Source organism: Lathyrus oleraceus, chromosome 3, assembly GCF_024323335.1.
Source record: "Lathyrus oleraceus cultivar Zhongwan6 chromosome 3, CAAS_Psat_ZW6_1.0, whole genome shotgun sequence".
NCBI classification, from domain to species: Eukaryota; Viridiplantae; Streptophyta; class Magnoliopsida; order Fabales; family Fabaceae; genus Lathyrus; species Lathyrus oleraceus.
The window spans coordinates 73,117,332-73,189,420 of NC_066581.1; the positions used below are offsets into that span (position 1 = coordinate 73,117,332).

Below are 72,089 nucleotides of genomic sequence, written 5' to 3' on the forward strand. Positions count from 1 at the left end.
GGACACATGATTGTATGGTGTGACAATGTGTGTCACACAATTTGATGTTGATCTTATTCATTTTCATTGCCTTATCAAATAAGCTCCTTTGTTTCCAATTTTTGGCATGATGATTGTGCTTGACATGTTGTATGCTCATAAAAAATTTCATGATTGTTTGAGTCATTTATGTTTTAATATGGAATTTTCAATCTTGATGACCAATTGTGTGCTTTGAAATTGCCTTTGTTATATCTTGCTCATGTGATGACTTTGCTTAATGCTTTTGATTTGGTCCTTTTTAGGACATGTTCTCATGTGTTTAAAGTTGCTTCTTGTTGAATATTAGCTTCTGTTTTGACTTTTTTCTCTACCTTTGACCCTAGGCTTTGCCCAAGGGGTTTGAACTCACATTTGAGCTTTGTATTTCAGGATCAAGCATTCATCTCCATGGTTGATGTTGCCTCATCATTTGAGCTTTGCTATTTGCTTTGTTTACTAACCTTTGGTTATTTTGTAGGTCCTTTGGTAGTGAATCACTTGAGTGTTTGCCTCTTATGGCTTACATGTTGTACATATTGGGATTGTCTGACTGTTGTTAACTGTTGGTTGTTTGTCTGAACATAATACTGATTGTTTAGCTTTTCATACAGGTACCTTAGCTGCTTTAAGTTAATTATTTGAACTTTGCTTTGCTTGTGGTTGGCATACCACTTAGGTAAACACCCTATCCTCCATGTAGTCTGGAAGCCCTGTCGTTTATGTTTGGCAGGCATTTGGCTGAAGTCCTCCTTAAGAGGCAATGTCTGTGATTGTTTATATTTGTGCCATGTACTTCAAGTCCTCCTAAGTGAAGAGGCAATCGGCAGATAGAAGGGATTAGCAATCAATCCCCTGCTAATCGTTGAGTCGTCCATTATGCTCGCACTACGTGCTGAGGCTCTTGGACATGTCCCCCAGATCTTGTACAGTGTCAGTCAAGTGGAGTAGAGTCCCCTATTCTGGACTCCCATGTTTTCATTTATTGAAGCTCACCCCAGGCTCGGGTTAAGAGCTATGAGGTCTAATCCTCATTACCTTTCATCTGCTCACCCTGACGGTCAATTTCAGTGGTTAAGAGCCCTCAGATATCCCTTCCAGTTGGCTTGTTTGTCGAGGTTGATATGACCCCTTGACTAAAGCCCTGCCATGTTGTGTGAGCCGCTTGTTTGCATATAGTGTGTGATACATGTTCACCTGTGATGTTTACTTGCTGTTTATTTGCTGTTTCAACTCACTTCCTGTGCGAGTTAGGTTCTGTTTAGATACCTCAACCTAGGGCTATTGTGGATTGCATGACAACTATTAGGCTCGAGTCAGTCTCCCTTTTAGTTTGTTATTCCCCGGTCTCTGGTTAGGAGAAAGTTTCTCCCCTGTTAAGGGGAACTACGTCGCCCTGATTCTCATACCAGATGAGATACGTAGGCAGGAGATCGTGCTAGATCTCTCCGGGCAACCTTTTCTTTCCTTTTGTGTGTGTTTGCTTGACAGCTATTAGGCTCGAGTTCCAGACTCCCTATTAGCTTGTCTGTTTAGTAACTTCTTGTGTGTGTGAGGAGTCTGATGTAAGTCCAGCGATTGGCATTCGGTTTCCCGTTTGTTTGTTGTGTGCTTGGAGTCTGATGTAAGTCCAGCGATTGGCATTTGGTTTCCTGTTTGTGTTTGTTGTTCGGAGTTGGACGTAAGACCAGCCATTGGCAGTCTGTTTCCGTTTGTGTGTTTGCTTTGACGTCTCAGCGTCTCTATTTAGCGTTTTGTTTCGGCGTGCGTTAGCCGAACTACGGTAGCTCTGATTCTCATTCCAGATGAGATACGTAGGCATGGGATGAGATATCCCAGCGAGCCCGTTCCCCGTTTCCCCGAACTATGTTGACTCTGATGTTTGTTCCTGACAAACTACGTAGGCCTAGGATGCGATATCCTGCCGAGTCCGCTTCCGTCTTCTTCCATCTGTGTTTTATTCCAGTGTGTGTGCATTCTTTGAGCAGTTTATTAGCAACCTTATTCTATTCTTTTGAGCGTGGATCCCGTCGAGTACGACAGACGTGAGGGGTGCTAATACCTTCCCCTTGCGTAACCGACTCCCGTACCTTGTAATCTCCGGTCGTAAGACCATTCCTTTCCAGGTTTACTTCGAGCATTTCCTTTCCCTCCTTTGGGATAAATAACGCACGGTGGCGGCTCTGTTTGCTTATTTTTTCCCGCCGGTTGTTTTTCGCGTTGCGACAGTTGCCTTTATATCAACCAAACTTGAATCGTTTGACACATAGATGAATCTTTTCTTGTATACATACTAACTTGTGATTCCATTTAATTCATTTTATTTCCTTTGTTATACTAACCCTCTAACTATTATACTAACTTGTTCATATTGTACATTAATCATTGTATAACTTGTCTAACTTAACTATTTAACCAACTCATTGATATTTAACCCTTGAGTGATAGAATCTTCCTTTTGTCAAGCTATTGATAGATGTACTTGGGGTTTGCATAACTTTCATTGTTACAAATCTGTTGTAAGTTGATCATTGATCATCTTCAATACTTTGCATCAATGATAAGTTATCCTCTGATGCGTCATATTTTGAATCTTTTGGCCTAAGGATAAATAATCCTCAAGATTTAACTTGTACATACTACTAACCATTACCATTACTTCACTAACTTTGATTATCACTAACTATTATTATTATGACTTTATCATTATTACCTTGTGATTCACTTTTATGTTATTGCATTGTAATTTATTTTATAGCACTCATTATCATCATCATAATCATTTTATGAACTCATCATGCATTTTTATTTATTGTGCTCTACTTTATTGTAATCATATAATTTAAAAATAACCAAAACATGATAAAGATAAGACAAAAAGATTCACCCCACTTGTAATCAACTTGGACTTAGAGGACCTCACTTAGGACCTTTGCTTGGAGGACTTTTCCATATCCTGTGATACTTTGCTTTGATTTTGGATTTCATCTATAAATTACATACATGTTATAAGAATGGCATCATGGAACTACCATAGGGAGACATGACTGTAAGACCATTATCCTTGTTAGCTTAGGTCACTTTTGCACACACAAGGATTTATCTTGGGCTACCTTTCAATGAGACCCTTTACTTTCTTGTTTGGTTACTTTGTATATCTGTTACATCACCAACTTCATAATCAAATAAACAAACCCTTGATTCAACGTCAAGCGACATTTTCATAATCAAATTCAAAATACAATAAGACTATGATTAGTATTGTGCGCCACAAGCCTTAAGTGGTGGAGAATGAGTAAGAATGGAGTTTTCCTACCCGATTATTTTGGACACGAGACGCTTGGCTTGTTTGTCTAGAATATTCACCTCCGCCCATAAACTTTAGTGCAATATAATCACAAACACTTTTAACTTGTAGTAATATCGAAGATGTAGCATGTTTCAAGTCTGGGGAAGGAGTGGGCCTTCAAGTTCTTACAATTTGTGTGCTTTGTGGGAGAATTTTTGGTATATGTGATATGTTCCTTCTGAGTTAGGTTATGGATTCCTCTAATGTGCAGGTATGACTACTTCCTTTAATACCATGTCTCTTTCCTGCATCTCCCTCAGATTCACCATGGAGTTGTATCTTCTGGCAGCTCTAGGTTTGGTAGCGAACTCGTAAACATGGGCAAACTCTCGTAGCTTGTTGATCAGATCCGCCACACACTTTAATCATATATCGTTTGCTTCCTCGTTGAAATGGGCTTGTTGCCATGATGGTGTCTCGATTTCTATGGGGAGCATCACGTCCGCCCCATAAACCATGGAAAATAGGGTTTCCTTGGTGGTTGATTGTGGCGTGGTATGGTACGACCATAATATCTCGTGGAGCAGTTACGTCTATAAACCTTTGGCGTCATCTAACTCTTCTTGAGTACTTTGAAGACTACTTTGTTTGTTGACTCGGCTTATCCGTTGGCTTGAGGGTGTACCATAAATACAAACTTTGTTTGCATGCCTAAATCTTTGAAAAAGTTAGTACCCACGGTACTAGCGAATTGGGTTCCATTGTTTGAAACAATGGTGTCGAGTAGACCGTACCGGCACATGATCCGCTACCAGTATAAGCACTTGACTCTTTCTGCCATGATTTTTGCCATTGCCCCACCTCTATCCATTTGGTAAAATAGTCCACCCCTACTATCAAGAACATCAACTGTTTTAGAGCTAGAAGGAATGAGCCCAAGATGTCCATGCCCCATTGATATAAGGGTCAGGGCAAGGTTATTGATCAGAGGAATCATGTCGGGGCATGGTGAAGGCCGACATGTCTTTGATATTGATCACACTTCTCGATGAATGAGATATTATGCTTCATCAATGTGGTCCAGTAGTAACCCTCCCTTAATAACTTGTGGGCGAGAGCTTTTCCGCCAATGTGGCAGTTGCAGGCTCCCTCATGAACTTCTGTGAGAATTAAGGTGATATTGTTATTATCTAGATATCTCAACATGGGAGTAGACCTTACCATTATTTAGATTATCACTGAGAGCATGGTGTACTTGGAGGCTTTCCTTATGATATTCTTGGCTTTTCCCCCGTCAGAGGGGAGTTCGCCAGACTGCAGATAACACATTGTGGGTGGCATCCAGTTGAACTTATGGAATAAGTTCTACGAATAATTCTCACTCGCCTCGATGTTGGTGGATGCCAAAGTTTCTTGTATGATTCTCCTATTTAACCCCCACGATCTTCGAGGTGACCAATTTTGACATGAAGTCCGCCATGAGGTTTTGTTCGCGGGGGCGTGCTCTACTTCGAAAGAAATCAAATGTGAGGACATATAACAAACCTTCTGCAAATACTTTATTAATATAGGCTCATTGGTCTGGTATTATCCCAATATTTGGTTGGTTACTAGCTAAAAGTCACTTTTGACTTTTAGTTTGGTAGCCCCATTTCTAGGACGAGGATCACACCGAGCAACATTTCACACACACATTACACTCTGACTCGTTTAAAAAAAAAGAAAAACTGAGCAACATTTCTCACTTTCATTTTTTTCTTTTCTCCCCTACAAACACCCATTTTATAACAATAACCTTACACCACTGACAAACCGCCGACAACCCCCTTAATGCTCCTGAACCGCCATAACTCATGAACAAATTGATTAGCTCATAATCCTTCTGCACCCATAACGCCAACAGAGTCACCCTCAAACTTTCTCGATGCCCCCATTACGCAACCGTGTAAACCGTACCTCTAACCTCCATTTTCGTCAACATCCTTCAACACCCCCCATTCAGCTTTTTCGACAAACTCAAGCAACAACTCGACATCACAGCAACAACTTTCTGTTTGGAGCAAATCCCGTATCGGTAATGACTTCGGTTTCTTTCATGCGTATTTGTTTTGTCATTGTTTGCTGCTCGATTTTGTAGTGTGGGTTTCGATTCAATTTTAGTGTACATTGGCTGCTTTCTTTGCATTTTGGTTATGTTTATTTTGGTCTTCAATTTGGTTACAAAGTTTGTTTGGTTGCTTGTTGTCGCTTATGTCATTGCAACAAGTTAATTTTTGTATCGCCGCCGTTTGCCATTTTCGTTTATTTCTCCCTCATTATTTCTTCTCTACTTGTTTTATTGCAATTGATGAGTTTGTATGATGATGAGTTAATGTATCTATGATTGTGTGTATTGGTTCGATTTACTTTCCTGGATTTTATTTTGATGCAACTTTGTTTGTTAATAAGAAAATTGTAAGCAAATATGTGATAAAGAGAGAGAGGGGGGGGGGGGGAGAGAGAGGGTCTTTGATTTTGTGGGAGAGTTTCCACTTTGTGTTTTCATGGGGAAAAAAAGAGATGTTTGTTTGATCTATGAAGGAAAGCATGTTCCTAAAGAGTATAAGACTGTGTGTGCATGCTAGAAGAAGATGAACAGTGTTTGTTCATGAAGAATATGTTGACTTTTATGAGTTTGTTTTCATTTTGTTTTTTTCCATTGTTTTTTTCCCTTATATATTATTGGAGACCATGTTTTGACACGATATGATCATTGGTTGAGACTTTGGTCTCCCAACCCCCATGACCTGGGTTTGATACCTGCAGGCCACACAACTTTATTTTTTTGTGGTTTTTCTATTTTTTTTCTATTTTGTTTTTGTTTTTTGCATTTTACTTTAATCAAGTTTTTTTGTATTTTCTTTGGGCTTGTATCATTCGACTTAAAGCTCATTTAGCTCTTGCTATTTACACCTTTTTATTAGTTTCATTTTACGATTATTTTTCCATTTTTATTTCGATTACGATAATTATAATTTCGTAATATTAATGATTAATAAAGTATAATACACGTGCGTGATTTTGTTCTGTTCTTCGATTTATTTTCATTGTTAAAAATCAGATTTGTGTCAGCGGAGTCAACATTTTCATGTCGTATGCCACAGATTTTTTTATCGATATGTTGATTGTATTTCGTCGTGTTATGAACTTTGCATACAACTCTCATTTGTTATCGATATGCATAAACCGACTTTTAGCACATTACCTAGAGTTTCGTTTGCATTTCTTGATTTTTTGCTCATTTTACTTGTCGATTGTGAGATTTACTTAATATCGGTTTCGATATCGTTTGCTTTGCCATACGAATTAAACCTCACTTTATGACTTCATTCGGCTGAGTGCATGAGTTCATTCCCATTCCATTTTCGCAATGATATGTTTTCACGTTAGCATTTCCTTCGATTCATGATAACATACAATAATGCAACGTCGTTGTTGTTTAAATCAAATTTGAACTCAACTTCCATTTGCCTTGCACGTCCTTATGTTATGTGACATCCATTCAAATCCTCGCATCATGATTTTAATATGTGCATGCTTCATTTTACTTCTTTCTATTTAATTAAGATGAACGCGCATTATGCATATGACGTTGTGTTGCTATCTCCAATTCACATGGCTTACTCTTGGGCCTTCTTACAATGAGACCATTTTCTCGTTCACATACACTCATTTACTTGCGTTTATTAATTGGATTTTGATTTAATCGTTTCATTATCTCATATCCCCATTCGATAAAATGTACCCCTACTCCCATGACGTATAATAATTTTATCGCTTTATTGTTGATTGCCTTATTTAGGTAGTTTCTAACACAAGAATAAAATCAATCATTTTCAAAAAGAACACAAATAAAAACTCGATCCAACGTCGAGTATTTTTCTTAAAGACCAAATCATTTCAAACCTTCATTTTAATCTGTTTCTACCATTTCAAATTTCTCAAACTTTTCACTCTCCAACCATTCCATCAATCCATTTTGCATACGTTAATCAAATGCTTGATCCAACGTCAAGCCATTTTTTTAATCAAAAATAAAAATACTTAATCATTATTCAATAGCTTTCAATAAAGGAGATGAAAGGAACATAGTGTAGTCCACGAGCTCCTGAGAGTTAAGTTCCGAGGTGTAGTTCCTGTCAATCTAAACACTCATCATCCTTAAATCAATTCCACAAAGCTTAATAAACCTCGACTAGCTTTGAGTGCATTTTCTCAAGCCAAACTTCAAAAACATCTAAAAATATCAAAACCCTTTTTACAATTAAGATGACAAGGGATAATTACTAATTATAAACTACTACTTCAGTTTTTTTTATAATTCATTTTTGACTTTTCACAAATATTAAGAAATGTAATCATTATTATAAAAAAAATTTATACAAAATTATTTATTAGAGATAAGGTTTACCATAACCATTTTTATAGGCTATTATTTAGGTTGTTATTTCTTTTCCCTTTTATCTCTTATGTTAGTTAGTTTGTTACTATTTCTTAGGTCCAATAGCTTATATAAACAGCCAATTGTAACCTTTATTTCATGAGAAACATAGATGAATAAATCTCTATAGTTAATCTTCAATATGACATCCGAGCACAACGATTCCGATTATGATCAATCTGAGCAAGAACCTCAATCCATCATCATCCCACTCAACCCTGCATACACTTTGAATAATTCTATTAACCCAAGAACCCCTCTTGTTTCTTCAACCTTGAATGGCAACAATTACCGTACATGGCTTCGAACCATGAAAATCGCTATGTGCGCGAAGGTGAAACTCGGTTTCGTTGATGGTTCCATCAAGAAACCTGTCCACAATTCTGCAGATTTTTCCAGTTGGGAGAAAGCATATTCCATTGTCATGGCATGGATTATCAATGTGATCTCCAAATCTGCATGGAAGCATCTCGCACGCATCAACTACCCGTGAAATTTGGATTGATCTTGAAGAAAAATTTGCCCATATCAACGCACCACACATTCATCAGTTATGGTGCACCATATGTCTTCTGCAGAAAGATTATGACATGAGTATAACATAATATTACACCAAATTCAAGAGCCTTTTCGACGAACTTGATGGACTCCAACCGATACCAGAGTGAAATTGTGAAGCCTCCAAATCTTTAACCAAAGAGATTATGAACAACGCGTGCATTTGTTTCTTGGTGGTCTTGACTCCAATCCCCTCTCACCGTTGTGACACATTTTCAACCTTATCCAACGAGAGGAATCACTGTTAGCAATTGATACAGCAAGAAGCGTTAACACCAATACATATTCGGCTTTTCACTCTTCCAAACATGACAAATCAAAATGGCACGAATACCTGAAAGTCATGTGTGATCATTGTGGTAAAAATGGCCATGTAAAAGAAAAATGCTTTAAAATTGTCGGTTATCCTGCACATTGGGCACACTAAGAAAGACTTAACTACTTTATGGCACACTAGAATAGACACCCTTCTCCTTAAGATTTATAACAAATTTCGCATCATCTTAAATGTACTTTTGACTCACATAAATCAGTCTACTGTGATATATGTCATAAAGCAAAACAATGTAGAAACTCATTTCCTTCTAGTAATAATAAAGCTACTGCAGCTTTTGATTTGATCCATTGTGATCTTGGGGGTAAATACAATACTACTGCATATAATGGAGCATAAAATTTTCTCATAATTATTGATGATTACACTAGAGGAACTTGGGTTTACCTAAGGAAATCAAAAACTGAAACACTACATCACTTAACTACTTTCTGTAATCTGATCAAGCGACAATTCAACCAAACTATCAAGAATATCCACAGCGACAATGGTACAAAATTTGTTAACTCCAAATTCTTAAATTTCATTCACCTAGAGGGCATAATTCATGAAACGTTTTGTGTTTACACCCCACAACAAAATGGACGCGTAGAACGTAAACATAGACATATATTGAATATAACGCAAGCATTACGTTTTCAAGGCAACCTCCCACTACACTTTTGGGTGACTGCATTTTAACTGTGGCATACTTAATCAATCGTACCCCTACTGTTGCTAATAAAGGTCTCACTCCCTATGAGCTTCTTTTCGAAAAGGCACCCCAATATGATAATTTATGCAATTTTGGATGTTTATGCTACATGAAGAATGTCTCCAAACCAATAGAAAAAATTGATCCACGAGCTGACAAATGTTTATTCCTTGGATATCCACAAGGACAAAAAGGCTGGAAAGTTTATAATCTTCAAACTCATAATTTCCATATATCACGAGACATCTTCTTCTATGAGGATACTTATCCCTTCCTTCAAGCATCAAACTCATCTTCCACCGACATTGTTCACAATTCTGCATAATACTATAGTGATGAAGAACCACAAACTGATTCGGTTCCATCACTTGCAGATATTCCTCCTATCAGTTCACAAGAACTTAACACTGCATTGATAAATCCTGACACTTCCGTTATTGACAATTTGCACCAGGACCATGCAAATCACTCACCAGAATCACCTAGAAACACTCCTGCACAAGATGATTATAATCCAACCAACCCAGTTTCAGCTTCCCAAATTTCATCCAATGAGGATGATGCGACTGAGGGGGAGCACACTGAGGACCATAATCATGCTGCAATAGAGTTACCACCAAGAATACGACGGTTGTAACACCCTAAACCACGAATCTTAATATAAAAGAGATTTTTCATAACTTAGGATGCTACTCAAAACAAAACATGCAACTGCAAGAGTATTTTTCAAAAACTTCGCAGCGGAACTCAAAATATCTCAAAATATAAAATAATTATTTAAAGCAAATACTCAAAGAAATAACTCCAAACAACAACTCAAACAAAAAAATGCGCCATGTCCCCGATGTTACAGATCAAAGCATATAAACCACTAATAAGCAATAAATATAAATATAAACAAAGACAACCTCCAAGGCCATCTTCCAACTTGCAAGCAACTACTCTTGCTAAGTACCTGATTGTCTATACTCTAAAGAAGCACATACGTCACAACAACAAAAATGATGAGATTACACCTTATAAATGACAATGGTGAAAAATATCAGCAGAAAGATAATATGATTACAACATTAATACTAAGACACAATCACAATCACAAGCACATGTATCATTCATAATATATGCAATGCTACTATGAACAACTTTATCACTTATATGCATGTGGTACCAAGTTTTTTTGGGTATCAGAGGTATGTTACTGATTTCTTCCACGGTCTCTGGTCCCTCACCTGAACCAACGATCCTATCAAATAGATCTAAGACTCACCTCTGGTCCCTCAACTAAATCAGCGATTACACCAAATGGATATGAGGCCATCAAATAGACCGAAATCTCACCTAACTCCAAAATATATGTATGCATGAAATATGAATAAATAAACTTACATCGCACCAAAAGAAATCATAACTTAGCAAAATGTATTCATAATTTATTCACCAAATAATGGTCCCACGTACGAACTTCATATTGCCAAAGAAAGACCACCAAAATAGTCTCACCATACTAATATTCACCAAAAGAAATATAAGTCATACAACTTATTTATAAAATTTATTCACAAAGAGTGGTTCTAAAATACGAACCATACATTGTCAAACACATATCACCAAAATCACAAAACCAAGATGTTTTATTTCAAGTATTTTCTTTTAGATTATTAAACTTATTTTATAGAAGAGGAATTTCAATTAATTAACTTATACTATTAATTCCATAAATTTGTATTAGTCCAATAATAAAGTCATATCATAAAATAAATTAAATAATTATTACACGTTATTAATTATAATAAATTATTATGAAAAATAATTTAAATAATTAGAGTTTCATAATTATTGACAATTATATATCATTGATTACCATAAATTAAATTTTAAAAATTAAAATAGTAAAAATATTAAATATCATTATCAATCATTACTTTTTACTTTAATTATAATTCAGTACACTTAGATTGATTGTTAAATCAATTTTCTGTTACTAATAAAAACAATTTAAGTTTCTATTAATAAATTTATAATGATGGTATTAATAAATAAAAATTCATCAAAATTATAATAATTTAAAATGATAATATAATTGAATCATTTTAACTCGAATTTCTATGCATACTTTTAAAAAATTATAAAATAAAATATGATAATCCACTATATAAAATAAAAATCATAATATAAATGACAATCCAAAAAAACTCCAACAATGACAAATTTGTTCTTTAAACAAAAATTTACCAAAAACAAAAAATCAATAAACAATCCATATCTATAAAAAAAGATAATTTTGTAGTCAGTAAGTTTTATTATAAATAGTTATTGACATTTATTTTGAATTTATTGACAATGATATAAAAGAAATAAATATATGAGAAATATAATAAATATATAAATGGCAGTTTTTAACTTTTGAGATTAATTGGAATATACTGTCAGAGTAAAACCATTTTACAGTATCATTCAATTAAAACTATTCATTTTGACATATAAACATGTAATTAAAAATAAATATAATAATAATTATTAAATCATAATAACAATTTCTCCACGTTTCTCTCTTTCTCTTTCTTTTGTCACGTTTCTCTCACTCTCTTTCTCTTTCTTCTTCCACTTTTCTCTCACTCCCTTTATTTCTCATTTCAGTTACATCTATTATTTTTCCCTCACTTCATCCATCTATTCAAAATTGATCTTTATACTTTCACAAATTTTATCTCACAAACTATATTTGCAAATCTCTACATACATGAAGTTAAACCCTACACTAATAATATTTTCTTCTTTGTCTTTCCAATTTTTTCTTGTTTTTTTTTTCTTTTAATATTAAATTTAAGTAGAATAATTTATGAACTTCTACTGATTGTTGAAACTTTATAAAATTTAAAACAATGGTAGCTTGAGTTTTAACAAATAATATGAGATTTGATTAAAAGAGAAAGATATAAGTATTGTATTCAATTTTACTAGCTTTACTAGTGCAATATTATTTTTGTTATCATGTTTAACAGTTGTGTAAATATTGTTTGTATTATTATAACAGATTAAGAGATGTAAAACATACATGAAGATTCAACCATAGTTAGCACTGATGACATGCTTGAAAGTGTTGTTGGTATTGATCCTCTCAATAACAGACTACCAACAGAGCCTCCCTTAGAGCCATACGAAGGAATGGAGTTTGCATCAATTGAAGAGACGAGAATTTACTACACAAGGTATGCTAAGAATACAGGTTTTAGTTTTCATATGGGTCGTGTTACTAAATCAAGAACAAATGGTATGATAATAGGTCGAGAATTTCTCTGTTTAAAGGAGGGATTTCGGGCAAAAAAGTATGTGAAAGAAGAAAGTAATAGTATTATCGTACACGATGAAACAAGGGTAGGATGCAAGGCAGTGTTGTATTTAAAGAAAAATGGAGAAATATGGATTGTTTCAAGATTTGTAAGGGAGCATAATCATGAACTATTTTCTCCTAAAAGTTCACAGTTTCTTCTAGTACATAGAAAGAAGACTAATGTGCAAAAAAAACTTATTGATGTGTTGCATGATTCTGGTTTAGGCCCTAGTAAAATAAGATTTGTCTTATGTACTGAAAGTGGTGGTGTTGATAATGTTAGATTTAGTCCACAAGATGTTATCAATTACTTAACTGAAAAGAGACAAAAAAAGTTAGAAAATGGAGATGCTCAAATGATGTTATCCTATTTTAAAAGTTGTCAATTGAAGAATCCTGGGTTTTTCTATGCTTTTCAAATGGACGCCGAAGGAAGATTAGCAAATTGTTTTTAGGTTGATTCAAGGTCCAAAATGGCATATAAATACTTTGGTGATGTTGTTACTTTTGATCTGACGTATTTGACAAATAAATATAAAATGCCTTTTGTTCCATTCACAACTGTTAAACATGATAACAAAAATAATATTGCACTAGTAAAGCTAGTAAAATTGAATACAATACTTATATCTTTCTCTTTTAATCAAATCTCATATTATTTGTTAAAACTCAAGCTACCATTGTTTTAAATTTTATAAAGTAACAATCCGTAGAAGTTCATAAATTATTCTACTTAAATTTAATATTAAAAGAAAAAAAAACAAGAAAAAATTGGAAAGTCAGACAATCATAAAAAAGAAGAAAATATTATTAGTGTAGGGTTTAACCTCATGTATGTAGAGATTTGCAAATATAGTTTGTGAGATAAAATTTGTGAAAGTATAAAGATCGATGGATGGAGTGGGGGAAGAATAATAGATGTAACTGAAATGAGAAATAAAGGGAGTGAGAGAAAAGTGGAAGAAGAAAGAGAAAGAGAGTGAGAGAAACGTGAAAGAAGAAAGAGAAAGAGAGAAACGTGGAGAAATTGTTATTATTATGATTTAATAATTATTATTATATTTATTTTTAATTACATGCTTATATGTCAAAATGAATAGTTTTAATTGGATGATAGTGTAAAATAGTTTTACTTATCAAAAAATAATTATAAAAAATTATATGTAAATATGTAAATTGCCAATTATAAAAAATTAATTATAAAAAATTGCAGTTTTTAACTTTTTCTTTAAAAAAATTACGGTATGTGACATTTTACTAAAAAAATTGTTATTTTATAGCAATTTAACATTAGTTCATGAATCTCACATCAAATCACCAAAACAACATGATTTATCACTTTCATTTAATTTCTACCATAGGGATTTTCCCAAATCCCATTTGGTCGCTCAAATTATTTTATATATATATATATATATATATATATATATATATATATATATATATATATATATATATATATATATATATATATATATATATATATATATATATGAGAGAGAGAGAAAGACTTATTTCATTTGGGCACAGATCCTAAAAATCATCGATAAAGTATATGACAAAAGGGTTGGGTCGAACCCCATTTGGTTAGAGCATAATTTTAACGATACAAACCAACACATAATACATTTATAGAAATAAGAAGTAATCCCTTTACATCGTAATTGAAGCTTTCTAACAAATTATGACAAATCCTTTGTTCATATTGTCGCTCACAAACCCTATGCATATTCCCAATTACCACGATGAACCGTTTTCATAGAGTTCCAATATTTTTGTGTTACCCCAATTTCTTAACATCACGTTAAAATATATATTCTCAATTTCTAATGGAAAATATACTTATTTATTTATTAAGAATAAAATTAATTCAATTAAATAATTATCCCAAAGATATAATATTTTTACTATAACACTTAATTTCTAAATAATTATTCCAATTAATTAAAAATACATGTTAATTAAATATTTAATAAAAATTCTTAATATTATAAATTATTTCTAATAATTATAATTACTCAAATTGTTACTAAATAATTTTAAAATCGTCTAATTATTTTTAATAATTTAAATAGATCCCAAAAACAACTATATTTGTATCAAATAAATGGGGCACCCCTATGTCTATTAAATAAATATTTGATTATAACAATAATATTAAATTATTTATAGAAATTATAATTATTCTAACAACTACTAAAAATAAAATTATCTAATAATTATTAATAATTAAAATTTTATTTTCTCAACTCTCAACTTCAATAGTTTTCGTCATTGTTAAATTACTAAAATACCCCTAAAACACCAAAATAGCTCCAATACTACAAAATAATTAAAATACAACAAATATCAAACACATCAACACTTCATAACTAATAAAAATTATTTATCTAAATTTGGGGTGTTACAACTCTCTCCCACTTAAAAAGATTTACGTCCTAAAAAATCGCTCGACACAACAACTTCGAATAAACTCTATATCTGACTTTCCATCTCACCCACCACACTACTTCTTTGCTCCAAAGAAAGAATAGTCCCCCCAGCCTAACCATCTTTCTGTGAATGATAGACAAAGCTCAACTTAACTTAGTCATCAATGCTTCTTACAAGCTCTCCCTGAATTTGGACGTAAATCTCACACCTCTGTCATAAACAATACTCGACGGAATACCATGTAATTTCGTTATCCCACTGATATAGATTTATGTTATCTTGAGTAACGGGAAACTGATCTTAAACGGGATAAAGTGAGCTGACTTAGTCGGTTTGTCTACAACCACCCAAATCGCATCATTTCCCTTAGGAGTATTTGACAACTCTGTAACAAAGTCCATCGAGATATTTTCCTACTTCCATTCAGGAATATCCAACGGTTGCATCAGTCAACACGTTTTCTGGTGCTTATTCTTCGACTTCTGGCAATTCAAAAAAGCGTCAACAAACTACACAATGCATCTCTTCGTTCTTGGTCATCCAAAACGTCTTCTTAAGATCTTGGTATATTTTAGTAGCCCTAAGATATACACTTAAACATCTTATATGAATTTCCTCTAAAATCATTCTTTTAATCTCTGGCACATCATATATACAAACTTTATTTTGAAACCTCAAGATTCCATTCTTATCAATTTTAAAGTCTTCAGCTTCGCTTTAGTTAACTGATATCGAACGATTCAATAAACCAACATCTAACTTTTGACTCTCTCTATAATATCTTTAAGAAGACCATTTAGTCAGATTCAACATACTCAATCTCACACTATTAGTAGTCATCTCCCAGACTCGCTCAAGTTTCGGAATTAATTAATCAAATCCAACTCTCCAACCATCAATGTTAACGTGCGCAAGAATTTCCGACTCAAAACATCTGCTACAACATTGGTTTTATCGGGATGGTAATTCAAATCAACATCATAGTCCTTCAAAAATTATAACCATGTCAGATATCTCAAACTCCCATGATTACTAAACACTTTGAACCTCGACCATATAACTAATGCTTTCATATCTTCAGCACAAACACTACAGTTATCCACTCCAAATCACATGTAGGATAATTCCTCACATGAATCTTTAATTGTCTCAAAGCATAAGTCACAACATGTTTATTATGCGTAAGCGTTCCACCTAGACTCGTCTTGTATGTGTCATAATAAACCATGAAGGACTCTTTTGCATCTGCCAAAGTCATTGTTAGTGGTATCGCCAACTTTTCTTCGATCCTCACAAACTTTATCCGCACTAAACATCCAACGTAAAAGCTTGACCCTTTTGAATCAACTAGGTCAAAGGTAAAACTAACTTTGAAAAGCCTACGATGGATCTTCCGTAGTAAAGAACCTAACTCAAAAAACTTTTGATCACCAGTAACTGACTTAAGAGCTTCCCACTATAGCACTTCATTTACATTTGAACGATCTACCACCACTGAAATGTACATGACCAAGAAAGCTTACTCCGCATGACGGGAATCCACACTCAGACAATTTAGCTTACAACTTCTTCTCTTTCAAAACCTGAAGCACTGTACAGAGATGTTATGCATGATCCTCGTTCAATTTAGACTATAACAAGAAAACCACAACAAATTTATCTAAGTAAGGATGGAAGATCCTATTCATAGACTCTATAAACACACCAGGGGCGTTGGTCACACCGAATGATAACACTAAGTACATATAATGACTATAATGAGTTTAAAAAGTAGTCTTTGAAATATCTTCATCCTTCATTCGAATCTGGCGGTAGTCTGATCTCAAATAAATCTTACTGAATACCCAACCTCCTACCAATTGATCCATAAGGTTATCACTCTTGGAAAGAGGATACCTGTTCTTGATAGTAATATATGCAACTTCCGATAGTCAACACACAATCTCATACCACCATCCCTCTTATTTACCAACAACATTGGATCTCCCTAAGACGTAATACTTGGGCCGACAAATTTATTTTCAAGTAGATTTTATAATTAATTATTCATCTCATTCAACTTCACCTGATGCATTGTTTACTGCGCCATCGATACAGTCTAGTACCATAAACAAAATCTATGATGAATTCGACTTCTCTCTCTGGTGGAAAATCAATGATGTCATCTTGAAATACATCTGAAATTTGAGACACGATAGGTAGATTATTAATTACAGTATTTCCCTCTGCCTCAAAAGACACCAACATCATAAACACTTGTGCACCATCTTTCACAAGCCCACCCACTTACTTAGCATAATAGACAACCATTCACCTTCGTTGAACTCAGGTTCACGCTCTGGAGGCAAGTCACAAATATCTTCAGAAAAAACATGAGGAATCGCACACCACTGGTACTGCATTATCCGTCACATTTATTCTCCATTCTCCGAGATGCAAACATCAACAATACATGATTGTTCTCCCTCAAATACATCTCAACTTGACTGGCAGGTAGAAATATTAAATACACATCCATTTCGGTTTTGAAAAAACTACACAACTTTAATATCACCTGAACCCTTGCAATAACAACTTGCACTCTTCACACCTGCATAAACACAGAGAAACAAAAGCTTCTCCCACACTTGTTTTAATCTTGCTCCTGCTAAAAAGTGGTAAAGGAAACAAGTAAGTACCGACGTGTTTGACACACATGCATACTAGGAAACAAACAACATTACAAAAACCTGGTCGGATGGACTGACCTACTCTGATACCGCTACGTGACACCCTAAACCCCGAATCTTAATATAAAAGAGAATTTTCATCTTAGGATGTTACTTAAAACAAAACATGCAACTTCAAGAGTATTTTTCAAAAACTTCACAACGGAACTCAAAATATCTCAAAATATAAAATAATTATTTAAAGCAAATACTAAAAAAAAATAACTCCAAACAACAACTCAAACAAAATAATGTGCCTTGTCCCGATGTTACAGATCAGAGAATATAAACCATTAATAAGCAATATATATAAATATAAACAAAGACAACCTTCAAGGCCATCTTCCAACTTGCAAGCAACTACTCTTGCTAAGTACCTGATTTTCTGTACTCAAGAGGAGCACAAACGTCACAATAACAAAAAGGGTGAGATTATACCTTATAAATGACAATGGTGAAAAATAGAGGTATGTTACTGATTTCTTCCACGGTCTCTGGTCCCTCACTTGAACCAAACGATTCCATCAAATAGATCTGAGACCCACCTCTGGTTCCTCAACTGAACCAACGATCCCATCAAATGGATCTGAGGCCACCAAATATACCGAAGTCTCACCTAAATCCAAAATATACGTATGCATGAAAATATGAATAAACAAATTTTTATCTCACCAAAAGAAATCATAAGTTATCAAAAGGTATTCATAATTTATTCACTAAATAATGGTCCCACATACAACCTCATATTGCCAAAGAAAGGTCACCAAAATAGTCTCACCAGACTAATATTCACCGAAAGAAATATAAGTCATACAACTTATTTATAAAATTTACTCACACAGAGTGGTTCTAAAATACAAACCATACATCACCAAACACATATCACCAAAATCACCAAACCAAGATGTTTTATTTAATGTATTTCTTTTAGATTATTAAACTTACTTCATATAAGAGGAATTTCAATTAATTAACATATACTACTAAGTCTCTTCAACAATACGGAAGAGCAATTGATTCAGATTGATATTTGTCTTCCTTAAAACTATTGTTTTAAAAATGGGACCACAAATCGAACAGAAATCAGATCATAATTTAACACAGTTATAAATTAAAAAATATTTGAAAAAGTAACAAAGTAAAAAAGAGTTCTTCAACAAATAAATCTTGGGTCAATTACTAGACAACCAGAATCAAACTAACCAACGAACTGAACAATTCCGAATTCAACCGGTTGAACCAACTTGTTCAGTCGGAATTGGGGAATATTGCTTAAAACGTATTAGGTAAAGTGTTATTATGCAGTGGATTATTTTTGAATTTCCTTAATTGTTGTAAATAAAATCTGTTTGTTAGAAACATGTCTGACACGGACACATTAATCCTATTCTATAACTGCAAACAGCAAACCATACAATTTGGCATATTGCAAAATGAGAGTTTAGTACAACCAAGTCGACGTGAGTCCAAATTTGGTGTTTTGAATTATTAGAAACTTCTTTGATTGCGTCTATTAGAAAAACCTATGTCGCCGTCATTGACTAAGTGTTTAAATCTAGCAAGGCCTCCACTTCCACTATATGCTTGGCCTCTGGTTGTAGCTTGATGATCAGATGAATCTGGATTGCCACAAATCCCAAGTTTGACTACAAATGTAGCTGTGCTTCCTTTATCAGGTCCTTCGCTTTCCATCCAAATGTGACCACCCATGAGATTTACAAATCTGAATCAATTTTGAGGAATCAAAAACTAATCTATTTTAGTAATAACATTAACATGCATTTCAAATAGGTGCAATGATGGTGACTTGCAATGATGGTGACATAGAAATATGACTGTTTTTCCCTACCTTTTGCAAATGGCTAGCCCAAGACCTGAGCCACTGCTGGATCGACCCGCTCCACTCTGAGACTGAGTAAACTTCGTAAAGAGATGCGGAATATCTTGTGGGAGAATGCCACATCCAGAATCCTTAACCTGTACAAAGAAGGATGCTGGGGTCAGTCATGACTCATGAGACGGAAATCAATACCTAGATTAATTTCTAACAGTTGCTAGAACAATAGCATAATAACAATATATAACCCAAGAAATGAATCACGTCAATATATGATTGGATAGAGATTTCAGATATTGAAGATGCACGAGGTACCTGGACTCGTATATAGAAATGACCATCACTTGATGCTGGATAGAACTCAGGCGGTCGCCAATCCTGCAAGGATTCTGGTTTTGCAACAGAAGCTCTGATAGAAACATAGCCTTCCTTAGTATATTTGACAGCATTACCCACAACATTTAAAAGTGTTTGCATAAGCCGTTTTTCATCACCAATGGCATTATCAGGTAGATCAGGGGCCAGAATTAAAGTAATAGGTAATTTTTTCACAGATGCAATAGGCTTTATCAGTTCAATGACCTGCATTAAAGATAGAAAAAAACAATCACAAAGCTGTTCCCAGTAAAAGCTAATGAATAGTGTTACTGACATCTCAGACCGCTTAATCAGAAAAGCTTATAGAAATTACCTCTTCTAAGACACCGTGAAGGTTGATTTTCCCCATTTCTAATTCAAGGCTTCCATCTTCCAGTCGGGACAGATCTAAAACATCGTTGATAAGTGCTGCCAAAACATTACTACTCTTCAATACAGTTTCTATCATAACCCTCTGCTCTGGAGTCAGTTCCGTCTCTAAAAGAAGTGATGACAATGCTATAATTGCATGCATTGGTGTCCTCATTTCATGATTCATGACTGCAAGGAAATCATTGCGAGCATGAATTGCCATTTCAGCTTCTCGCCGAGCTAAATCTAAAGCAACATTCTGTTCCATGAGTTGATCACGGGCTCGCATAGACTCCTCCAAAATAGCAGCATGTGAAAGGGCAACTGCTACCTGTTTAGAAACTAAAGGGATTCAGCTTATGGAGGAATAGTATCTCAAATAAAAAGTGTGAAATGTAATAATAATAATAATAATAATAATAACACAACCATGTCCCCACATCTGAGGTGCATGTGAGGAAACGCACTAGAAAATGTTGGCAAAATTTTGAAATGGCAACTGTGGCGCTATATCTAATGTCACAAAGGCAAATTTCAAAAACAGTTAATATGGTCATTTAATCTAGTGAGAAGTGATATTCCTAAAAGGCATACAATCAAGTAAAAAGATGGTATTTAATTTGGTATTATTAAGATTAGGAAGCATGCTCGTAGAAGTAAGGGAATAAAACATTTAAAGGTCAGGTCCCACACGCACTGGTTATAACTTTATCCAAGACAGATCTGCATCAGACATGTTCAATCTTTGATGTTAAGAGAAGTAATTAGATATTATCATGTGTTTGTTTACCCCTTGTTTTCAATCTAATTCTTAATATTTATACGGTATCCTATCTCAGTCTAGATATTGAGCCATTTGTATGTGTCCAAAGCAGAGTAGTCAATCCTAGACAACGGCACAGAGCAGTCGACTCCAAAAATGGGATAGTGGATAGCGTATAGCGGGATGACCGCTATTTGATCACTTTTTGGACAAATTGCATAAATAATGAATAATAACTATGAACATATTAAGTGCAGAGGAAAGAACGAAGTGCAGAGAGAGGTGAGGGAGGAACTTGTGATTATCTTTGAAACGACTGAAGTGCAGAAACATCGGTGAAGAAAGGTTAGGGTTGATTCTCAACTCAAATTTGATTGAAAAACATTAAAATGTTTTAAATTTAAGGGGGTAATTTTGGTTTTTCAATGGGGAAAAGGATAGCAAGACAGAAACCGCTCCACCCCCGCTATTTACCCTATAGCAGTCGTTATAGTGTTCTGCACGCTAAGACTCTTCCCATAGCAGCCGGCCTCCGCTCTGCTATTGGCCGCTATTGACTACTCTGGTCTGGTCCAAAGTCAAAACTGGATTGGCTTGAATACAAGGTTAAGTGAAATGAAAATGACATATGATTGAATTCACATGTTAACTATTGCACGTAGAATTCTATAGAAAAAAAAGTAATAATTAATACATATAAAGATCGTAAGTTTCATAATTATGTGATTTGGTCTTTCTTTTAAGCCACTTGTTGGAATTCACCAGGATCAGTCTAAATGCATACATAGGGTTCTTTACTTAAGTTACAAGGTGCCATATGCTGTCTTCTACCACAATGGAAAAGAAATACCGATATACACCCGAAATTGCAAGTGTTTAAGGCAAGGCCAAAAGGCCAATGATTGATAGCCATTTCTTAATTTTCATATTATTCTATGCCCCAAATTCCAAAACATGTTCACAATGATAGTCAGAACAGAACTTCCAGGCACCAGCGACAATGAATATGACGGTTTAAGCAATCAATCAACAGTAAAGGAATACAAAGTAACGAAAATAAAGATTAAAGAATAGACAATGTACAGATAAAACACAAACCAGTACAATAAAGGAAATCAAACGAACCTGATCTGCAACAACATCGACAAGCTCCAACTCATGATCTCGCCACTTTCTAGCACTATCAGTAGGGAGAATGAGAACCATGATTGCAAAGCTTTTTGCTGAAAGATCAGGCCAATCATTAATTTGGAAATTTGACAAATGCAAAAGTGGCACCCGAACAGCAACAACTTCAGGCGGCACATATCTTCCAACAAGAGGTCTTATCCTAGCAAGCGGACACGTGTGTGGTATCCGCGTAGCTCTCGGGCTATTGAAGACTTCATTGACAATAGGAAGGTTTGTTGGCACAGTAGATCCAACTTGTACATGATAAGTTAAAGTATGAGAAAGTTGCAGATTAAGACCACTCCTTGACGGCATCCACAATGCACATTCCTCCAATCCTAAAGTCCTACCCAACTCCACAAGAGTAGTCTTTAGAATCGTATGCCTATCAAGTGTGCTCCTTATTTCATGAGTCAACATTCTCACATGCCTTCCAGTTTCTTCTTGAGTAAGAATAAGCCCCATCTCCCTATCAAGCTCTTCCGCCTTGTTCTTAAGAAACAACTCACGGGTTTTAACACTCAACAGATCGGGAATAATATGAACAAGCATAAGCGCAGTGGCACACGACACAATAGCACATGAAACTTTAGCAATTGTCATTACAACAGCAACAGCTTTAGAGTGGGCGGAAAACGTCCACAAGTTTATGAAATGAGTTGCCCCACAAAGAACAATAAAAGCCCCAAACTGCATAAGAACCCATCTATATGGAAAGAAAGCAGACTTCTGAACAAAATAAATAAGTTCCACAGGAATCGAGAAATACGCAAGCGCGATTAAAACATCAGAAATATATTGATACTTGACAAGAAGTTCGTCTGGCGGATATGGCGTGTCTATACACTCGCATGACTCCATCATCTATTGCCCTCACATAAAACGATCTGTAAAAAAAACACCCTAACATAAGTTGTCATCACGGGTTTAAAAACAAAAAGTTAACAAAACCCAAAAAAAAAACAATTATTAGTTGTAAATTTGTAATATAAATATATAATGTATTCCAAATTTCAAGTTCAAAATCATGAACAACAAGAGAACACCAAAATCAAAATCAACTATTTACTTACATAAACAAAACCTAATCTGAGCTATTGAGATTGATGTAATCCAAAAAAAAAAAACTAGCTGAGACTTTTAGAGACTAAACTGAACAATAGTTTGAAAAATCAAATCTCCAAGAAAACGAAATCTACATAAATTACTTACGCGATCCAACAATTGCTGGAATCTTATCACGAGATTAAAAAATATATGAGAAACGAAATAACAATATATTAATTAATATTGGATAATGGTAGAACCAAATCTAAAGAAGCAAATAGAATGAATAAAATAATGCTTAAAACTGAAGCTGATTAAAAAATATATATATAAATATAAATCACCATGAGCATTATTGAATGAATCATATACAAAGCAAAAAAAAAACAGAGAGAGAGAGAGGGGAAAGGAAAGAGTGGATACCGGAGGAAGGGAGGAGAGGGGAGGTAGATCAGGCGGCGGTGTGATCGGAGCCGCCAATTTGATACGGCGGAGACATAAAATGAAGAAAAACGGAGGAATGAAAAAGATAGTGTTATGCTTGTGAGTGGGAAAAATACAAGACTTGAAGTATAAAGTTGTGAGACTCTGTCTCTGTATTTCACGGACAAAGATGGCAACTTATATTAATCTTACGCGCCTTTCGCGCGTGTTTTTCACTCCCCCGTCTTTTTCATCGCTATCCTTATTCTCGTTTTTGCTTTGCACTTTATGCACACGTGCGACATCATTTTTGTATTGCCTTTGTCTATATTAGTTGTATTATTTTTAGATTTAAAATTAATTTTATTTTACAACAAGATTGTAATTTACAAATTTGTTAATAGTTTTGATATTGTATACTTATGAACATACATTGTATTTTTTTGTAAATATAAATATATTATTATAAACTAAAATTGGAAAATGATATTAGAATTAGTAAGATTTTAAAAAATTATATGTTAAATATTAAAATAAAGTTTAATCACATTGATTTATTATTATACAAGTCTATTTAAATATATATCAAAATACTTATTTAAATAAATTTATATAAAATATAATATGAAAAGGTCGGTTTTAACCTTAAAGTTTTTATTAGATCAGATTTAAGGTCTCTTAAATTCACCTAGCCTATTTTTTCAATCATAATAAATATGTTAAATAAAACTTTTAAGTTTATTAAAATTTGGGTAAATAACTAAATTGATTAATATTTTTCAATTGAAAAAACTAAATTGATATTTTACAAATTTAAATGAATAAATTGATCAACATAAAATATATACTTTTATATATTTTTATCTTTTTCAACATGCTCTGTTTGATTCCATTTTTATAGATATTAAAATTGATTTTGAAATATATATAAGTTTTCTGGAAATCTCTTTTTAAGCAGAAAACAATCATAAGGTAATTATAATTAGCATATGATTGTTTGATTAAAAATCTATTTCTTATAGTCTCATATAAAATGTATGATTTGCACTTTTTTCTATTTTAAAATAAATATTTTTTTTTATAATTTGTGAATCTTATTTATTATTCATTCGGTTTTTTATTATAAATCGTTCTAGAAAAAAAATTGTGTTAAGTTATAAATTATTTTACAATTTCTATAATTATTAATGTTATTTTCTATATTATATTCTTAAGTATTTAATATATATTCTTTCAATCACTTAATTTATGTTTTTAATATTATTAATAAAAAAACAATTTTGTAAATATTTTTGTAATTTCTGTTTTATGATTATTTTTTTAATATGGATGAATATATCAAAACAACTTACTAGTATAAATTACTCAATAAATTATACTAAATCTATTTTTAAGATTAATATATTTAATTATTTTCTTAATAACTGACGTCAATATTCAGACAGAGAAATATCAAGAGCATCATTTTGAAGGATGCTAATGCTAGCATGCAATTACACTTTAATGATAATAAATTAATTAAAGTTTACATAATCTCATTCAATTACAAGAGGCACTTGATTAATTTAAAGATAAAGGTGGCATGATTTGTTTATTTTGATAGTCAATTGGAAAGAAAAGAAGATTCATCCCCTGAGTACTCGTATTAGAATGTTGGACTATGTACAATGCATTTCGGTGATTGTCGCTCTCTCCCAATGCGCTTTCAAATTACATCATCAACTCCAAGACCAATAAATAAATTATTCATAAATCTATTTAACGGAAATTATTGGACCTTCCGTTTGTTCTTAATCATCTCTTTCAAAAATTTATAACTTGTTTTGGAGAAAATTTGTGTATTAAATTATAAGTTGTTTTATAATATATGATGAGAGTTTTTCTATCTTTTTAGTTCTTTAAATTCACTTTTATATATAATTAACATAATTAATTAAGAATAATATTGAAGATTACCTATAGAGATTTATTCAGATATGTTTTTTATGAAATAAATGTTACAATTGACTGGTTATATAAGTTATTGGACCTAAAAAATAGTAACAAACTAACTAATATAAGAGATAAAAGGGAAAAAGAAATAGCAGCCTAAATAATAGCCTATAAAAGTGGTTATGATAAACCTTATCTCTAATAATCCCCCTCAAGTTGGAGAGTGAGGATTATGAACTCCTAACTTGGGCAAGAAGTCATTGAAAATCTTAGCTCCTAAAGATTTGGTGAATATGTCAGCTTGTTGGTGCTGAGTTGAAATATGAGTCGTAGTGATGGTGCCTAATTGGATATGATCTCTGATGAAATGGCAATCGACTTAAATGTGTTTAGTTCTTTCGTGGAAGATAGGATTGGCGGCTAAATGAATGGTTGTTTGATTATCACAATATAATGGAGTAGGATGCGTGCAAGGGACTTGAAGACTATTCAGTAAATTGTGAAGCCAAATAATTTCACTTGTAGCATGTGTCATGGCTCTATATTCATCTTCACTAGAGGAGTGATAGATGGTCACTTGTTTCTTTGTTTTCCATGAAATGGAGGCGTTTTCAAGTTTCATCAAATATCCTTATGTAGATTTTCGTGTTATGGAACATGATGCTCAATCTGAATCACAAAAGGCAATCAGTTAGAGGTCATTGTTTTTAGGTAAGACGATGCCTTGACCTGGGAGGATTTTAAGGTATCGAAGGACTCTCATAGTTGCGTCCCAATGATCTTGGAGGGGTGTTTGCATGAACTGGCTCAACACATGGACATAGTATGTTAATTTTGGCCTTGTGATTGTGAGGTAAATGAGGCGACCAATGAGTCGCATATATTTTAACGGATCAGAGTAAGGTGGTCCATTAGCCAAGGCAAGTTTGTGATTGGCCTCCATGGGAATGGGGAAGGCTTGGAACCAAGCATGCCACATTCAGTGAGAATATCAAGTGTATATTTTCGTTGACAGATAAATAAGCCTTCTTGGTCGTGTGCTAGTTCGATATCGAGGAAGTACTTAAGTTTGCCAAGATCTTTCATATGAAAATATTGACTCAAGTAGTGCTTGAATTTAGCATAAGCTTCTTCATGGTTTCCAGTAATGATTAAGTCATCAATGTAAATGACGACAACTATGAAAATGGATGGTTTGGTGTACGTGAAGAGGTTGTGATCAACATGGCTCTCCTGGAAACCATAGTCAGTCGAAGTTTTTGATAATTTGGAATACCAATTTCGAGAGGCTTGGTGTAACCCGTACAATAACTTCTCCAACTGGTACACCATGCTAGGATGTGTAGTTTTGTAGCCTTGTGGAGGTTTCATATAGACATCTTCATCTAAATCGCCATGAAGGAAAGCATTGCTAACATCTATTTGATGGATGATTCATTGTTTGGTGGCTGCAATAGTTAGTAAGCATCGAACGATTGTCATTTTTGCAACAGGTGCAAAGGTTTCATGGAAGTTCTCTCCTTCAGTTTGAGTAAATCTTTTTGCAACCAAACGAGCTTTATACTTCTCAATTTCTCATGTGGCTTTGTATTTAATCTTGTACACCTATCGACAGTCTATTAACTTTTTGTCAGGTGGAAGAGTGGTTAGTTCCCATGTTTGATTATCTGGCAATGCTTAAAGTTCTTGAGCCATGGCATCTCTCCACACTTGCAGTTTACTTGCCTGAGTGTATGATGTAGGTTCTTCAGTGTTACTAATTGTTGTGAGATAAGCTTTATGATTTTGGGAGAAGTTGTCATGGTGGACAAAATCTGAAATAGGATATTTGATATTGAGATGCACATTGTAACAATCTTTGAGGTGTTGTGGTGGTTGTTGTAGCACCCCAAACTTAGATAAATAATTTTTATTAATTATGAAGTGTTGATGTGTTTGATATTTGTTGTATTTTAATTATTTTGGAGTATTTGAGCTATTTTGATGTTTTTGGGAATTTGGGGGTATTTTAGTAATTTAATAATTATGGGAAATATTGAGGTTGAGAGTTGAGAAAATAAAATTTAGATTATTAATAATTATTAGATAATTTTATTTTTAACAGTTGTTAGAATAATTAGAATTTCTATAAATAATTTAATATTATTGTTATAATCAAATGTTTATTTAATTGAAATAGGGGTGCCCCATTTATTTGATACAAATATAGTTGTTTTGGGGATCTATTTAAATTATTAAAAATAATTAGATAATTTTAAAATTATTTAGTAACAATTGGAGTAATTATAATTATTAGAAATAATTTATAATTATAGGGATTTTTATTAAATATTTAATTAACAAGTTTATTTAATTAATTGCAATAATTATTTAGAAATTAAGTGTTATAGTAAAAATATTATATTTTTTAGATAATTATTTAATTGGATTTATTTTATTAATAATAAATAAATAAGTATATTTTTCCATTAGAAATTGTGACTATATATTTTAACCTAAGGTTTAGAAATTGGGGTAACACAAAAATATTGGAACTATAGAAAGTGGTTGATTGTGGTAATTGGGAATATCCATAGCATTTAGAGCGGTAATATGAATAAAGAATTTGTCATAATTGGTTAGAAAGCTTCGATTATGAGGTAAATGGAATTACTTCTTATCTCTATAAATGTATTATCGGGAGGTTTGTATCGTTAAAACTATGCTCTCATCAAATGGGGTTCGACCCAACCCTTTTGCCATATACTTTATTTAATACCTTAGAAGTGTGAAAATTGATGTAAGATATATCCGATTGAAATCTTATTTGGAATCTATGATTTTTAGGATCTGTGCCCAAATGGGATAAGTCTCATTTTGTCACTTTGTTGTGATATGTGTCTATATCTATATAGTAATTTGGGCGACCAAATGAGATTTCGAAAAATCCCTTTTGATTAGTGTAGAAATTACATGAAAGTGATGAATTATGTTGTTTTTATGATTTGATGTGATATTAATGAACTAATGTTAAATTGCTATGAAATAATAAATTTTTAGTAAAATGTGAGAAACCATAATTTATTTTTATCAAGAAAAAGTTAAAAACTACAATTTTGATAATTAATTTTGTATAATTGGCAAACCTTAATTTTTATAATGTATTTTAAAACAGATTACAAGCGTTACACAAACTAGGAGTGTTTACATATTTATTATATTTCTTATATATTTATTTCTTTTATATCATTGTCAATAAACTCAAAATAAATTCTCAATAATTATTTATAATAAAACTTAGTGACTATAAAATTATCTGTTTTTTCCGGATATGGATTGTTTATGGATTCTTTATTTTTCGTAAACTTTTGTTTAAAAACAAATTTGTCATTGTTGGATTTTTTTTGGATTGTCATTTATATTAAGATTTTTATTTTACATAGTGGATTGTCATATTTTTATTTAATCATTTTTTTAAAGTATTCATAGAAATTTGAGTTAAATATTCAATTATATTGAAATTTTAAATTATTATAATTTTGATGAATTTTTATTTATTAATACCATCATTATAAATTTATTAATAGAAATTAAATTGTTTTTATTAGTGACGGGAAATTGATTTGACAATGGATCTAAGTGTACTGAATTATAATTAAAGTAAAAAGTAATCATTGATACTGATATTTAATATTTTTACTATTCAAAATTTTAAAATTTAATTTATGGTAATCTATGATATATAATTATCAGTAATTATAAAACTCCAATTGTTTAAATTATTTTTCATAACAATTTATTATAATTAATAATGTGTAATAATTATTTAATTTATATTATTATATGACTTTATTATTGGACTAATACAAAATTATGGAATGACAGTTATTTATGTTTGAGGATTAGGGTAAGTAAACATGCATATCAGTTTGTAATAGATACATTTTTTTTAGATGACCTTGTGTTGTTTTGCAAAGTTATTAGAAAAAATATTTAAGTCATTAACCATCTCTTTTAAGAATATGGTCAGAATCATGGTCAACACATATGTAAGCTTTAAAATGGAAGTTCTTCTGGATCTATGATGACACACCTTGCAAATATGCTTGAATTCATCTTCATCGTGGGACAAATATCCTTTAATTATCTTTGAGTAACTAGAATTCATCATCTTTAAATCATAGCATATAAAGTATTGGCCAAGTTAGCTACTTGGAAGGGTTGCCTTTTTTTAATGGGTTGAGTTCAATTGACCTAGTCAATCATACAAGACATGCTTTTGTATAGTTTTAGGATTTATAAATGATCAATCAATCAATCTTCTTAACAAATTAGATTCTTGTATCGGAAATTTTGTGTAGACAAATAGCATAAACATCAGAAAGCTTATTACTACATCTTGAAAGATTATTTGCTCACCTTTGTCTAAAGGAGGTCTTGGTCTAAGAGATATTAAGACAATAAACAAGATTGGTTGTTTGTCTCTTTGTTGAATGTTCTTGACTATTAATAATCAATGGTTTTCAATGCTTATTAGTGGATATTTCGTACACAAAAGACCAATCATGCATCATATTTCTTCTTCAATATGGCTTGACATTAAACATTAATTTTTCTTTTTTGGAAGAACACAGTGTCGCATCCGCGAAAAACAACCGGCGGGCTAAAACAAAACAAACAGAGCCGCCACCGTGCGTTATTTATCCCAAAAAGGGAAAGGAAACGCTCGAAGTAAACCTGGAAAAGACATGGTCTCGCGACCAAAGAGAATGGGATCGGGAGTCGGTTATGCGAAGGGAAGGTATTAGCACCCCTACGCATCCGTCGTACTCGACGGGATCCACGCTCAAAAAGATAGGATAAGGTTGCTAAAACAAACATCACACACACACACACACTGACACCACAGGTGGGAGAAGGGGGAAGAGCTCGCTAGGATATCGCATCCTATGCATACGTATCTCGTCTGGAACGAGAATCAGAGCTACCGTAGTTCGGCTCACGCACGCCAAACAAAACAAAACACAAACAGGCAAACATGGAACCCGAATGCCAATCGCTGGACTTATATCGGCTTCTGAACCAAACAGACCCACACTGGAAACCGAATGCCACTGATGGACTTATATCGGACTCCAAGCACACAACAAACACCAATAGGATACGGAATGCCAATCGCTGGGCTTACATCCATCTCCTAACACACACACGAAGAAGAACACACAACAAGCTACTAAGGAGTCGGGAACTCGAGCCTAGCAACTGTCAAGCAAACACACACAAAAAGAAAAAGGGTGCCCAGAGAGATCTCGTACGACCTCCTGCCTACGTACCTCATCTGGTATGAGGATCAGGGCAACGTAGTTCCCCTGAACAGGGGAGAAACTTTCTCCTAACCAGAGACTGGGAAATGACAAACTAGAAGGGAGACTGACTCGAGCCTAATAGTTATCATATATTCCACAATGGTCCTAGGTTGAGTTTTCTATCTACTTGCACAGCAGCAAGCTAATCCTAAACAGGCAAAGCAAAGCATGCAAGCATAATCAAAACAAAGCAAACATACACAATTAGCACACACTATATACAGACAAAGTGGGCTCACACAAGGGTTAGGCTGCAAAAGCAAGCCAACTGTATCGGGTGATGTTAGCTCTTAACCCTAACATTGAGAGTTAGGGTGAAGCAGATGAAATAGGAAGTGAGGGGTGTGCCTCAAAGCTCTTATCCCTGGCCTGGGAGAGCTTTAGACAAAGGAAGTGTGGGTTCAGAAAGTGGGAACCCTTCTACACTTATGACTCTGACTCAACATAGATCTTGGGTTAATATCCACAATGCATCAACACCAGTTGTGTGAGCAAAGGGATGACTCGACTGAATAGCAGGAGATGGATTGCACATCTCTTGTGTTCTGCCAATTGCCTTATCAAAGGTCTTTTCCTGCTTGGGGACAAAAATAAACAAGCACAAGCATTGCCTCTTAAGGAGGACTTCAGACAGGTGCCTGGCCAAATAACAGGCCAGGTCTTCCAGACTACATGAAGAAGAAATGTTATACCTCAACGCTTAAGCTATCAAGCAAAGCAAAAACAAGTTCTCAAAGGAACTATAGCAACTAAGGTACCTAAAAACAATCCAACATAATCAGCATACCAGACAAACAAAAGTCAAACAGACAATGGTTAACAGTCAACTATACATAAACAGACAAACAAGCATCAATGCACAAAGGTGCAAGCCACAAGGCCTGGGTACAAGTCTCAAAGCCTACAAAACAAACTCAAGGTTAGTCATAAACAAGCAATGGACCAACTCCAATTGAGTGCACATCATCAAGTATAAGCAATTGTGCTCTTTGACCTGAAACAAAGCTCAAACATTAAGCACTAACCACTAGGACATGGCCTAGGGTCAAAATGGGAGCAATAAACCAAAACAGAACATGAAAATTATCAAAAATCAAGTTCAATCAAATAAGAAACAAATCCAAGTGGTCTCATATTCATATCATCAACCAATTCCATTTTATGAAGCAAATAGTGCAAAGCATGCAATTTGAAGCTCATAGAACCAAACAGAAAGATCCAATTCAAATCAACTCCAAAATATTTCAATAAATCCCCAGAAAAATCATGGCCAAACAGAATTCATAACATGATCACCACACCAAATTTCAAGTCATTTGGACAAAGGGGGCAAGCCAAATAAAATCCATAAGTCAAAGCAAGGCAAAACAAGCTCATACAAGGCACCAAGTCATGCATCAACTTCTCACAAGCATAAAACCGAATCCAAACATGATATGGACATCAAACCAAAGCCATGGTAAACTTCAAGGTGTCTAGAACACATATGCAAAATTTCAAGCTCATCCAATAAACACCAAGAATTTCACAAATCATATAAATTCAACACTCATCAAAAGTCCAAACTTGACCAATCAGCAAAGAAAATCTCAAACAAATTGGAAATGCACTCAAAAAATCCATAAAAATTCATAAGCAAGCTTAACATCCATAAGTGTCAACATGCAAAAACTCACATCAATTCATGTTCATATGGCATGGTAATGAAAATCCACAAGTGGGACAAGAAATGGTGTGACACATATTGTCACACCTCCAATGATCAGATCATATCTCACAAACCAGAAATGAAAAAATAGCAAACTCAATGCCAAAATGTCAATTAGGATCTCTAGTTTACACATGTAAATTTTCAGCTTCATTGGATTAAGCATCATTATTTCACAACCAAAATAGCAAGCAAGGTGCAAGCAAACACATGCAAACGTAAACCCTAGGCCACATTAAAAACTACACGTGCACAATTTCTGGAAAAATCACCATAAAATTGTAGAGATCTTGAGGAAAACAATGGAAAAAATCTCATGTTAATTGGACAAATATTTTTGGAGTTATGAATTTTTTAATATGGAGAAAAAAAATAAAAATGCATGATGAAGGCATGTGAACAAGGCATGGCATAATGAAATAAAAATGCACAAGGCTCATGTGAAACTGCTGGAGCGGAGAATCGATCCATGCTACAATTTGAACCAGCGTGCGCTTGGCTTAAGTAAGTGGACACGTGGTCCAATACATGTGCAAATAACAAGAAAACACATGCAGGCAAGGCAAATGAAGATCAAAACAAGTTCTGGACAATAAACCCTAACTGTTCATCACGCGTTCATCCACATTCATGGCTCAAGAACAAACTTGCACAGAAAATCACAAACCATACACCATTGGAACCGTCTTCTAACATACATCATGAATCTAAGCTTACTTTATGCTAATTCTTCCTAGATCAAAAGATTTGAAGCAAAACATATTCATGCATCAATCTTAAATTCACTATAACTTCCTAGTTTCTTGATGAAATTCAATTCTACAAAGTTCAGGCTACTCTACAATCCAAGATCTACCAAACACATAGCACAATTTCATGAATCTTGATCATCGAAAACTGACCTTAATTGAAGAGCAGTAATGGAATCGCGGTTTTCTGGCTTTGGAATGTTGAAACAGATGATCCTCAAAGCTCCAGTAGATGAATGAGTGAAGAATCGAAGCTCAATTGTCTTGGATATAGCTCAAATCAGCACCTGCCATGGATGATGCTTGCTTTAACAGTCCAAGAAACAGCACGAAAATGGAGGATTCTTGCTTCAATCTTCTTCAGCAATGCTTGTGGATGATGGAACAATAAAGATCAATGCAAGTTCTATGAAGAAATTTGCAGAAAAATGGAGAGAAAAAGTTGAGAGAAAAGTGGAATTGGATCTAGATCTGGTGCAAATGAGATGTTAATGATGAATTCAGTTAGGATTATCCTTATATACCATGCCCTAATGAAGTTCACTAATCAAGGTTAAGCAAAATGCAATGGTTAATGAAAATGCAAGTGTATATGCTAATTGGTCAATTCACCTTCATGCATGCAATGCATTGCTACAGTACACGAATTCATGTTCATTTCAACCCCAAATATCATTTTTAACCAAATGCCAATGTTGGAATGCATGGAAAATGCTTAATTCTCAAAATCAACTTTTCCTTCCAAAATTCAAATTCAAATCAAGTGAAAAATTCCATATTTTTGTGATGAGATTTGATGAATGGTAATGCATGATTTAGATAGAGGAGATCAAAAGTGAAATGCTCCAAAAAGAACCACACAATTTGGCCATTTGGTTCAAAAGTTATGCAAGCTTGAACTTCAAATTTCCTTGACAATGATTTGATCATATCTTGCTAACCACACATGAGAAATTCATTTTCTTGCACTTTTTGGAAAGGTGAGAGCAAGATCTACAACTTTCATGTTGAGCAAAATTTCATTTGAAGCATTTTTGGACATGTAATCTTAAGGAGAAAACCTTTCCATTTTTGGCAATTTTGAATTACAAGTCACTTTCTATTTTTGGAAAGTTTTCATCTGACTTTATTTTCTTCAATGTTGATGTTTGAAATGTCAAATGAAACTTGTTTGGACATGAATGAAGTGTCTCCAACCCTCTCCCACCTCCAAATCCATCAGTTGACTTGTGGTTGACTTTTGTTGACTGATAGATGACTTTGGCCATGCACAGATGAACTTGAGCCTCAATCTCCTGATGAAATGGCTCCAAAATGAAACCCTAGCTTCCATAAGCTCAATGAAACCATATGATGATCTCTCATCTCAATGAAGACCCCATCTCCTTGCAAAACCCTGATTGGCACAATATAGATGATTAGGGTTGACCAAAGGTCAAAACCCTAATCCCAAGGTATCTGATCAAGCATAATGAATCTCCTGGTGATGATAAAACCATGATGATGATGATGTACCATTTCAACCAAGATGATGATCACTCTCCTTGAAGAATCAAGAAACCCTAATTTGAAGCACCAACCCTCAGATGATTAGTGACCAATTCATGAAACCCTCAGGCTTGAATATATTAACCTCTTTATCTTCTGATCAAGACCTAGGAGAATGACTTGCTCAATGTAGCCATATGATATGCAAATATGCAATGCCTAATGACCTAAAAATGAAATGCCATATGTTAAGCTAGTACCAAGAGAGGAGGGCAAATTTTGAGGTGTTACACACAGTAGATGACAAGTTGGTAATGAAAAGAAAATTAATTTATGGAATGAAAATTGGTTGAGATACAAAATTAAAGATTTATATCTAGTATTGCCCGTGGATATTCAATTAATTTAAACTGCTAAAGTCAATTCAATCATCCAAGACATTAATTAGAACATTCTTCATGGCTTATCCATTTTGACTTCTCAAATTATTGAAGACATTTTAAAGATTAACTTGTCATTTGATAATATTATTTCTGATAAACACATTTGGACATGATCTACAAATGATGATATATCTATTAAAGATGCCTACAATTCTATTAGGAGGGATCACATTGAAGGTTCTTGGACAAAATTCATTTAGCATCCCTACATACAATCTGCTAGGTCAATAGTGATTTGTAAGCTAATGCATAATGTTATTGCAATAGAAGACAACCTGATTCGAAGGAGAATGCATATGGTTTAGAGGTGCTCTCTCTGCAATCATGATGTGTCTCTTGTCATATGTCGTGAGCAGCCACTGTTCAAGTACCTTGACAGTTGTTTGGCTTCTCCCTTGAAGTATATATGTAGAAAAAACAATTTCATATTTAGGTACCCATAGTTTTATGGGTCCTTTGGGGTTAGTTCTGACAGGTTTCTTCTTACTTTGTACCTTAGCTCTCATATAGTAAGGCTTATGATCATTCTAGACTTTTGATTTAAAAGTTTGTCTTGAATGTATCTTAGTCTTTGGTTCTAAACCTTTCATAACCTTATATCTCGATGTCTTAAGTTCTGGTTTTTTCAGAACCTTTGACTTTAGAGTCTTAGGTTCTGGTTTCTTCAGAACCTTCTGACTTTGGAATCTTAGGTTCTGGTTTCGTCAGGACCTTTGACTTTAGATTCTCAGGTTCTGGTTTCTTCAGAACCCTTGGCTCAACATTTTTAGGTTCTGACTGGTTCAAAACCTGTATTTTGCTAGCAGAAGGTACATAATAAGAATCTAGTTGATCCGCTGTCGCACACGGGTCAAAAACGAGTAATAAAATATAGTAAACGGGAAGCGACACCTCGAGTATCGTATTGCAAGGATTCTTGTATTATTCTTAAACTAATGAAATCGATTTAAGGGGGGGTTATATTTTAGTGGTCGATTTAGAAAACAAAGCAAAAAAAATGATTAAAACAAGCGATTATAAAATAAGTCAATCTACTGTTTTCGGTTTTCGGCTAATCACTGGTTTTTACCTACCAATTCCCTAAGTGGCTTCGATCTCTATTCGATTCAAATTCGATTGACAAGCGCAATAGATATATGATAGATTTATATTCCTATATTCCGAATTAAGCAAAAGGATAAATACAATCGTGAATTAAGCAAACACAATTTACAAACGCAATTTAACGACAAAGCAACGAAAACGGTGATTAATAGTTAAGAATGCAATCATACGAATTTAATCAAAATCATTCCACAAAATACAGATTAAGCAAATAAAATGTCATAGAATAGAATTGAAAGAGAACGAAATTAAATTGATAAAATAAAAACCTCAAAGCCTTGGAAATTCGGTTACAGCAGATTGATTCTAGGAGATTAGTTCCTCTTTATGATCGCACCAAAGCAAAAAGTTATTGTGAATAATGTGTCAATGCTACAGTACCGCGACTGCCCTTTTAAACAGAATAAGGGTTTCACTAATAATTCAAATTGGGCCGGAAAACCTAAATTCGGCCCAACAAATGGCCCAAAAGAAAATATTTCCTAAAGTATGAAACTTCAACGAATTATTTGAGACGTCTTCACTCCGAATCATCTTTTGTCTTCAAGACAAAAGTTACATCTCTTTCTCTTATCTTTCCAACGCATGTCAGAACTTGCAAAACAGCATTTCATAGCTCAAGTTATGATCCGAACAGTGGACAGGTATCAAATAACCGCTAAAACTGAAAATAACAAACGAAAATAGATTAAAGGCAACCATGAACTTAAATCTAAAAACATAATAAAATAGTAAAAATAAGCAAAATAAACTAGATAAATGCTCAAGTATAAGAATAATGTGCATCAAAATGCACTGATCACTAGTCCTTTATGAGCAGAACTTGAAGAAGAAGGTTTTGTTGGTTTTATCAAGGTTTCACACCTTGGATTAAAATGTTTTTGAGAGTAATCAAGACCTTCTTCGTTGCTTCTACTTACACCATAAATCATGGATACAAGTTTAGTTTTGTTAAAGCCATTTATGATAAACTCATGAAGAGCCATTTCATGCTCATTAAGGGGATTATCAGACACTTCTTTTACTAGAGCAATATGATCTCTTTCTAAAGCTTCGTTTTTGTTTTGAAAAGATTTTAATTCATCTTTCAATAGATCATATTTCTTTTTCATTATTTTCATGTGTCCACCTTTTTCTTGACACCGATCCATAAGGTCTTGAATGAAAGTAATTAAATCATAACGAGATAGTTTAGAGAATACCTCATCCTCTTCTTTAAAAGCTAAACCAGAATCTGAGTTAGATTCGGTGTCTGAAGATGTAAGAGCCATCAAAGTTAGATTGGATTCTTCCTCATCTTTTTCTGATTCATCTTCTTTGTCAAGTTCATCCTATATTTCCAAGATACTCTTCATGAATGTGTTTTTGAAGTTGTCCTTCTGATAGTTTTCTTTCTTTGACTTGTCCTTTTGCAACTCTGGACAGTCAGCAATGAAGTGACCATGCTGATTGCAGTTGAAGCATCCCTTATGATCATCTTCCTTTTCTCTGGAACTTTATCCTCTAAAGCCACTACTTCTATCAAATAATCTTTTGTTCTTCTTGTCAAGATAATGAAACCTTTGGATAATAAAGACCATCTCCTCATCATCTGAATCTTCTTCAAAACCTTCTACTTGAGAAGCTTCTTTATACTCCTAGACTTGAGGAGTTGTAGCAGATTTAGAAAGGGATTTCATAGCAAGAGGCTTTTATTTTCTGGCAGGTTCATCCCCATTGAGCTTCATCTCATGGCTTTGGAGGTTGCTTATAAGGCTTTCAAGACCTAATGTGTTTAAGTCGTTGGCTTCCTGGATAGTTGTCACCTTAGGTATGTATCTGACAAGAAGACTCCTAAGGGTCTTCTTGACATGATCAGATGTTGTGTAACTTTTGTTCAGAACCTGAAATCCAAACACCATAACTTGAAACCTAGAGAACATGGTTTCGATGTCCTTATCTTCCTTCATTCTGAACAGTTCATATTGTTGAACCAATATATTGGCCTTAGCTTCCTTAACTTGATTATCGATGACAGTCTGTCATTGCATATATTTAGTTGAAGAATCGGAGAAAAACAAGTAAAAGTCGAGCAAATATGAATAACGGTAACCAAGGAATGAGGGGAAAATAGTTATGTGTGCAAATTATGGACTTAGTGAAAATTTGAGTGAAAAATGAGCAAAATCGTGCAGCCACTAGAATAATCACGCGCACGCGATATGGAATTTAAAGTTGCATCATGCATGCGATGCAAGGTATCACACGCATGATGTTAACTTTTCTGGGCTTTTTCTGATGTGTTCTGGTCTACTCTGACGCCTTTAAAATGACATTTTCTGCACTTTCACAAGGGCTGCAAATTTTGGAGATTAAAGCATGATTTTGAGGTCACAAGGGGAGATTTTTAGAGCATTTAAAGCCATTACTTCAACGGATTTCTTATGTTATTTTTATCTATCAACTATAGTATTGTTAATTTCACTATGAGTAGCTTAACTCCTCTAGGTTAGGTTGTGTTATGATGAACCTATTTCTATATTGTTGGATTCTATGTTGATTTGACCATTGTATGAATATATTGATCTATAATCTTATTCAATTGCTTCTTGTTCGTAATGCTTTTTATGTGAGATACTCTTTTAATCTGATTTTGAGTACACAGAGAATACTGACCATTAATCTATGTGTTGGTGTTGGTGTAAGCCCTAGAGGCCAATACTTTTGGTACTTGTATCGAATTATTTATTAATAATAAAAGGTTTTTTCTTTATTATGTTTGTCTAATAAAGTCCCTAGAATAGATAGTCCGTTTAATGTATAAAGTTTGACTTAATCATGAGATCACATTAAACATAAGGACACTATTCTTAAAGTATCCATAGTCGAGCTTTATTGTGAAGTGGGATAACATTAAAGCATTAAGACTATTATGTATATAGACTGATGATCACATCTCATTGATCATGGTTAAGGAGTTATCAAGTCTTAAACATAGGTATGAATATTAAGAGTAATATTTATACTGGATTGACCCGCTATGAGAATACTATATAGAATGTTATGCAAAGTGTCATAACTTATTCTCATGGTGATAATGGTGTATACCACCCTTCGACCTGAAACCACTATGGATCCTAGATGTAGAATCGAGTGCCTTATTGCTGATCAAACATTGTCTGTAACTGGATGACCATAAAGACAGTTGATGGGTACTCCACGAAGCATGCTAAGGGACATGAGTGACCTAGATGGAATTTACCCATCCTGTGTAACATGATAAATGTCTATGGCCCCAATATTGAACTGGACAAGGATGACACGGTCTATGTCTTGTGTTCAATATAGACATAAGGACAAAAGGGTAATTATACACATAACTATTATCGCAAAAGGATTTGTCAAATCACATGAAATTTTCATGTCTTGGGTAGCAGTGATGTGTTGCTAGATACCGCTCACTGTTTATTATGTTAAATACGGGATTTAATATAATTGTCAATGCCGCGAAAACCTACACGGTCACACACAAAAGGACGGATTGATGAGAGATAGAGTAACTAAGGAATATTGTAATGTACGGTGCGCTTAAGTGAATTGTAGAACATCGTAAGGTAAGGTGTACTTAAGTAGAATACGAAATATGGTAAGGTATCACGCGCTTAAGTGATTTTGGCATATTATAAGATATGGGCCACATACACTTGAGTGGGCTTTTTAGCTTGCAGCCCACACAAGTGGTTCTATAAATAGAACCCTTGTGTAGAGGCATTTGTGCAGTTGCAATTTCGTTTCTCTCTCTCTCTCTCACTTAAAGCCTTCATTCGTAGCAGCTAGCACTGAGATTGAAGGAATCCGTTCGTGTGGACTGAGTAGAGGTGTTGACATCGTTCAACGTTCGTGATCGCTCCTTAGATCTGCATCAAAGGTTACAATCGCCACAAGAGGTAACAATTCTATCACTGATCATGCCCATTCGTAAGGATCACTAAAGGAGAAATTTTAAATTCCGTTGCGTTTTGGATTGCTCTTCTCCTTCAGTGGTATCAAAGCCACTTACAAAACCATGCATCTGATAACTGTTTATTTTCTGTATTTTCTGTATTAATACGATTAAAAGACAGAATGAATCAAAGAATAAACGAGTAATTAAATTTGGCATCATGTGTGTACGATTTGGATGATTGATGTTTACTATGCTTTGGAGTCTGACATTAGTATGGTGAAGCAGCGATACATCAATCATCCATAGGTTATGCAATTGAGATCGATCAAGTTATATATATGATATAAGTAATCCTGATGCAAAATACGGTATATATGATATATTGTTTCTGTTTCGTTCATTCAAACACTTAATGGTTGTTTTCCTTTGAGCGATCAATGGTCGTTTGCTTCTTGATCCGACATTAGTATGGTGAAGCAATGATGTGTTGATCAATCATACTGAATCAACAATCGGGGCGTGTTTGACGGTCTGAAATTGGTGCATTAGGGTTAATGACGGCACAAGGTTTGTGTTGTCAAAGAGTTATGCGATTAGGGTTGTGACTGCGTAAGAGTTGTGCTTTAAAGTATCAAGTGTTGATGCGAAAAACGACGTCTAAATTTATTTTGGTTTTAATTAATTAAAAGAATTAAAATTAATAATAATAATGTGTTTATTATTATTGTCTTGTGGTGATCAGTTATGGCCTTAGTTTTCCTTTATTTTGTTTTGGGTTTTTAAAATACGACCTACGTGTCGTGCCTCTCTTTTAATCTCTTAATGTAACTTCTTTTCTCATCTCACTCCCTCATATGTAAAACGAGTTTCTTTTATGTAATGTAATGTTATGAAGAAAGAGAAGAATTCAATATCAAAGGAGGACAACCTTGAAGATCTTGCTTGGATAAGCTTAGATCGTTATTAAGTTAGCTTAGGTTCTCTCATTGGCTTGGGAGAACAATTGCGCTATGGGCCATAACTGTTTCATTATGTATGTTGATGCATGTGAGAGACGATTTATATGATAAATAACTCGGTGAGATCAGAATAATTTCAAATTCCCTCAAATTAAATATTAAGTTTAGGCTTTCCAAGTTTTAGCACTCATCAAGACTAGTATCGGATAATGTAGGTTTCGCCTACGCGAGGTGCATGTTCTATATTAGTAAGGTGAGATGGGATAATTGTAATATCCAATTGCTAAAACAATGGGTCAAACTTAACTAAATTTATTATAATAAGATTATATATGTTTAGAAGCAAAAGTTGGAAATGATCCATGTGATGGATTGGAATAAGGAGTTATTCACCCAACTAAAATATTTGAGAGTTGTATTAGATACAATTGGAAGGAGTTCCTACCTAAATAACCTAGTTTTGTGTAATCCGCCTACGCGAACTTAAAACAAAGTGAAATGTGAATCTCGACCCACTAGAAAATCTTCCAACAGGATTTTCCTAATCAAATGGTGAGGGTCATTTGTTTTGAGTAAAATAGTGGGAACATATCACCGAAATTTGAGGATTATCCTCAAACATGATAGAAAGTTGTATGTCTTGGAGAAACCTGTTCCTGAAGAGGAACCTCTTAGTTCTGCACCTAAGGCAGAAAGAGATGCTTATAAGAAGCATGTCGATGATGTCAATGAAACTTCTTGTCTCATGCTAGCTACCATGAACTCAGAGTTGCAAAAGCAACATGAGAACATGGCAGCGTTCGATATGATCGAACACCTGAAGATGCTCTATCAAGAGCAAGCAAGGCATGAAAGGTTTGAAGTTTCAAAAGCTCTTTTTCAAGGCAAGTTAGCTGAGGGAGCCCATGTAGGTCCCCATGTGCTCAATATGATTGGGTATGTGGAAAACCTTGACAGGTTGGGTTTTCCCCTCGGAAAGGAACTTGCGACTGATTTGATCTTGCAATCGTTGCCAGATAGACTCAGTCAATTTGTTCTAAATTTCAATATGAATGATATGAACAAATCTCTTCCTGAACTGCTAGCCATGTTAAGGACTGCTAAGCAGAATCTGAAGTCAAAAGGGAAGTCCATTCTGATGATCGGAAATGGAAAAAGACAGAACAAAAGACCCACCAAGCAGGGTGATAAAGGGAAAGGCAAGGAAGTTGCCAAACCCAAACCCATTGTTGCTGCTTTGAAGCCTAGTGGAGGCATAGCAAAGGAAGACACCTGCTTCCATTGCGGTAAGACCGGACACTGGAAGAGAAACTGCCCAAAGCACCTAGAAGATAAGAAGAATGGAGTAGAGACTTCAACTTCAGGTATTTTTGTTATTGAAATTAATTTATCTACTTCTGCATCATGGGTATTAGATACTGGATGCGGTTATCACATTTGTACCAATGTGCAGGGGCTAAAAAGGAGTAGAGATTTGGCAAAAGGTGAAGTTGACCTACGAGTTGGCAATGGAGCAAAGGTTGCTGCTTTAGCCGTAGGAACTTATGTATTGACTTTACCTAGTGGTTTAATAATTCAGTTAGAGAACTGTTATTATGTACCTGTAATTAGCAGGAATATTATTTCCGTTTCTTGTTTGGACAAGTTTGGTTTTTCATTTATAATAAAGAACAATTGTTGCTCAATTTATTTGAATGATATATTCTATGTTACTGCACAAATGAACAATGGATTATATGTCCTTGATCTTGAAATGTCTATTTATAACATTAATACTAAAAGGATGAAACCTAATGAGTTAAATCCAACTTACCTTTGGCATTGTCGATTAGGACACATAAATGAGAAACGCATTTCCAAACTCCATAAAGATGGACTCTTGGACTCTTTTGATTATGAATCATATGAGACATGCAGATCTTGTTTAATTGGAAAGATGACAAGGTCTCCATTCACAGGAAAAGGTGAAATAGCTAATGATCTTTTTGCCCTCATACATACTGATGTATGTGGACCACTGAACATACCAGCCAGAGGAGGTTTTCAGTACTTCATCATATTTACTGATGATTTCAGTAGATATAGTTATGTGTATTTAATGAAACACAAATCAGAGTCCTTTGAAAAGTTCAAGGAATTCAAGAATGAAGTATAAAACCAACTAGGTAAGAATATTAAAACTCTTCGATCAGATCGAGGTGGTAAGTATTTAAGCCTAGAGTTTGATGACCATCTGAAAGAGTGTGGGATCCTATCTCAACTTACTCCTCCTGGAACACCCCAATGGAATGGTGTATCTGAGAGAAGAAATTGAACCCTGTTAGACATGGTATGATCCATGATGAGTCACGCCGATCTTCCAAACTCCTTTTGGGGACATGCACTATTGACAGCAGCTTACACACTTAACCGTGTTCCATCCAAAAAGGTTGAGAAGACACCATATGAGATATGGAGTGGTAAGAAACCACATATGTCTTACAAGAAGATTTGGGGCTGCGAAGTTTATATGAAATGACAAATTTCAACTAAGCTTGAGCCTAAATCTGACAAATGCTTATTTGTGGGGTATCCTAAAGAAACAAGAAGGTATTACTTCTACAGTCCTTCTAAGGGCAAAGTGTTTGTCGCTCAAATTGGAGTTTTCCTAGAAAAGGATTTTATTTCCAAAGGAATCAGTGGGAGGAAAGTAGAGCTTGAAGAAATTCAATAATCACAAATAATTGATACACCTATGGAGGAATTAGAGCAGGAAACACAAGTAGTTGTGGAAGAGCAACCTGCTCAAGTAGAACAAGACCAGCGTAGGTCAAGCAGGATACGTCACCTACCTGAGAGATATGGATATCTCATAATTGATCAAGGTGATGTATTACTCATGGATCAAGATGAGCTTGTGACCTACCAAGAGGCCATAACTGGTCCCGAGTCTGAGACGTGGCTAGAAGCCATGAAATCTGAAATGGATTCCATGTACACAAACCAAGTTTGGACCTTGGTAGAGCCTCCTGTAGGAGTTAACCCTATAGGATGCAAGTGGGTCTTCAAAAAGAAGACTGACATGGATGGTAAGTTACATACCTATAAGGCAAGACTGGTTGCAAAAGGATATAAACAAACTCATGGGGTTGACTATGATGAAACCTTTTCACCAGTTGCAATGCTTAAATCTGTTTGGATTTTACTTGCTATCGCTACATATCATGATTATGAAATATGGCAGATGGATGTCAAAACTGCTTTCCTTAATGGGAATCTTCTTGAGGATGTGTACATGACACGGCCTGAAGGATTTGACATACCGGAAGAAGCCCAAAAGATATGTAAGTTACAAAGATCAATCTATGGATTGAAGCAAGCTTCCAAAAGTTGGAATCTTCGTTTTGATGAAACAGTAAAACAATATGGATTCATCAAGAATGAAGATGAGCCATGTGTCTACAAGAAGGTTAGTGGGAGCATGATCGTTTTCTTGGTATTATATGTAGATGACATATTACTCATTGGAAACGATGTCCCTACCCTGCAACAAGTAAAGTCTTGGTTGGGGAAATACTTTTCTATGAAAGACCTAGGTGAAGCAGCCTATATATTAGGAATCAGAATCTATAGAGATAGATCACAAAAACTGCTTGGCCTAAGTCAGAGTACGTACATAGACAAAGTGCTGAGACGCTTAAATATGCATGATTCCAAGAAAGGATTCATACCTATGCAACATGGCATGTGTCTATCAAAAACACAATCCCCTTCAACTAAGGAAGAAAGGGATCGCATGAATAAGATTCCATATGCATCTGCAATAGGATTTATCATGTATGCCATGTTATGTACTCGACCAGATGTCTCGTATGTTTTAAGTGCAACGAGTAGGTACCAATCTGATCCCGGTGATGCTCATTGGGTAGCTGTCAAGAATATCCTTAAGTATTTGAGAAGGATTAAGGACTCATTCTTGATATATGGAGGTCATGAAGAGCTGGTTGTAATTGGATACATCAATGTTAGCTTCCAGACAGATAAGGATGACTTTAGATCACAATTTGGTTATGTGTTTTGCTTAAACGGTGGCGCTGTGAGTTGGAAAAGTTCAAAGCAAGATACAGTTGTTGATTCTATAACCGAGGCCGAGTATATTGCTGCCTCAAGTGCAGCAAAGGAAGTTGTTTGGATCAAAAGTTCATTAGTGAAATTGACATAGTTCCTAGCATTGTGGATCCCATTGGTCTCTATTGTGATAACAATGGTGCTATCGCACAAGCTAAGGAACCTAGATAAAGGAGATGTGAAAATATGCAGAGTACCTACACTTGACAATATTGCTGACCCACTAACAAAGCCTCTTGCGCAGCAGAAGCATGAGGGCCACACTAGATCTATGGGCATTAGGGGTATGCCTGATTGGCTCTAGTGCTAGTGGGGGATTGTTGGTGTAAGCCCTAGAGACCAATACTTTTGGTACTTGTATCGAATTATTTATTAATAATAAAAGGCTTTTTATTTATTATGTTTGTCTAATAAAGTCCCTAGAATAGATAGTTCGTTTAATGCATCAAGTGTGACTTAATCATGAGAGCACATTAAACATAAGGACACTATTCTTAAAGTATCCATAGTTGAGCTTTATTGTGAAGTGGGATAATATTAAAGCATTAAGACTATTATGTATATATACGGATAATCACATCTCATGGATCATGGATAAGGAGTTATCAAGTCTTAAACATATGTATGAATATTAAGAGTAATATTTATACTGGATTGACCCGCTATGAGAATACTATATAGAATGTTATGCAAAGTGTCATAAGTTATTCTCATGGTGATAATGGCGTATGTAACACCTCAAAATTTGCCCTCCTCTCTTGGGACTAGCTAACATATTGCATATATTTTTTAGGTCATTAAGCATTGCATATTGCATATCATGTGGTTACATTGTGCAAGTCATCTTCCCAAGTCTTGATCAGAAGATAGGAGGTCATGTGCAAGCTAGGGGTTCATTGGACTGGTCATTAATCATCTGAGGATGGAAGTCCAAATTAGGGTTTTGTGGTTCTCAAGGAGATTGGTCTTCATCTTGGTTGAGGTGATACATCATCATTGTCAGGGTTTTGATATCATCCAAGAGGTGCAAGTGTTTGATCATATACCTTGAGATTAGGGTTTTGACCACTGGTCAACCCTAGTCAGTTGCATTGGGCCAATCAGGGCATGGCTAGGAGATGGGGTCTACAGTGGATATGGGGATCATTTCATGATTATATTGAGCTTATGGAGGCTAGGGTATCATCATTGAGCCATTTCATCAGAGGATTGGGGCTCAGATTGATCAGTGCATTGCCAAATTCATCTATCAATTGAAAAGTCAACTGTGGTCAACTGTGCTTGATTTTATGGATTTGGAGGTGGGAGAGAGTTGGATACACTTCATTCATGTTGAAACAAGTGTTATTTGACATGTCAAAGCTCAAGAATGAAGAAAATAAAGTCAGAACAAAAACTGCCAAAAATAGAAAGTGACTTGTAATGGAAGTTTCCAAAAATGGAAAGTTTTTCATCACAAGATTACATGTCCAAGAAAGCTTCAAATGAAAATTTGTTCAACATGAAAGTTGTATATCTTGGTCTCCCCTTTCCAAAAAGTCCAAGAACTTGAAATTCCCATGTATGGTTGGCAAGTTATGGTCCATTCAATTTCAAAAAAGACCTATAATCAAAGTGGCATAACTTTCACATGGAGTGTCCAAAATGGATGATCTTTTTATGAGAAAACTCCATTTCACATGTACTTTCATGGTGCATAATCAAAATTCATCAAAAATGGTCAATGCAAAAGGTCAATTTTCAAGTGCACTAATTAAAATCCAAGGGCAAAATGGTCCAACTTGCAAAATAATTGGAATTTTGGAATGAGGGTTTTTGCAACGCATCACAAATGCCATTTAGAAGATGTTTGATCTGTCATGAGCTGTCATGGTTCAATATTTGGCAAGGGCATTTTGGAGCTTGCATTGAAATTTGACATTATGCTAATTATTTCATTTTGGCTAATTGGTGATTAAGAAAGTGATTAAGTTGAAGTATAAAGGTTTAATCATAACTGAATTGCAAATGATAATCACATTCTCCAAGATTCATAACAAACTTTCCCTCCAAAAGTGCATTTTCTCTCAAATTCTCTAAAACTCCATCAACATTTTTCAACAATTCTTCATGATTTCTTCATCATTTTGGTTGCTTCTTCGTGGATTCATGCTTCCTAATCATTGTTGATGGACTGTTTTGACAAATCAAGGCAAAAGCATAGCTAAATCTCAACTGTACAAAGCTTGCTCATCAATGGAGTTTTCATCAATCTTGCAATTGAAGCATCCTTGAGCTAAGGCACGTGTTCTATTCAACTCACATAACCTCAAACTCCATCTGTTTTTGGCTCTTGCACCTGGAGGAGTACAAATTCGCGTCTGCCATCACAACAAGGTCAGAAATCAAACTCGATAATTCTCTAAATTGTGATGTGGTTTCTGTAGTTCATTCAATGTAGAACATGATGCAAGTTGTAGTTTATGATTTGGTTCACTGTGGAGGAAGATATCGCGATTTAAATGTTTGTGATCATTTCTATTTTCACTCGATCCCGTCGCTACAGTAGGAATTAGGAGATTTTGTTGGTATATTATTGATGTACTTGGAGAGACGGAGAGAACGGTATAAAGTTCGCTCGATTTGGTTGACAAATGGCCATAACCGAATCTGGTGGTGACGAGCTTGAAGAACGTGAGCGAAGCTTCAGAATTCTGGAAATATTCCCGTGTTCAATCCATTTCCATGCCTGGCCAATTCGAAATGTTGTTTCCCGCGGAAGAAGACCAATCACATAGTGCCACGCAATTTAAGTTGTACGCCGCGTTTTGGTCTAGTTTTAGGTTATTACAGTTTTGCCATTCAGCCTTAATTCATTTAATAATTCACTTTAAATAATTATTTCATAATTTAACAAACTTACAAAAATCATAAAAAATTCATTTCTAATCCAAATTTAGTGGGAGTTTTTTTGTTAGATTCATAATTTTGTCTAGAATTTTATAGGTATGATAACTCAAGTTGTGCATGGAGATTTTTTTACTTTGCCTATGGATCTTTGACATGTGTGCATTTTTTGTATGTTTCACCATTTTTAACATGAAATACTCATACCTTATCCAAATTGAATGAAATTTCACATGCTAATTCTTGACTCCTTCCTGGTTATTTTGATGTATAGTTTGTGAATTTTGGATCTCTGGTTTGGTAGATATGATGTGTGCAAGTTGAGTGTGACAATTTGTGTCACACTAGGTTAGGTCAATTTCATGAATTTATTTGACATGCCTATGCTTTTCCAATTGATCTCAAATTTTGCATGCTATGTCTTGTATATGTCTAGTTTCACCATGTTTTTTTGTATGAATTGTTGATTCATTTTCCATTTAATTGAGATTTTTGATTGCTGTTTAGCATTTTTAGGGCTTTGTTTGAGTGTTTGTCTTCCAAGTCTTGTGAAATGCTCATACCATATCATATGAATGTGAACTTTTATGGAGTGATTCATAACATGTTTAGAGGTAGTTTGGCTTTGGTCTCATTCATTTCTTAATTGTTTTCACTGTTTGGCATTTGATTGAAGTTGATGCTCATTTTGCTACCATGTGTTGACTTGTTTGGATTTCTGCTGACTTCATGATTTTATTTGCCTGGCTTAGGAATGTTGAATTGCTCCAATTTTTTGTGTGGATGATCATTGATATGTCAAGATTGCATTTGATTTTTTCTGGAATTTTTGATGTCATTTTCTAATTGATTGATAATTTTCTTCCCTGTTGGCTCATGTTGTGACATTGTGTGACACATGTTGGCATTTTGCTTGTGAAATTCTCATATGGTATTGGATGAAGATGAAATTTGACATGAGCATTCTAGACACATTGTAGGACATCATGGTTTTGATCCCTCTCATTTCTTAATGGTTGTCACTGTTTTATGAATTATTGAAGTGGATGCTTGTTTGGATGCCTTGAATTGGCTTGTATAAATGTGTCTGGACTTCTTGATTTTCATTGACCTACTTTCTTTTTTCCAATTGAGCTGAAAATTGACATTCTATACATTGAATGTGTCCTGTTTAGGTGTGAATTTTTGTGGAATTAATTGAATTAATTTGATATGCTTTTTATTGAGATAGTTCTGTTTGGTCATTTGGTGTTGTATTTGACCTAGTTTGTGATGTTTTGGTCATGAAATGATGATGGTGAATGATATGAGCATGGGACCAATTGCATTTGCTTTTAAATTGTTTTAATGTGATTTTGGTTGAAATTCACTTGCTGTTTAGAATTTTTTTATCCCCTTTGGACCCTAGGCTTGGCGTAGTGGTCTTGTTTCTCACATTTGGTTTGGATTTTCAGGATGAAATGCACAATGCTTAAGGAGATTGCTTCAAGGCAATTTGAATTGAGTTTGGTTGATGTTGTCCACTAACATGATTTTGTTTTGTAGGGATAGAAGCTTGAGTTTGAGCTTATAGCTTGCACTTGTGTGCATTAACTTGTGTTGCTTGTACAGATTAACTGATTAACCATTTGCTGTTTACTGTTGGTTTGTCTGAGTACTGATGATACTTGATTGATTTCAGGTACATTTAGTTGCTTACAGTCCCTTGAGAACTTGCTTGCTGTTGCTTGGTTTTTAAACCAATTGAGGTAGAATTTCTATCTCCATGTAGTCTGGAAGACCTGGCCTGTTACTTGGCCAGACAACTGTCTGAAGTCCTCCTTAAGAGGCGATGTTTGTGATTGTTTAACTTTGTGCCAAGCAGGTAAAGACCTTGATTAAGGCAATTGGTGGATCATAGAGATATGCAATCTATCTCCCACTATTCTGTTGAGTCGTCCCTCTGCTCACACCACTGTGTTGATGCATTGGGACACAAACCCAAGATCTTGTACTTTGTACAGTTGTGTCAGAGTCTTGAGTGTAGAAGGGTTCCCTCTTTCTGAACCCACACTCCTTTGTCTGAAGCTCTCCCTGGACAGGGATAAGAGCTGTGAAGTCTAATCTTCACTCACCTTTCATCTGGCTTCACCTTAGCCCCTCAATGGCAAGGTTAAGAGCTAACACTACCCTTGTACAGATGACTTGCCTCGGCAGTCAAACCCATTGTTCGAGCCCACTTGACTGGATATAGTGTGTGCTATGTGAATATTTGTTTGAAATGCTTGTTTTGTTTTGTTGATGCTTGCATGCTTGCTTTCTTCCTGGATAGGGTTAGCTTGCTGTTGTGCAAGTAGGTAGAAACCACAACCTAGGGCAATGATGCATGACAACACTAGGCTCGAGTACAGCTCCCTGGTAGTGTGTCTTCCCTGTGTGTCTGGCTAGTCTTTCTTCCCCTTTGGGGGGAACTACGTCGCCCTGATCCTCATACCAGATGAGGTACGTAGGCAGGAGACCGTGCGAGGTCTCTCCGGGCACCCTTTTCTTTTTTTGCGTGTGTTCTGTTTGGCAGCTATCAGGCTCGAGTTCCCGACTCCCTGTTAGTCTGTGTGTGCAGTTTCTTCTGACGTCTCAGCGTCTCTTCTGGCTTGCTTGATGACTTGTAGGCTCGAGTTCCCGACTCCCTACTAGTTTGCATGTTCATCCTTCCCCTTTGGGGGGAACTACGTCGCCCTGATCCTCATACCAGATGAGGTACGTAGGCAGGAGACCGTGCGAGGTCTCTCCGGGCACCCTTATCTTTTTTTGCGTGTGTTCTGTTTGGCAGCTATCAGGCTCGAGTTCCCGACTCCCTGTTAGTCTGTGTGTGCAGTTTCTTCTGACGTCTCAGCGTCTCTTCTGGCTTGCTTGATGACTTGTAGGCTCGAGTTCCCGACTCCCTACTAGTTTGCATGTTCATCCTTCCCCTTTGGGGGGAACTACATCGCCCTGATCCTTGTTCCAGACGAGGTATGTAGGCAGGAGACCGTGCGAGGTCTCTCCGGGCACTTTTTTTCCTTTTTGTGTGTGTTTGTTTGACAGTTGCTAGGCTCGAGTGCCTGACTCCTTAGCGACTTGTTGCTTGTTTCTTTCTTGCGTATCAGGATATGGATGTAAGCCCAGCGATTGGCTGTCCGTATCCTGATTGTGTTGTTTGGTTCGGATGCCGATGTAAGTCCAATGATTGGCGTTCGGGCTCCCCGTTTGCCTGATTGTGTTGTTTGGTTCGGATGCCGATGTAAGTCCAGTGATTGGCGTTCGGGCTCCCCGTTTGCCTTTTTGTGTGTGTTTTGGTTCGGATGCTGATGTAAGCCCATTGATTGGCATTCAGGCTCCATGTTTGCCTGTGTTTGTATTTGTGTTGTTTGGCGTGCGTGAGCCGAACTACAGTAGCTCTGATTCTCGTTCCAAACGAGATATGTAGGCATAGGATGCGATGTCCTAGCGAGCTCCCTTCCTCTTAACCCCACCTGCGTTCCTTGTGTGTGTGTGTGATGTTTTAGCAACCTTTTCTTTCTTCTAGAACGTGGATCCCGTCGAGTACGACGGACGTGAGGGGTGCTAATACCTTCCCCTTGCGTAACCGACTCCCTTACCCTTTCTCTTTGGTCGCGAGACCATGCTTTTTCCAGGTTTCTCTGAGCGTTTCCTTTCCCTATTTTGGGATAAATAACGCGCAGTGGCGGCTCTGTTTTTGTTTTTGTTTTAGCCCGCCGGTTGTTTTTCGCGGATGCGACAGCTGGCGACTCTGCTGGGGACTTCATGATGTTGACCTGTGCTGGTCCATCTTCCCTACGCGAGTCTTTCCTAGCGTTCTATGATAGTTTAGGTTGCTTGTGTTGCTTTATTTATTGCATTTATTATTCTAACAGCATATATATTTGCATAAATATTTGCATGCATCATACTATCATGTTGTCGTCCTCTGTGCAGATGGTTCCTCTGTTTTGGGGTGGGTGTTCTGAGTGGGGCTAAAACCCAGACCCGAGTATACACCTAGGATTAGCGTGGTCTCACGTCGCTCACATGCCGGTTGGGCACATTGTTGCGACGTGACATACCACAATCCGGACGAGGTTCATCTGAGAAGTGCTCTTCCAGTGGGGTTTTCCACTTTGGTTGGGTTATCTCTTTTTGGGCTGTTGACTCTGGTGACCGATCATTTCCCGGATCTTTGGTTTAGACGATCTTAAGGGAGCTACAATGGCACACCCGAAAGGGCAAACCCATTGAGTATCTTTGCCCGATTGTCGAGACTATTATCCGCCTTAGGGTGACTTGATTAGAATTTACCTGTGAGGGGAGGGTGATTCTTACAGATGCATGTTCTGTTGGTGACTCAGATGGTGACTTTTTGTTCCGTGGATCAGAGTCGTATTTATAAGTCGGATTTATGGCCGAGACGCCGGAGTGCTGTCCGAGTTATTTATCAGTGGGGATCCGTTTATTTCAGGATTCCCCGGGCCGATTCAGATGATTATGGGTATCTGATCAGAGATTGTCAGATGATGATGATGATGTATCAGTCAGTTCCGTTTATTTCGGAATCTCAAGTTGGATTTGTGGTTACATATTCCTTCAGATGGTTGTGATCGGTTCAGAGATCAGGGCTGTGATTCAGAGCAACAGATGATCAGATGACTTGGAGGATGGCAATGCATTGCATTCATACATCTGCATCATTCTCATTTTGCATTCATCTGCATCGAACCTATGTCTAGCCATATGGGGAGTATCATTGATTGAGAATCTGGTTGAGAGACATCTTGAATTTCAGAATGTGGATGTCAAAATATTATCTGTCTCGATGAAACCAGAATCAGAGGACGGAATCATCCTCATATGGATAGATGTTGTATTCATGCATATTAACCCATTTGCTGTTTTGTAGGTGTCAACCGGTGCGCATAGCTTGTTTGCTCAGATATCCTGCTAGGGGCAACAAATCCAAACTGATGGATTCTCCCAACGCCGACATTCTCGAACTGAAAGAGATGGTGAGGGATTTGTTCAGTGTTGTGCAAGGGCTTGCCTTGGGGCAGAAAGCCATGGCCGAGAGATTGGAAAGGATTGAGGGCTGGATGATCGAGGAGAAAGTTCAGGGAAAAGCTCTGTCATCCGAAGTAACAAATCCCTCTGGCTCTGTAGCAAAGAAGCCCTTTGGCAATGGTCATCTTGAGAAGGAAGTTGAATCAGGTGGTGTGCAGGCCAAAAGAGAACGCGGTAAGGATCGTTATCACCCATATGCTGATACGGTAACAATCCCTACTAGTAATCAATCTGCACAACAGCGGCAACCACCACCTCAGCAGAGGACACAAAGAGCAGTGGGCCAAGTGAGAAGGAGGACGACAGATCGTCATTTCAATAAGCCGCCCGTGACTTACGCCTCTCTGTTTAAAAAGTTGATGGATCTTGGGTTGGTTCAGCCGAGGGCGATGGTTCCGATGAGATCAGATCAGAGGCCTCCTAGCTATGATGAGAACGCCCAGTGTGAGTTTCATTCTGGAACACCGGGGCATAACATTGAGGGCTGTAGAGCATTCAAGAATGTTGTCCAGGATCTGGTAGACTCCAAGGCTATCAATTTTGCACCGTCGCCGAACGTTAAATGCCAATCCCATGCCGGCACATGGTCAGGCGATGGTGAGCGCAATTACTGAGGATTCAGATCGCGTCTGTGCGGTGGGGGAAGAGACTGACAGCGACTGTGAACTGGAGTCGTGGATAAAAGCGTGCGTACCAGGAAGCTGGAAGGCTTAGAAAGATCAGCACGGTCACTCATTCGGAAGGGTAATATTTCTGTTTTCAGATTTTATCTGCATGAAAGCCATACGTGTTGCCCGACACGTAATGGTTCATTGTAAGGGCCACCTCATGTTTCATTTTGCAACATTCTGCATCATTAATAAATGGATGTTTTTCAGTCAAAAAACGGTGTTCCCTGTCTTTCATTTATTTTTGCAGTTTAAAAACAAATAAAAATGGCAATGTTTATTTTCATTTTTCTCTTTTTTTGATTTGTCTCGTTCCGAATTCAAAAATAATTCTCCGGATCTCGTTGATAACAATTTGGTTACACCTCATATGACTTCGACAAACCGATCTATCATGCCGAAGAAGAAGGCGAAGAAGATTGTGATCTGCTGGAATTAGCCAGGTTGTTAAAACAAGAGGGGAAGGTGATTCAGCCGCATGAAGGGCAAGTTGAGCTTGTTAACCCGTATACTGCCGAGGTCAGAAAGGAAATGAAAGTTGGAGCCGCTTCAGAGGCGAGTCGAGAGCAGAATGGTAGTCCTGTGGAAAGAGCATGTGGACATCTTCGCCTAGACATGTCAGGATAAGTCAGGGTCGGATACCGATGACGTTGTGCACAAGCTACCATAGAGAGAAGACTGTCCTCTAGAGAAGCAGAACGCCGATGCCTGTATCAGAGAGCCATGATGACTTTGTTTCATGATATGATTCATCATGAAGTTGAATGCTATGCTATGACATGATGGCAAAGTCCCAGACTGAAGAGGGGCATCTGGCAGATCTGGCCAAGTTGGTTAACTGATTGAGACAATTCAAACCGAGGTTGAATTCAGATCAGTGCACTATCAGAGTGCGGTCCGGTTGGATGCTGGGGTTCATTGGAAAAGAGGAATCAAGGTTGATCCTGCTTAAAAAAAAAACAAAGAAATGCCTGAACCGAGCACAGAAAGAGAGGTTCGTGGTCTATTAGATAGATTGAACTACATGTCACGGTTCATATCTCACCTAACAGCCACGTGTGAACCAATATTCAAGTTGTTGAGGAAAAAATCAAACGGTCAGGCGAAATAATGATTTCCAAGGGGCATTGAAAAAATATAAAAAGAATGAGTAGCAGGAACCTCTGAGTCCGATGTCTCCTTTGGAAAGAGACTGTTAATCTGTACTTGACAGCCCTCGAGGGGTCTACTTGGTGAAGTGGGTCAGCATGACGAGTCTTGTCGAAAAGAGCATGCAATTTACCTTAGCAAAAAGTTTACCGACTGTGAAACAGTACATTCATTGCTCGAGAGAACTTGCTGTACTTTGGCATAGGCTGCTCGCCGACTGAGACAGTATATGCTGGTTCATACCACTTTGTGGATTTCCGAGATGGATCTGATCAGGTAGATTTCTGAAAGAGCCAGCAATGACCGGACGGATTGAGAAAGGGCCAATGATTTTGATTGAATACGATATTCGATATACCTCTCAGAAAGCAATCAAGGGGAGTGTATTGTCTGATTACATCGCCCCGCAACCTGTTGAGGATTATCAACCGATGAAGTTTGAGTTCCCTGATGAGGACGTCTCGAGGTGCTCTAATCGAAAGATTGAGAGTAACCGATCCCGGAGGAGGGGCCTGACCCCGAATCCGAACGGATTCTGATGTCTGATGGGGAGGTTAAGGTGAATGAGCTTTTGTTGCCCGGATAACGTCTGAATGCACCGACGGTGTGATTGTGCAGAAAATGGTGGTAACCTATAAAGACTGGCATGAGATGTTGCCGTTTGCATTGCATGGGTATCGAACGCCGGTGTGCACATCTACTGGGGCAACTCCGTTCTCGATGGTATATGGAATGGAAGTGGTGCTACCGGTTGAGGTCCAAATTCCCTCTTTGAGAGTCCTGATGGACGTAAAATTGCAAGAGGCTGAATGGGTAAGGACTCGGTATGAAGAGCTAAGCCTGATTGAAGAAAAGAGGCTAGCAGCCATCTGTCATGGGCAGTTATACCAGCAGAGAATGAAGCGTGCTTTTGACAAGAAGGTACGACCTCGGGTATATCACGTGGGTGATATGGTGCTGAAAAGGATCCTTCCTCCTCAAAACGATCGAAGGGGCAAATGGACACTTAATTATGAAGGTCCGTTCGTGGTCAAGTAGGTTTTCTCTGGTGGAGCCTTGTTGCTGACGACCATGGATGGTGAGGATTTTCCATTCCCTGTGAATGCGGACGCAGTTAAAAAATACTTCGTATAAAGAGACCCGCTGGACGAAAAGAATAAAATAGTCCAGGCAAAATGGGCATCCCGGCGAACCAAAAAACAAGATGAAAAAGGTTCGGGCAAAAATTAGGGATAAAATGAAAAAAACTGTACACCCGGCAAGTCGAAAACCTGAAAAGGCGACTTGGGCAAAAAAGGGTATCCCGGTGGACTGAAAACCCGAAAGGGCGGTCCAGGCAAAAGAGGGATTGAAACGAACAACTGCGTCTAGCATGATCGTTTGCGCTTTGGTTAAAGCATCATGGATAATACCCGGTAGGGATCAGTCAGAATCGTCTTGTTCAGAAGGCAGAAGCGCGGAGAGTCTGAGGACATATGGGGTGTAACCGAGTTGGAACTCGATGAGATCACGGGTTTCACATTGCCATTAGGATAGATTTTTCCTTTTGTGCGCAATTACCTCTTTTCAGGAATTGCTTCCTTTGTATTGCTCAATTTGAGCCACACACTTTTCCAATCAATAAAGTGCATATTCAGTCAAATAATTTTTGTTTTTGTTTTTCATTACCGCTTTGATTGCAAAAACATCCAATTATTTTTGATAAAGAATTGTGCATTTTTAGACATACAGGTCCCTTCCAATGCATGTTTATAAGATTGAAGCTTGAAATCTTATTCGGAAGGTTGAAGGACCCAAGTGTTGAAATCTTGACACGCCTGGGGCACGGTTTTATCTAACGATCTGTTTTGCAGGAACTGTTAGATATTTTTCACTCGCTTGCAGGTTGTGATGTGGAAGCTTTTGTTGAAAACAAATCCCCATGGAGTCCAATCAGGGACGAGGGACGATGAAGAGACGTTGAGACGTACGACGATCTTTGATTTTAATCAAGAAGACTCTTCAAAATCGGAAGATTGGAAAGTCTGTAGAAATTCCCCGCAGGGTCCAATCAGGGACGAATGAATGGGTAGAGAGGCGACGAGAGACGTCCGACGACCTTTGGAATTAATCAAGAAGACTCTTCAAAGTCGGAAGATTGAGAAGTCTGTATAGTCCCCAGGAGTTCGCTCTCCGTCGAGCGCGGCGCGACTTGGAATACAAGATGATGGAGCAGAAAAGGTCCAGATGAGTCTGGGAATTCTCAAAAGTGGAAAGCTGATACGAGATGGGGAGGCGGATACCGTGGTTCGACGAGTCGACGGGTGTTCTGTACCAACTTCTCTCATTTCCCTAGCCGAGTCCCTAAGCAGAGTTGTGAGGACTAAATACCCAGCAGATCCAAGGTCTATGGATCCCCTAGCTGAGTCAGGATGGTTATCCCCGGCAGGTTTAAAACAATGTTTCCTCAGCAGCCAGGCTCGAAGGTTGCTATCCCCGAGTGGAGCGGGTTTCAATGAAATATATCTCCAGCATTGTTCATCCTACCAGTGGATGGGATGAGTTTCCGTAGCAGACTGATATCTGCATCCCCAGCTGAGTTGATGCTACCTATGGATTGCATGGGTTGTCCCCAGCGGAGTAGCATTCGTTTCCCCTAGCAGGGTCATGATGGTTATCCCCAACAGGTGTCAGATCAATGCTTCCCCAGTCGCCAGGTCTGGAGGCTGTTGTTTCCCAGCAGAGCTATCTGTGAGCATTTCCCCAGTGAAGTTGGCAGGTATCTGTGAGGGTTTCCCGAAGCAGAGTCGGGATTGATATCCTCAGCAAGTCGAAAACTGTTGTATCCTCACAGAGTGTTGGTGGTTCTTATCCCCAACAGTTTCCCAAGCGGATTGGGTGCAAACGAGGTTCTTCCCCAGCAAGGGTTACCTTTTCCCAGCAGCAGTGTTACTCCCCAGCAGGGTGGAGAGCGGAGTATTGACGAGTTCCTCAGCAGAGTGTCTCGTGCTCCCCAGAAGAGTCCCTTGAGGGGGACGCTTTTTATGCATTCATCATGTAGCGTAAGCATAGCATACTGCATAGAAATAATAAATCGCGTAGCATTTCCATAATTATGGAGCATTACGCAGAAAAAGTCATGCATCATTGCAAGCATAGGCTAGTCTCAAGCTGTGGTTTTTGTTTGAGAGGTGGTTTCGACAGAAGTTAGAAGATGTTACTCTGATGGGTTTAGCATCATGACGTTAGATCAGCAATATTCCCCAGTAGTGCGATGCTGGAGGAAACTTTTTCGTCGGACAGAGATAGAAATGTTACGCGATCAGCGCGACTCGAGCCGTGGTTACCGCTTGAGATTTGGTTTTGCCGGACAGTGAAGACGATACTCCGAGGAGTTCAGCATTGTGAGTTTGAAGCAACAGTATTTCCCAGTCATCAGTAAGTGTCTGGTCGAGCTTTCTTTGGTGTCAGTAAACATCATCATTCGATGTCCAGTAAACGTCGAGTTATTTCCCAGTCATTGTTTAATGTCTGGTCGATCATTGTTCGATGTCCTGTCAACATCATTGTTTGATGTCCTGTCAACATCCTTGTTTGATGTCCTGTCAACATCATTGTTCGATGTCCTGTCAACATCATTGTGTGATGTCCTGTCAACATCATTGTTTGATGTCCTGTCAACATCATCGTTCGATGTCCAGTAAACGTCGAGTTTTCTCCCAGTCATCAGTAAGTGTCTGGTCGAGCTTTCTTTGGTGTCAGGTAAACATCATTGTTCGATGTCCAGTAAACGTCGAGTTTTTTCCCAGTCATCAGTCAGTGTCTGGGTGAAGGGGTTATTCTGAGGGGTTTAGCATCATGACGTCAGATCAGCAATGTTCCCCAGTAGTGCGATATTGGAGGAAATTTTTCTATCGAGCAGAGATGGAAATAACATCAAAGGATGTTACGCGATCAGCGCGGTTTTGGGGTTCAACTGGAGAAAAGGAAATGTTGAGACATTTTCTGGAGATCGGGGTTCAATCGGAGAAAAGGAAATGTTGAGGCATTTTCTGGGGTTCAAATGGAGATTGGAGTTGAAGATTACATCCGGGATGAGGTCCTCAGGATTATCTTCTGTTCATGTGTCACCTTAGACTTTGGTTGAGGCCAATGGAAGTCGTTATGGGTGTCTTCGGATGAAGAGATGCACATGTTACCTTCCTTTGTGAAGGTGTACCCTCTGATATGTCGCCCTCAGAGTGGTTTGGTGTTATTTCCGATGTTGCCAGCGGAATTATCACGAGAGATGGGAGAACGGGGTCCAAATGGAGAAAAGGGAAATGTGGAGACATTTTCTGGAGACGGGGTTCAAATGGAGAAAGGGAGATGTTGCGGCATTTTCTGGAGAACGGGGTTCACAATGGCGATCGCAAGTTATCGTCAGGAGACTGGGGTTCAAACCGGAGAATGGGGTTCATTATTTTGGCAAATAGGAGAACAGGGTTCAAATGCAGTGATCGGGGATCATTGGCGCGAAAGAAAATTTCGGGGTTCAAGAAAATGAAAAAAGAGCGATTATCAGAAATTTTGGGGTTCAAGAAAAGCATAAAAAAGAAAGGAATAATAATCCCCAGCGGATGTGGTGTTCAGGCCATGGTTATCCCTGTGTTACCATTTATTTTGGTATCCAGGTCGATGTTGTTGTTTCGGTGATTAGGCCGACTTTTCCGTACCAGACGGGTGTTTCTTTCAAGATTGTGTTCTTCGCCGATTCTGACAGGTGTATTAATTATTTTCCCATCAGAGTGCAAATTGTTCGTCTGTTCTTGGTACTCAATCACTCTTCATCCTGATCATCTGAAAGCCGAGGCTATTCATATCGACAGGTTCACAGTGGATTGAATAGAGGCAGCTGTAACACCTCAAAATTTGCCCTCCTCGCTTGGGACTAGCTAACATATTGCATATCATTTTTTAGGTCATTAAGCATTGCATATTGCATATCATGTGGTTACATTGTGCAAGTCATCTTCCCAAGTCTTGATCAGAAGATAGGAGGTCATGTGCAAGCTAGGGGTTCATTGGACTGGTCATTAATCATCTGAGGATGGAAGTCCAAATTAGGGTTTTGTGGTTCTCAAGGAGATTGGTCTTCATCTTGGTTGAGGTGATACATCATCATTGTCAGGGTTTTGATATCATCCAAGAGGTGCAAGTGTTTGATCATATACCTTGAGATTAGGGTTTTGACCACTGGTCAACCCTAGTCAGTTGCATTGGGCCAATCAGGGCATGGCTAGGAGATGGGGTCTACAGTGGATATGGGGATCATTTCATGATTATATTGAGCTTATGGAGGCTAGGGTATCATCATTGAGCCATTTCATCAGAGGATTGGGGCTCAGATTGATCAGTGCATTGCCAAATTCATCTATCAGTTGAAAAGTCAACTGTGGTCAACTATGCTTGATTTTATGGATTTGGAGGTGGGAGAGAGTTGGATACACTTCATTCATGTTGAAACAAGTGTTATTTGACATGTCAAAGCTCCAGAATGAAGAAAATAAAGTCAGAACAAAAACTGCCAAAAATAGAAAGTGACTTGTAATGGAAGTTTCCAAAAATGGAAAGTTTTTCATCACAAGATTACATGTCCAAGAAAGCTTCAAATGAAAATTTGTTCAACATGAAAGTTGTAGATCTTGGTCTCCCCTTTCCAAAAAGTCCAAGAACTTGAAATTCCCATGTATGGTTGGCAAGTTATGGTCCATTCAATTTCAAAAAAGACCTATAATCAAAGTGGCATAACTTTCACATGGAGTGTCCAAAATGGATGATCTTTTTATGAGCAAACTCCATTTCACATGTACTTTCATGGTGCATAATCAAAATTCATCAAAAATGGTCAATGCAAAAGGTCAATTTTCAAGTGCACTAATTAAAATCCAAGGGCAAAATGGTCCAACTTGCAAAATAATTGGAATTTTGGAATGAGGGTTTTTGCAACGCATCACAAATGCCATTTAGAAGATGTTTGAGCTGTCATGGTTCAATATTTGGCAAGGGCATTTTGGAGCTTGCATTGAAATTTGACATTATGCTAATTATTTCATTTTGGCTAATTGGTGATTAAGAAAGTGATTAAGTTGAAGTATAAAGGTTTAATCATAACTGAATTGCAAATGATAATCACATTCTCCAAGATTCATAACAAACTTTCCCTCCAAAAGTGCATTTTCTCTCAAATTCTCTAAAACTCCATCAACATTTTTCAACAATTCTTCATGATTTCTTCATCATTTTGGTTGCTTCTTCGTGGATTCATGCTTCCTAATCATTGTTGATGGACTGTTTTGACAAATCAAGGCAAAAGCATAGCTAAATCTCAACTGTACAAAGCTTGCTCATCAATGGAGTTTTCATCAATCTTGCAATTGAAGCATCCTTGAGCTAAGGCACGTGTTCTATTCAACTCACATAACCTCAAACTCCATCTGTTTTTGGCTCTTGCACCTGGAGGAGTACAAATTCGCGTCTGCCATCACAACAAGGTCAGAAATCAAACTCGATAATTCTCTAAATTGTGATGTGGTTTCTGTAGTTCATTCAATGTAGAACATGATGCAAGTTGTAGTTTATGATTTGGTTCACTGTGGAGGAAGATATCGCGATTTAAATGTTTGTGATCATTTCTATTTTCACTCGATCCCGTCGCTACAGTAGGAATTAGGAGATTTCGTTGGTATATTATTGATGTACTTGGAGAGACGGAGAGAATGGTATAAAGTTCGCTCGATTTGGTTGACAAATGGCCATAACCGAATCTGGTGGTGACGAGCTTGAAGAACGCGAGCGAAGCTTCAGAATTCTGGAAATATTCCCGTGTTCAATCCATTTCCATGCCTGGCCAATTCGAAATGTTGTTTCCCGCGGAAGAAGACCAATCACATAGTGCCACGCAATTTAAGTTGTACGCCGCGTTTTGGTCTAGTTTTAGGTTATTACAGTTTTGCCATTCAGCCTTAATTCATTTAATAATTCACTTTAAATAATTATTTCATAATTTAACAAACTTACAAAAATCATAAAAAATTCATTTCTAATCCAAATTTAGTGGGAGTTTTTTTGTTAGATTCATAATTTTGTCTAGAATTTTATAGGTATGATAACTCAAGTTGTGCATGGAGATTTTTTTACTTTGCCTATGGATCTTTGACATGTGTGCATTTTTTGTATGTTTCACCATTTTTAACATGAAATACTCATACCTTATCCAAATTGAATGAAATTTCACATGCTAATTCTTGACTCCTTCCTGGTTATTTTGATGTATAGTTTGTGAATTTTGGATCTCTGGTTTGGTAGATATGATGTGTGCAAGTTGAGTGTGACAATTTGTGTCACACTAGGTTAGGTCAATTTCATGAATTTATTTGACATGCCTATGCTTTTCCAATTGATCTCAAATTTTTCATGCTGTGTCTTGTATATGTCTAGTTTCACCATGTTTTTTTGTATGAATTGTTGATTCATTTTCCATTTAATTGAGATTTTTGATTGCTGTTTAGCATTTTTAGGGCTTTGTTTGAGTGTTTGTCTTCCAAGTCTTGTGAAATGCTCATACCATATCATATGAATGTGAAATTTGATGGAGTGATTCATAACATGTTTAGAGGTAGTTTGGCTTTGGTCCCATTCATTTATTAATTGTTTTCACTGTTTGGCATTTGATTGAAGTTGATGCTCATTTTGCTACCATGTATTGACTTGTTTGGATTTCTGCTGACTTCATGATTTTATTTGCCTGGCTTAGGAATGTTGAATTGCTCCAATTTTTTGTGTGGATGATCATTGATATGTCAAGATTGCATGTGATTTTTGCTGGAATTTTTGATGTCATTTTCTAATTGATTGATAATTTTCTTCCCTGTTGGCTCATGTTGTGACATTGTGTGACACATGTTGGCATTTTGCTTGTGAAATTCTCATATGGTATTGGATGAAGATGAAATTTGACATGAGCATTCTAGACACATTGTAGGACATCATGGTTTTGATCCCATTCATTTCTTAATGGTTGTAACTGTTTTATGAATTATTGAAGTGGATGCTTGTTTGGATGCCTTGAATTGGCTTGTATAAATGTGTCTGGACTTCTTGATTTTCATTGACCTACTTTCTTTTTTCCAATTGATCTGAAAATTGACATGCTATACATTGAATGTGTCCTGTTTAGGTGTGAATTTTTGTGGAATTAATTGAATTGATTTGATATGCTTTTTATTGAGATAGTTCTGTTTGGTCATTTGGTGTTGTATTTGACCTAGTTTGTGATGTTTTGGTCATGAAATGGTGATGGTGAATGATATGAGCATGGGACCAATTGCATTTGCTTTTAAATTGTTTGAATGTGATTTTGGTTGAAATTCACTTGCTGTTTAGAATTTTTTTATCCCCTTTGGACCCTAGGCTTGGCCTAGTGGTCTTGTTTCTCACATTTGGTTTGGATTTTCAGGATGAAATGCACAATGCTTAAGGAGATTGCTTCAAGGCAATTTGAATTGAGTTTGGTTGATGTTGTCCACTAACATGATTTTGTTTTGTAGGGATAGAAGCTTGAGTTTGAGCTTATAGCTTGCACTTGTGTGCATTAACTTGTGTTGCTTGTACAGATTAACTGATTAACCATTTGCTGTTTACTGTTGGTTTGTCTGAGTACTGATGATACTTGATTGATTTCAGGTACATTTAGTTGCTTACAGTCCCTTGAGAACTTGCTTGCTGTTGCTTGGTTTTTAAACCAATTGAGGTAGAATTTCTATCTCCATGTAGTCTGGAAGACCTGGCCTGTTACTTGGCCAGGCAACTGTCTGAAGTCCTCCTTAAGAGGCGATGTTTGTGATTGTTTAACTTTGTGCCAAGCAGGTAAAGACCTTGATTAAGGCAATTGGTGGATCATAGAGATATGCAATCTATCTCCCACTATTCTGTTGAGTCGTCCCTCTGCTCACACCACTGTGTTGATGCATTGGGACACAAACCCAAGATCTTGTACTTTGTACAGTTGTGTCAGAGTCTTGAGTGTAGAAGGGTTCCCTCTTTCTGAACCCACACTCCTTTGTCTGAAGCTCTCCCTGGACAGGGATAAGAGCTGTGAAGTCTAATCTTCACTCACCTTTCATCTGGCTTCACCTTAGCCCCTCAATGGCAAGGTTAAGAGCTAACACTACCCTTGTACAGATGACTTGCCTCGGCAGTCAAACCCATTGTTCGAGCCCACTTGACTGGATATAGTGTGTGCTATGTGAATATTTGTTTGAAATGCTTGTTTTGTTTTGTTGATGCTTGCATGCTTGCTTTCTTCCTGGATAGGGTTAGCTTGCTGTTGTGCAAGTAGGTAGAAACCACAACATAGGGCAATGATGCATGACAACACTAGGCTCGAGTACAGCTCCCTGGTAGTGTGTCTTCCCTGTGTGTCTGGCTAGTCTTTCTTCCCCTTTGGGGGGAACTACGTCGCCCTGATCCTCATACCAGATGAGGTACGTAGGCAGGAGACCGTGCGAGGTCTCTCCGGGCACCCTTTTCTTTTTTTGCGTGTGTTCTGTTTGGCAGCTATCAGGCTCGAGTTCCCGACTCCCTGTTAGTCTGTGTGTGCAGTTTCTTCTGACGTCTCAGCGTCTCTTCTGGCTTGCTTGATGACTTGTAGGCTCGAGTTCCCGACTCCCTACTAGTTTGCATGTTCATCCTTCCCCTTTGGGGGGAACTACATCGCCCTGTTCCTTGTTCCAGACGAGGTATGTAGGCAGGAGACCGTGCGAGGTCTCTCCGGGCACTTTTTTTCCTTTTTGTGTGTGTTTGTTTGACAGTTGCTAGGCTCGAGTGCCTGACTCCTTAGCGACTTGTTGCTTGTTTCTTTCTTGTGTATCAGGATATGGATGTAAGCCCAGCGATTGGCTGTCCGTATCCTGATTGTGTTGTTTGGTTCGGATGCCGATGTAAGTCCAATGATTGGCGTTCGGGCTCCCCGTTTGCCTGATTGTGTTGTTTGGTTCGGATGCCGATGTAAGTCCAGTGATTGGCGTTCGGGCTCCCCGTTTGCCTTTTTGTGTGTGTTTTGGTTCGGATGCTGATGTAAGCCCATTGATTGGCATTCAGGCTCCATGTTTGCCTGTGTTTGTATTTGTGTTGTTTGGCGTGCGTGAGCCGAACTACAGTAGCTCTGATTCTCGTTCCAAACGAGATATGTAGGCATAGGATGCGATGTCCTAGCGAGCTCCCTTCCTCTTAACCCCACCTGCGTTCCTTGTGTGTGTGTGTGATGTTTTAGCAACCTTTTCTTTCTTCTAGAACGTGGATCCCGTCGAGTACGACGGACGTGAGGGGTGCTAATACCTTCCCCTTGCGTAACCGACTCCCTTACCCTTTCTCTTTGGTCGCGAGACCATGATTTTTCCAGGTTTCTCTGAGCGTTTCCTTTCCCTATTTTGGGATAAATAACGCGCAGTGGCGGCTCTGTTTTTGTTTTTGTTTTAGCCCGCCGGTTGTTTTTCGCGGATGCGACAGCGTATACCATCCTTCAACCTGAAACCACTATGGACCCTAGATGTAGAGTCGAGTGCCTTATTGCTGATCAAACATTGTTCGTAACTGGATGACCATAAAGACAGTTGATGGATACTCCACGAAGCATGCTAAGGGACATGAGTGACCTTGATGGAATTTTCCCATCCTGGGTAACAGGATAAATGTCTATGGGCCCAATATTGAACTGGACAAAGATGACACGGTCTATGTCTTGTGTTCAATATAGACATAAGGGCAAAAGGGTAATTGTACACCTAAGTATTATCACAAAAGGATTTGTTAGATCACATGACATTTTCGTGTCTTGGGTAGCAGTGATGTGTTGCTAGATACCGCTCACTTTTTATTATGTTAAATACGTGATTTAATATAATTGTCAATGCCGAGAGAACCTACAGGGTCACACACAAAAGGATGGATTGATGAGAGATAGAGTAACTAAGGAATACCGTAATGTACGGTGCCCTTAAGTGAATTGTAGAACATCGTAAGGTATGGTGTACTTAGAACCCTTGTGTAGAAGCATTTGTGCAGTTGCAATTTCGTCTCTCTCTCTCTCTCTCTCTCTCTCTCTCTCTCTCTCTCTCTCACACACACACACACACACACACACACACACACACACACACACATACTCACTCACTCAAAGCCTTCATTCGTAGCATCTAGCACTGAGATTGAAGAAATTTGTTCGTGTGGACTGAGTAGAGGCGTTGTCATCGTTTAATGTTCGTGATCGCTCTGTAGATCTGCATCAAAGGTTACAATCTCCACAAGAGGTAACGATTCTATCACTGATCATGTCCATTCGTAAGGATCACTAAAGGAGAAATTTTAAATTCCACTGCGTTTTGGATCGCTCTTCTCCTTCAGTTGGACCTAAGGCAATTGTTGTACTTACGTTGGTTGAATAGGGATAGGAGACCCTAAATAGTGGCATAGAGAATTAAAGTTCTATACATTGCCTAACCCTACTTACGTTGGCGGACTAGGTATAGAAAGCTCTGAGTAGTGGTTAGTGAGATATTTATGAGGGATCGACTATAACAGTCTTGTTAATTCGTCGTGGGGTTATAGTGATTAGATCATCCATACAGGGCATCAAACATCAACAATAAAGGAATAGGGGATTCTAGAATACAACCTGACAATTTTCGTGATATTGTTTACTCATTTATTTACTTTTTGCATTAAAATTCGACCCTCCCTTGTCGCGTTGCAAAAAATACAGAGTTGCCACCGGATTTTATTTATTCCAAAGGAAAGGAAAAATAGAGATAAACCCCCAAAAGAGAATGGTATTTGCAACCAAGAGAGAATTCTGGATTCAATTATGCAAGGGGAAAGTATTAACACCCCCCACATCCATCGTACTCGATGGGAACCACTAGCTTGTATTGATGCGTATAGATGTTGTTTATCTAAATGTTGATTGCTATCGGTGAAATGAGATGAATAAGAATGACATGGAAAAAGAAAATAAGTTTTAAATTAGTGTGCTCGCCAAGGTTTCAAACCCTTGTGCCTAAGTATCCTCATTTGTGCAATAAGGAAGTCAGAGCTCCGTAGTTTCGCTTACAAACAAAGTATTTGTTTGGTTGTTTTTATGAACAATGTTGAAGTTCGTATTCTACTGTCAACTTACGTGTATGCTCTAGCATGATAGCTTTATATGTCTATTTATTTGCAGTAGAATGGAGGCGCTTGGATCATATTCTAGCAGTTAAACATTACTTGCTCACGCATGGAGACTTTATCTTCGTTCACGGTAGAACGGAAGTAACACACACTTTCTGAAAAGCTTTGAAAGATGCCCTAAGGTAGAAAATTGATTTGACTGGTTTGAGTTGATTTTAGTACGGAGACAAGTATCAGACCCTTGGCTAGGTACGGACAATAATCTGAATACTTGGAAGTTTAGAGGACAGTGACATCCTAACCACTCTTTTTCATCCAAAGGAAGTTTGATTTGTGAAAGGATTTGTCAAGTTTAATCATTGATATTTAGAGGGATACAAATATCTAACAATTGGCTAAGTACGACCAACAATCAGAGTACTCAGGATTTGATAGGACAATGGCATCTATAACCACCCTTTTTCTCTCTCAGAGCACTGGATCGAACTTGTTTTATTGTTAGATGTTTTTAGGAGGAAGTAAAGCATCGGACCCCTGATCAGTGCATTTTGGATGCACATTCTTCCATGTTCGTACTTAAGCATTTCTTCGGTTTACTTTGATCATTTTTATGTTTTAATGTGTTTTCATAATTTATGTTGTTTTTGCACTTATTTAATTTTCGTATTTAATTTTCAGCATTAGCAGCTTTCGCGAGAAAAATCATATCTTGAGCTAGGAGTATCAGATTGAGACGTGCTACCAGTAGATGGAAAGCTAAGAAAAAGATCTACAACTTTTGTTCAGAAGTCGAGAGCTGAATCAGACTGTAGTAGGGCCAGAAAATTTGTTGAAGTTGCAGCATTAGTTTTATTTAAGTTTTGGGTCATTAGTTTTGGGCTTGGGTAATGTTTTCGATCCAGTTGGGTTGTAAACCAAATTCCTTGTTTTCCATATACCTAGCAGCCGCATAACATGAGGATTATCACTATTCACGAAATACTGGAAAGCTGTGGCAAGAATTCTCATGAAGAACTAATCGATCTAAACAATTTGCTGTATTCGGGTTCCGATACCTTGAGATTTTAGTAATTTTTATTCGGGTTTTTTTATTCCTTTCAATATTAATATATGTATTTTGTTTGTTTAATCCGATTTACATATGCTATATTGATTTAATCTGATTGATTGTGTGATCCTAACTATAGTCACGATTTCGTTTGCTTAATTCGTTATCGAGTCCGTTTAATTCATGTTTGCTTAATTCATGAAACTTCATCCCGTTTGCTTAATTCGGATAATAGGAACATACAACTTATACTCTCAATTGCGTTTTTCAGTTGATATTATAATCGAATAGGAATAATTAATCTGCGGTTGGAATTACGATAGTCGATGATAGGCAAAGACCGAATCAGTAAATTGTTGTTACAGCTTATTTCAATAATCACTTATTTTAATCTATTTTATTTAATTGAATCCTAAACCAACCAAAACTCCATTAATCGTTACTATCATCGGTTAATTCATTCAAGAATCCTTGTGAGAATGATAATCCGAGTCAATTTGTCGCTAACTACGTTTTGTCAAAAATACTCGTTTTGATCCGCATGCGACAGCAGATCAAATTGGCGTCGTTGCCGGGGATTCTTGTCGAATTAGCCAATAGTTTAGTTTTAAGTATTGTGTGTTTTGTTGTTCTGCAATTTCCTGTTATTTTTCCGAATTTTTCCATAGTTTCGCGTTCGGAGTGGCGTCTAGAGTCAGAAAAAACCGATTTTTGGAAATTTTGTGTTTGATTGTATAAGTTTTTTGCCTACTGGAAGCAGAAAAATCGTGCGATCAATACTCCCTTACTCTTCTCTGACGTCAAATTTGCCAAATTCCTTATTTTTCTATTTTTAATTAATTTTTTACTATTTTCATAGTGTCGAAAAAATCCAAAAAAAATCTCAAAATTTTTATTTCACGTCATTAGAGTAAGTTTGGTGCTTTTGTATTTTTCTGAATTTATTTTAATCGTTTTTCTTCTTTCTATTTGTTTTTGTCTATTTCGGACATAGTTGGTATTTCTGTGTTTTTTTTATTACATGGATGATCAAAGAACATTAAGGCAGTTTGCTGCTCCTGATGTTAATTATAATGACTTTTGTATTGAATATTCTGATGTTTCGGTTCCTTTTGAATTGAAATCTGGTTTAATACACTTGTTTCCAAGGTTTAGTGGTCTTGCAGGTGAGGATCTGCATAAGCATCTGAAGGAATTTGAGGTTGTGTGCTCTGCACCTTCTGGACCTTCACTAGAAGATATTGTCAAACAAATGGCTGCAAATAATCTCCAGTTTCAACAACAAGTAGATTCTACTTTAAAGACTTTGCAAACACAGATTGGGCAGCTTGCCACTTTGGTGAATGCCATGCAGTAAGCTCAAGGATCAAACCAACAACCCTTGGAAGAACATTCTGTTTTTCAAATAGATTTGATTTCTGAAATTGTTGATGATACTTGTAGTGATTTGTTTGCATCTGATTTTCCATCATTGTCTGGTTTTGATGATGTTTATTCTTGTGATATTTGTACTGAAACTAAAATTTGCTCTGTTTGTGCTGAAATTGAGGCTGCCTTGCAAGTTGATATTCTTACTGCAGATGAGGTTGCAAATAAAGTTGTTCATGTAGATAAAGCTCTTGACATCCCGGCTGCCCCAAACACTCCTTCTATTGAGCAACCACCTTCCCTCGAGCTGAAGCAACTTCCTGAAAATATGAAATATGCTTATTTAGAGATGAATGAAAAACTACCGGCTATAATTTCTTCTAACCTTGATTTCGATCAAGAAAATAAGCTTTTGCAGGTTTTAAGGAAGCATAAAAAGGCATTTGGTTGGACATTAGCTGACATTCCAGATCAGATCACCTTCACGTGTTCATTTGACACTTTTACTTTTAGAAGATTCTTTGATCCTGAAATAAAAGGCGAAGATACTAATAAAAATTTCAAGTTCAATGGACATTATCCAAAGCTATTCCATGACAACCCCACTTTGGAAGAAGAAAATGTAGAATATATCTCTTTGGGAAAGACTGCTTATGTGATCACCTATCCTCCTTGACTACTCGGGTGTGTTCTTTCCTCTCTCTTCTCTCTCTTATTTTATGTTTGTTTCTTTCGTTGAGGACAATGCATATTTTAAGTGTGGGGGAGGGAATACTTTATTTTCTTTGTTTTTGTTCTTTGTTTTGTTTTGTTTTTGTTTTCTTTCTAAAAAAAATTGCATTTTTGTTGAAAGTTTTAGGCTATAGAATAATTTGAGGTTGGTTTGTAGAGACTTGGGAAAAATTCACAAGATCGATATCGTTTTAACACCTTAAATCTCCTGAATATGAAAATCATTTTGAATACTTGTTATGACATAGCCTTGAGTTCTCATTTTTCTTATAGCTCTTGAGTAGTTTATTTCAGCAGTCAGCACCATCTCACACGCACTCTACACAGGGAAGCCGGTGAATATAAGTGAGTGCTCCGAAAGAAAAAAAAAAAAAAACAAGGAATGCACCTTCTAAGTTTGGTGACCCTCACCCGGTCACTTAACCCAACGGATGTAGAACCTTCAAAAAAATTGAAAATAAGACTAGTTGTCAGTTGGTTCAGCGGTTTCTGGTACTGAACTTGGTAGGACAGATTACGGTCCGATCCCCCGCAACTACAACTGAATAAGCAAAGGGTTATGCCACGTAGGTACTAGAATCCCGTGTAAAAAGGATCAGAGCCACTAACCGGTCGCCTTGCTACGGGTGTGTGGAGATAGCGGGCTTAATGTGATTGCGCCTGAATGAAAAAGAGCAAAAATAAGGATGAGTAAGTTAGGCTTTAACATAATAACATGATTCAAGTTGTTTTGTGTATTCAGGAGGTTTATGACTGCACAATTGTGGATTAGTGTTCCTACGATATCCTTAGTGTGCAAGATTAGTACCTATCGATGCAAACTTAACCAAAGATGACTTGTAGCCTAGAATGAATAACCGTTGATGTGTCTGTGTTTTGTTTTGTTTTTCATTTTGCTCGGAGTGCAAAAGTTCAAGTGTGGGGGAATTTGATCAGTGCATTTTGGATGCACGTTCTTCCATGTTTGTACTTAAGCATTTCTTCGGTTTGCTTTGATTATTTTTATGTTTTAATGTGTTTTCATAATTTATGTTGTTTTTGCACTTATTTAACTTTCGTATTTAATTTTCAGCATTAGCAGCTTTCGCAAGAAAAATCATATCTTGAGCTAGGAGTATCGGATTGAGACGTGCTACCAGTCGATGGAAAGCTAAGAAAAAGATCTACAACTTTTATTCAGAAGTAGAGAGCTGAATCAGACTGTAGCAGGGCCAGAAAATTCGTTGAAGTTGCAGCATTAGTTTTATTTAAGTTTTGGGTCATTAGTTTTGGGCTTGGGTTATGTTTTCGATCCAGTTGGGTTGTAAACCAAATTCCTTGTTTTTCATATACCTAGCAGCCGCATAACATGAGGATTATCACTATTCACGAAATACTGAAAAGCTGTGACAAGAATTCTCATGAAGAA

General features: G+C 36.7%; 1 protein-coding gene across 1 annotated transcript; it reads right to left on the reverse strand.

The window, feature by feature from the left end:
* Positions 1 to 19,154: 19,154 nt before the first annotated feature.
* On the reverse strand, positions 19,155 to 23,993 carry LOC127132643 (ethylene response sensor 1). The gene is made up of 6 exons (XM_051061604.1): positions 23,815 to 23,993; positions 22,300 to 23,231; positions 20,374 to 20,742; positions 19,998 to 20,264; positions 19,695 to 19,822; positions 19,155 to 19,568 (listed from the first exon to the last, which is right to left on the reverse strand). The coding sequence occupies exons 2-6, from the start codon at positions 23,206 to 23,208 to the stop codon at positions 19,334 to 19,336; spliced, it is 1,908 nt and encodes a 635-aa protein (XP_050917561.1). The 5' UTR covers positions 23,209 to 23,231; positions 23,815 to 23,993; the 3' UTR covers positions 19,155 to 19,333.
* Positions 23,994 to 72,089: the final 48,096 nt, after the last annotated feature.

Excerpts from the sequence above, each read along its gene's own strand:
- LOC127132643 (XM_051061604.1), bottom strand. The coding sequence starts at position 23,208 with ATGATGGAGTCATGCGAGTGTATAGACACGCCATATCCGCCAGACGAA. Across the intron at positions 20,265-20,373 it reads TTCACGGTGTCTTAGAAGAG|GTCATTGAACTGATAAAGCC; the intron begins GTAATTTCTATA and ends TCTTTAATGCAG. Across the intron at positions 19,823-19,997 it reads ATTTCTATATACGAGTCCAG|GTTAAGGATTCTGGATGTGG; the intron begins GTACCTCGTGCA and ends TTCTTTGTACAG.